We start from the raw sequence: 70886 nt of genomic DNA, 5'->3' as shown, positions 1-70886 counted from the left end.
GGCTGATTCTCCCCTCTCCCTAACCCAGGGGTCACTGGGCAGTGATCAGGAGCAGGAACCCTGGCTGATTCTCCCCTCTCTCTAACCCAGGGGTCACTGGGCAGTGATCAGGAGCAGGAACCCTGGCTGATTCTCCCCTCTCTCTAACCCAGGGGGTCACTGGGCAGTGATCAGGAGCAGGAACCCTGGCTGATTCTCCCCTCTCCCTAACCCAGGGGTCACTGGGCAGTGATCAGGAGCAGGAACCCTGGCTGATTCTCCCCTCTCCCTAACCCAGGGGTCACTGGGCAGTGATCAGGAGCAGGAACCCTGGCTGATTCTCCCCTCTCCCTAACCCAGGGGGTCACTGGGCAGTGATCAGGAGCAGGAACCCTGGCTGATTCTCCCCTCTCCCTAACCCAGGGGGTCACTGGGCAGTGATCAGGAGCAGGAACCCTGGCTGATTCTCCCCTCTCTCTAACCCAGGGGTCACTGGGCAGTGATCAGGAGCAGGAACCCTGGCTGATTCTCCCCTCTCCCTAACCCAGTGGGTCACTGGGCAGTATTCAGAGCAGGAACCCTGGCTGATTCTGTGTTGGGTGGGATGCAGCGCAGCCATATTGCGCACAGCAAGCTCCCACAAACATCAATGTGGTAATGACCAGATCATCTGTTTTAGTGATGTTGATCGAAGGTTAAAATATTGGCCAGGACACCGGGGAGAACCCCCCCTGCTCTTCTTCAAAATAGTGGCCATGGGATCTTTTACATCCACCTGAGAGCAGACGGGGCCTCGGTTTAACATCTCATCTGAAAGACAGCACCTCAACAGTGCGGCACTCTCTCAGTACCGCCCCTCCGACAGTGCGGCGCTCCCTCAGCACTGCCCCTCCAACAGTGCGGCGCTCCCTCAGTACTGCCCCTCCGACAGTGCGGCGCTCCCTCAGCACTGCCCCTCCGACAGTGCGGCACTCTCTCAGTACCGCCCCTCCGACAGTGCGGCGCTCCCTCGGTACTGCCCCTCTGACAATGCGGCGCTCCCTCAGTACTGCCCCTCTGACAGTGCGGCGCTCCCCAGTACCGCCCCTCCGACAGTGCGGCGCACCCTCAGTACTGCCCCTCTGACAATGCGGCGCTCCCTCAGTACTGCCCCTCTGACAGTGCGGCGCTCCCCAGTACCGCCCCTCCGACAGTGCGGCGCACCCTCAGTACTGACCCTCCGACAGTGCGGCGCTCCCTCAGTACTGCCCCTCCGACAGTGCAGCAGTCTCTCAGTACCGCCCCTCCGACAGTGCGGCGCTCCCTCAGTACTGCCCCTCCGACAGTGCGGCGCTCCCTCAGCACTGCCCCTCCAACAGTGCGGCGCTCCCTCAGTACTGTCCCTCCGACAGTGCGGCACTCCCTCAGTACTGCTCCTCCGACAGTGCGGCGCTCCCTCAGTACCGCCCCTCCTACAGTGCGGTGCTCCCTCAGTACTGCCCCTCTGACAGTGCGGCGCTCCCTCAGTACCGCCCCTCCTACAGTACGGCGCTCCCTCAGTACCGCCCCTCCGTCAGTGTGGCACTACCTCAGCACTGCACTGGAGTGTCAGCCTAGATTTTGTGCTCAAGTCTCTGGAGTGGGACTTGAACCCACAACCCTCTGACTCAAGGCGTGAGAGAGAGTGCTACCCGCTGAGCCACGACTGACCCTCATATTTACCTACCCGTAGTGACGCCCGGGCCCATTGGCTGACAATGAACATACACCACGCAGCCCATTAGTTCCCTGGTGCTTGGTGAATAGAGAATTCAAAGAGCTCCAGTTCCGAGTCTGTACAACACAGGGTAATAAAAAGGACACTCTTGCTCTCAAATGACAAAAGATTTAACACTGGGAGAGTGTAAATCTCCCTGTTAGGAATTGGGGGGTGGTGGGGGGAAATGCTAATAAATTACTGCAGAGAAAGCTTTGCTTTACGACTGGAGCATTGCGAGGGCCTGGTCATTAGCAGGCCGAGCAGGCTTCGTTCTGACTCCTTTTTTTGATTTCCAGCCCAGATTCTAATGACAAAAACAGGCAAGGTTTGAAATATCTCGGTGCGACCCCGAGTTCATTTCCTCCCTTTGCCCGCGTGTCCGTCTCCCGTGAGCCACACAAGGGAGGTGCGAGCGCATCGGGCCTCTCTTTCACACTAAGCACCTTCCACGTCTCAGACTTTCACTCCTACTCTCTGGAACGCTGGTTGAGAGCGGGGTGTGGTCTGGGTTCCACGGGTACCAGTCAGCTTCCAGCACCTCGCCCAAGTGTCTCTTCTTCACGCCGCCACCTCTGGCCTCTTGACCATCCCCCGATTTTAATCGCTCCACCATTGGTGGCCGTGCCTTCAGCCGCCTGGGTCCCAAGCTCTGGAATTCCCTCCCTAAACCTCTCCGCCTCTCTCTCTCCTCCTTTAAAACGCGTCTTTAACGTAGTAAAACGTCCCAAGGCGCTTCACAGGAGCAATTATCAAACAAAATTTGACACCGAGCCACATAAGGAGATATTAGGGCAGGACAAAGAGGTTGTTTTTTTAAAATTTATTCGTTTATGGGATGTGGGCGTCGCTGGCGAGGCCCAGCATTTATTGTCCATCCCCAGCTGCCCTTGAGAAGGTGGTGGTGAGCCGCCTTCTTGAACCGCTGCAGTCCGTGTGGTGAAGGTGCTCCCACAGTTGCTGTTAGGGAGGGAGTTCCAGGATCTTGACCCGGCGACGATGAAGGAACAGCCGATATATTTCCAAGTCAGGATGGCGTGTGACTTGGAGGGGAACTTGGAGGTGCTGCCGAAGAAGCCTTGGTGAGTTGTTGCAGTGCATCTTGTAGATGGTCCACACTGCAGCCACGGTGCGCCGGTGGTGGAGGGAGTGAATGTTTAAGCTGGCGGATGGGGGGCCGATCAAGCGGGCTGCTTTGTCCTGGATGGTGTCGAGCTTCTTGAGTGTTGTTGGAGCTGCACTCACCCAGGCACGTGAAGAGTATTCCATCACACTCCTGACTTGTGCCTTGTAGATGGTAGAAAGGGAATCAGGAGGTGAGACACTCGCCGCAGAATACCCAGTCTCTGACCTGCTCTTGTTGCCACAGTATTTATGTGGCTGGTCCAGTTAAGTTTCTGGTCAATGGTGACCCCCAGGACGTTGATAGTGGGGGATTCGGCGATGGTAATGCCGTTGAATGTCAAGGGGTGGTGGTTAGACTCTCGCTTGTTTTAAGGAGTGTCTTAAAGGAGGAGAGCGAGAGGGGGCGAGACTAATTGGATTGCTCTTCCAAAGAGCTGGCACAGGCATAATGGGCCGAATGGCCTCCTTCTGTGCTATGTATGTTTCTATGAAACCAGTTTTTGGTTCACAATTGATCTCATCTCACTGGAGTTCACAATTGATCTCATCTCACTGGAGTTCACCATTGATCTCATCTCACTGGAGTTCACCATTGATCTCATCTCACTGGAGTTCACCATTGAAAAGATTGAAGATCAGCACATGGCAGCACGTGCGATGAGAGTGCCTGGTATACACACCATGGGGTCTTGCTGTTATAGTCACCGGGTCACACTATCGTTTACCTTGATATTGTAAAGGAGAGGTCCTCTTCAGACTGGAAGGGGTGTGATGGAATACTCTCCACTTGCCTGGATGAGTGCAGCTCCAACAACACTCAAGAAGCTCGACACCATCCAGGACAAAGCAGCCTGTTTGATTGGCACCCCATCCGCCACCTTAAACATTCACTCCCTCCACCACTGGCGCACTGTGGCTGCAGTGTGTACCATCTACAAGATGCACTGCAGCAACTCGCCAAGGCTTCTTCGGCAGCACCTCCCAAACCCGCAACCTCTTCCACCTAAAAGGACAAGGGCAGCAGGCGCATGGGGAACACCACCACCTCCAAGTTCCCCTCCAAGTCACACGCCATCCTGACTTGGAAATATATCGACCGTTCCTTCATCGTCGCTGGGTCAAAATCCTGGAACTCCCTCCCTAACAGCACTGTGGGAGCACCTTCACCACACGGACTGCAGCGGTTCAAGAAGGCGGCTCACCACCACCTTCTGAAGGGGCAATTCGGGATGGGCAATAAATGCTGGGCCTCGCCAGCGACGGCCACATCCCATAAAAAACGAATAAGAAAAAAAAAGCCTGTAAGGGGCAGTAGTTCCGCGGGCAGGAGTGACCGATGGTCCTGAACCAGTGAGAATATATACAGTGCAGAGCTGACATTTTTAACGGAGAGCTGAGCAGCCGACACCCAGCCTATGCTCACCCAACATCCACATGTGCAAAATTAGCACTTCGCAGTCGGGAGTCTGTCACGACAGCGCCGTGGGGGAGACGGACATCTTTGCCCCTGGTGCGGTGGGTGCTGACTCTGCAATGCCCCTGCTTTCAAGAGGAAGCTAGACCGGTTCCAGACTTCTTCTTCTTCTTCTTCTTAGACAGTCCCTCGGAACCGAGGATGACTTGCTTCCACACTAACAATGAGTTCTCAGGTGACTGATGAGTCCAATGTGGGACCTACAGTCTCTGTCACAGGTGGGGCAGACGGTGGTTGAAGGGGTGGGTGGGTGGGGTGCTTGGGTTGACGTGCGCTCCTTGCGCTGCCTGCGCTTGGCTTCCGCTTGCTCCCCAGCGAAGAGACTCGAGGTGTTCAGCGCCTTCCCGGATGCTTCTCCTCCACTTTGTGCGGTCTTGGGCCAGGGATTCCCAGGTGTCGGTGGGGATGTTACACTTTTTCAAGGAGGCTTTGAGGGTGTCCTTGAAGCATTTCCTCTGCCCACCTGGGGCTCTCTTGCCGTGTCGGAGCTCCGAGCAGAGCGCTTGTTTTGGGAGCCTCGTATCAGGCATGCGGACAATGTGACCCGTCCATTGGAGCTGATCGAGCGTGGTCAAAGCTTCGATGCTGGGGATGTTGGCCTGAGCGAGAACACTGATGTTGGTGCACCTATCCCGTCAATGGATTTGCAGGATCTTGCGGAGGCAGCATTGGTGGTACCTCTCCAGTGCTTTGAGGTGCCTGCTGTACATGGTCCATGTCTCTGAGGCATACAGCAGGGTGGGTATCACTGCTGCTCTGTAGACCATGAGCTTAGTGCCGGGTTTGAGGTCCTGGTCTTCGAACACTCTCTTCCTCAGGCGACCGAAGGCTGCACTGGCACACTGAAGGCGGTGTTGGACTTCGTCATCGATGTCTGCCCTTGTTGACAGTAGGCTCCCGAGGGCAGAGATGGCATCATATGGAAGGGTAAGTGTCCTAATAGAGAACACTTGGTCCGTGCGATCTCCTGGACAGGTTTTCGATTGTATGAGGGGCTGGTAGAGGAACTTCCCAGTGTATTTTTTCCCTTATTGGCCCTGTTTTTTTTTCTGTCTTCTTGCCACTCGCAGGAGATTACACGGCATGAGGGGGCAGGATGAGGTAAGGCGGGTGGGTGGGAAGAGGTGTTTAGACATGGTGCGCCGGCCATCATGGGTGTGGGCCAGGCTTGATGGAGCAGCTGGCCTTTCCCTGCCCATCGATCTCGTATCAGACGGGTCCTGAAACTAGCAACCTGACCGTCTGCCTGGAGAGGGTTAAACATCACCCATGACCTTTGTAAAGCAAACCACGCTGAGGATAGAGGAAGAGTCAAAGATCAAACATCTAACCACCTCACTTCAAAGACTGAGCACATGTTGATGTTATACTTTAACCAGGCAGGGCAGAATCCCGTCCGCAGGGCTAGGTACAGGGTGTGCCAACTGCTGAGTGTCTGATGTTATCAGGTTCTATACCTGCCCTGGGAGTGTTTGATGGTACAGTGTAGAGGGAGCTTTACTCTGTATCTAACCCGTGCTGTACCTGCCCTGGGAGTGTTTGATGGGACAGTGTAGAGGGAGCTTTACTCTGTATCTAACCCGTGCTGTACCTGCCCTGGGAGTGTTTGATGGGACAGTGTAGAGGGAGTTTTACCCTGTAACTATCCCGTGCTGAACCTGCCCAGGGAGTGGTTAATCAGGCAGTTTAGAGGGAGTTTTCCTTTTCACCTGAATAGATGCTATCCAGCTGCTGTACCTGGGAGTGGTTAAGGCTGAACTGGGTGGAAAAGAGTGTTGCGTTCCCAGCATTAACTTCCTTCGCTGTGGTGAACCCCACAGAAATACTTAATTTGCCCATCATGCCCTGGCCCTGTGCCCTCTTGACCAAGGGCCATCTAAGAGTATTGTTCCTGGTCCACTTCCTCTGTACGGTTTACTATTTTCTACACTTGTCTGTGATGTCTCGCTATGAATCTCCCTCTGACACCAGCGATCAGCCTGGTTTTTTCCCACTGCAAAGATTCGATGGGTTTATTAGAAGTCCGCTGTGGCTCAGTGGGCAGCACTCTCGCCTCTGAGTCAGAAGGTCGTGAGTTCGAGTCCCCACTCCATAGACTTGAGCACAAAAATCTAGGCTGACACTCCAGTGCAGTGCTGAGGGAGCGTGCACTGTCGGAGGGGCGGTACTGAGGGAGCGCCGCACTGTCGGAGGGGCAGTACTGAGGGAGCGTGCACTGTCGGAGGGGCAGTACTGAGGGAGTGCCGCACTGTCGGAGGGGCAGTACTGAGGGAACGCCGCACTGTCAGAGGGACAGTACTGAGGGAGCCCCGCACTGTCGGAGGGGCAGTACTGAGGGAGCACCGCACTGTCGGAGGGGCAGTACTGAGGGAGCACCGCACTGTCGGAGGGGCAGTACTGAGGGAGCACCGCACTGTCGGAGGGGCAGTACTGAGGGAGCGCCACACTGTCGGAGTGGCAGTACTGAGGGAGCGCCGCACTGTCGGAGGGGCAGTACTGAGGGAACGCCGCACTGTCAGAGGGGCAGTACTGAGGGAGCGCCGCACTGTCAGAGGGGCAGTGCTGAGGGAGCGCCGCACTGTCGGAGGGGCAGTACTGAGGGAGCCCCGCACTGTCGGAGGGGCAGTACTGAGGGAGCACCGCACTGTCGGAGGGGCAGTACTGAGGGAGCGCCGCACTGTCGGAGGGGTAGTACTGAGGGAACACCGCACTGTCGGAGGGGCAGTACTGAGGGAGCGCCGCACTGTCAGAGGGGCAGTACTGAGCGAGTGCTGCACTGTCGGAGGGGCGGTACTGAGGGAGCGCCGCACTGTCGGAGGGGCAGTACTGAGGGAGCACCGCACTGTCGGAGGGGCAGTACTGAGGGAGCGCCGCACTGTCGGAGGGGCAGTACTGAGCGAGTGCTGCACTGTCGGACTGGCCATCTTTCAGATGAGATGTTAAACAGAGGCCCCGCCTGCTCTCTCAGGTGGACTTAAAAGATCCCATGGCACTATTGGAAGAATTGGTGTCCTGGGCCAATATTTATCCCTCAACCAACATCAATAAAACAGATGACCTGGCCATGATCATATTGCTGCTTGTGGGAGCTTGCTGTGCGCAAATTGACTGCCGCGTTTCCCACATTACAACAGTGACCACACTTCAAAAGTACTTCATTGGCTGTAAAGCTCTTTGGGACGTCCTGAGGTGGTGAAAGGCAAGTCTTTCTTTCTGACATCCGGCAGCAAGAATAGGCACCTGGGAGAGGTCACCGCTCGTGGAACCTGAACCTCATCGAGTGTCAGCATCTTCAGCAGAAGAAAGGGAAAAATGGAGGGAAGGAACGAGACTGTCATCTCTTGTCTCTTTAAACGTCGTCCCTTTTTTGAGGGTAGGTGCCACCTATTGGAGGAGTCGGGTGCAGGTCCTTCAGCGCTGATAAGAGAATGTAATGGGAGGTGATTGGAGTCTGCAGGGAACAGGGTAAAGGCAAGGGCCAGAAATAGGATGGGGAGAGTCAATCATTCACTGTGCCAGCACAGCATAGAGGACTGCGAGGGTCACAGGGAATCACAGCACTGGTTATTGGGGACTACGAAGGTCACAGGGAATCACAGCGCTGGTTATTGGTGACTGCGAGGGTCACAGGGAATCACAGCACTTGTTATTGGGGACTACGAGGATCACAGGGAATCACAGCGCTGGTTATTGGGGACTACGAAGGTCACAGGGAATCACAGCGCTGGTTATTGGTGACTGCGAGGGTCACAGGGAATCACAGCACCTGTTATTGGGGACTACGAGGATCACAGGGAATCACCGCGCTGGTTATTGGGGACTGCGAGGGTCACAGGGAATCACAGTGCTGGTTATTGGGGACGGCGAGGGTCACGGAATCACAGCGCTGGTTATTGGGGACTGCGAGGGTCACAGGGAATCACAGCGCTGGTTATTGGTGACTGCGAGGGTCACGGAATCACATCATTGGTTATTGGGGACAGGGAGGGTCACAAGGAATCACAGCGCTGGTTAATGGGGACGGAGAGGATCACAGGGAATCACAGCACTGGTTATTGGGGACTGCGAGGGTCACAGGGAATCACAGCACTGGTTATTGGGGACGGAGAGGGTCGCATGGAATCAGCACTGGTTATTGGGGACAGGGAGGGTCACAAGGAATCACAGCACTGGTTATTGGGGACAGGGAGGGTCACAGGGAATCACAGCATTGGTTATTGGGGACTGCGAGGGTCGCAGAGAATCAAAGCACTGGTTATTGGGGACGGGGAGGGTCACAGGGAATCACAGCACTGGTTATTGGGGACAGGGAGGGTCATGGGGAATCACAACACTGGTTATTGGGGACAGTGAGGGTAAAAGGGAATCACAGCATTGGTTATTGGGGACAGGGAGTCACAGCATTGGTTATTGGGGACAGGGAGGGTCATGGGGAATCACAACACTGGTTATTGGGGACGGAATCACAGCACTGGATATTGGGGACAGTGAGGGTAAAAGGGAATTACAGCACTGGTTATTGGGGACAGGGAGTCACAGCATTGGTTATTGGGGACAGGGAGGGTCATGGGGAATCACAACACTGGTTATTGGGGACGGAATCACAGCACTGGATATTGGGGACAGTGAGGGTAAAAGGGAATTACAGCACTGGTTATTGGGGACAGGGAGGGTCACAGGGAATCACAGCACTTGTTATAAGGGACAGGGAGGGTCACAGGGAATCACAGCACTGGTTATTGGGGATGGGGAGGACAGGGAATCACAGCACTGGTTATTGGGGACGGGGAGGACAGGGAATCACAGCATTGGTTATTGGGGACAGGGAATCACAGCACTGGTTATTGGGGATGGGGAGGACAGGGAATCACAGCACTGGTTATTGGGAACGGAGGACGGAATCACAGCACTGGTTATTGGGAATGGAGAACAGGGAATCACAGCACTGGTTAATGGGGACGGAGAGGGTCACATGGAATCACAGCACTGGTTATTGGGGTCAGGGAGGGTCACAAGGAATCACAGCACTGGTTATTGGGGACGGAGAGGGTCACAGGGAATCACAGCAATGGTTATTGGGGACAGGGAGGGTCACAAGGAATCACAGCACTGGTTATTGGGGACGGAGAGGGTCACAGGGAATCACAGCACTGGTTATTGGGGACAGGGAGGACAGGGAATCACAGCACTGGTTATTGGGGACTGCGAGGGTCACAGGGAATCACAGCACTGGTTATTGGGGACAGGGAGGTTCACAGGGAATCACAGCACTGGTTATTGGGGACAGGGAGGTTCACAAGGAATCACAGCACTGGTTATTGGGAACTGCGAGGGTCACAGGGAATCACAGCACTGGTTATTGGGGACAGGGAGGGTCACGGAATCACAGCACTGATTATTGGGGACAGGGAGGGTCACAGGGAATCACAGCACTTGTTATAAGGGACAGGGAGGGTCACAGGGAATCACAGCACTGGTTATTGGGGATGGGGAGGACAGGGAATCACAGCACTGGTTATTGGGGACGGGGAGGACAGGGAATCACAGCATTGGTTATTGGGGACAGGGAATCACAGCACTGGTTATTGGGGATGGGGAGGACAGGGAATCACAGCACTGGTTATTGGGAACGGAGGACAGGGAATCACAGCACTGGTTATTGGGGACAGGGAGGACAGGGAATCACTGCACTGGTTAATGGGGACGGAGAGGGTCACAGGGAATCACAGCAATGGTTATTGGGGACAGGGAGGGTCACAAGGAATCACAGCACTGGTTATTGGGGACGGAGAGGGTCACAGGGAATCACAGCACTGGTTATTGGGGACAGGGAGGACAGGGAATCACAGCACTGGTTATTGGGGACTGCGAGGGTCACAGGGAATCACAGCACTGGTTATTGGGGACAGGGAGGTTCACAGGGAATCACAGCACTGGTTATTGGGGACAGGGAGGTTCACAAGGAATCACAGCACTGGTTATTGGGAACTGCGAGGGTCACAGGGAATCACAGCACTGGTTATTGGGGACAGGGAGGGTCACGGAATCACAGCACTGATTATTGGGGACAGGGAGGGTCACAGGGAATCACAGCACTTGTTATAAGGGACAGGGAGGGTCACAGGGAATCACAGCACTGGTTATTGGGGATGGGGAGGACAGGGAATCACAGCACTGGTTATTGGGGACGGGGAGGACAGGGAATCACAGCATTGGTTATTGGGGACAGGGAATCACAGCACTGGTTATTGGGGATGGGGAGGACAGGGAATCACAGCACTGGTTATTGGGAACGGAGGACAGGGAATCACAGCACTGGTTATTGGGGATGGGGAGGACGGAATCACAGCACTGGTTATTGGGAACGGAGGACAGGGAATCACAGCACTGGTTAATGGGAACGGAGGACAGGGAATCACAGCACTGGTTAATGGGGACATGGTCACAGGGAATCACAGCAATGGTTATTGGGGACAGGGAGGGTCACAAGGAATCACAGCACTGGTTATTGGGGACTGCGAGGGTCACAGGGAATCACAGCACTGGTTATTGGGGACAGGGAGGTTCACAAGGAATCACAGCACTGGTTATTGGGAACTGCGAGGGTCACAGGGAATCACAGCAGTGGTTATTGGGGACAGGGAGGGTCACAGGGAATCACAGCACTGGTTATTGGGGACAGGGAGGGTCACAGGGAATCACAGCCTTGGTTGTTGGGGACTGCGAGGGTCACAGGGAATCACAGCACTGATTACTGGGGACAGGGAGGGTCACAGGGAATCACAGCACTGGTTATTGGGGACTGCGAGGATCACAGGGAATCAGAGCACAGGTTATTGGGAACTGGAAAGGTCACAGGGAATCACAGCACTGGCTATTAGGGACAAGGAGGGTCACAGAGAATCACAGCACTGGTTATTGGGGACAGGGAGGGCAGTGAATCACAGCACTGGTTATTGGGGACAGGGGGGTCACAGGGAAACACAACACTGGTTATAGGGAACAGGGAGTGTCGCAGGGAATCACTGCATTGGTTATTGGGGACTGGGAGGACAGGGAATCACAGCACTGGTTATTGGGGACAGGGAGTGTCACAGGGAATCACAGCACTGGTTATGGGGAAGGGGAGGACAGGGAATCACAGCACTGGTTATTGGGCACAGGGAGGGTCACAGGCAATCACAGCACTTGTTATTGGGGACAGGGAGGACAGGGAATCCCAGCACTGGTTATTAGGGACTGCAAGGGTCACAGGGAATCACAGCACTGGTTATTGGGGACAGGGAGGGTCACAGGGAGTCACAGCCTTGGTTGTTGGGGACTGTGAGGGTCACAGGGAATCACAGCACTGATTATTGGAGACAGGGAGGGTCACAGGGAATCACAGCACTGGTTATTGGGGACTGCGAGGATCACAGGGAATCAGAGCACAGGTTATTGGGAACTGCGATGGTCACAGGGAATCACAGCACTGGCTATTGGGGACAAGGAGGGTCACAGAGAATCACAGCACTGGTTATTGGGGACAGGGAGGGCAGTGAATCACAGCACTGGTTATTGGGGACAGGGGGGTCACAGGGTAACACAACACTGGTTATAGGGAACAGGAAGTGTCGCAGGGAATCACAGCATTAGTTATTGGGGACTGAGAGGACAGGGAATCCCAGCACTGGTTATTAGGGACTGCAAGGGTCACAGGGAATCACAGCACTGGTTATTGGGAAGGGGAGGACAGAGAATCACAGCACTGGTTATTGGGGACAGAGAGGGTCACGGGAAATCACAGCACTGGCTATTGGGGACAGGGTGGGTAATGGAATCACAGCGCTGGTTATTGGGGACGGAGAGGGCCATAGGGAATCACAGCACTGGTTATTGGGGATGGAGAGGGTCATAGGGAATCACAGCATTGGTTATTGGGGACAGAAATCACAGCACTGGTTATTGGGGACTGAGAGGGTCACAGGGAATCATAGCACTGGTTATTGGGAACAGGGAGGACGGAATCACAGCACTGGTTATTGGGGACTGTGAGGGTCACAGGGAATCACAGCACTGGTTATTGGGGACTGTGAGGGTCACAGGGAATCACAGCACTGGTTATTGGGGACATGGAGTGTCACAGGTAATCACAGCACTGGTTATTGGCGGCGGGGAGAGTCACAGGGAATCACAGCACTGGTTATTGGGGATGGAGAGGGTCATAGGGAATCACAGCACTGGTTATTGTGGACAGGGAGGACAGAGAATCACAGCACTGGTTATTGGGGACAGAGAGGGTCACAGGAAATCACAGCACTGGCTATTGGGGACAGGGTGGGTAATGGAATCACAGCGCTGGTTATTGGGGATGGAGAGGGCCATAGGGAATCAAAGCACTGGCTATTGGGGACGGAGAGGGTCATAGGGAATCACAGCACTGGTTATTGGGGACAGAAATCACAGCACTGGTTATGGGGGACGGAAAGGGTCACGGAATCATAGCACTGGTTATTGGGAACAGGGAGGACGGAATCACAGCACTGGTTATTGGGGACTGTGAGGGTCACAGGGAATCACAGCACTGGTTATTGGGGACTGTGAGGGTCACAGGGAATCACAGCACTAGTTATTGGGGACATGGAGTGTCACAGGTAATCACAGCACTGGTTATTGGGGGCGGGGAGAGTCACAGGGAATCACAGCACTGGTTATTGGGGATGGAGAGGGTCATAGGGAATCACAGCACTGGTTATTGTGGACAGGGAGGACGGAGTCACAGCACCGGTTATTGGGGACAGAGAGGGTCACAGGAAATCACAGCACTGGTTATTGGGGACTGCAAGAGTCACAGGGAATCACAGCGCTGGTTATTGGGGACGGAGAGGGTCATAGGGAATCACAGCACTGGTTATTGGGGATGGAGAGGGTCACAGGGAATCACAGCACTGGTTATTAGGGACAGAAATCACAGCACTGGTTATTGGTGACTGCGAGGGTCACAGGGAATCATAGCACTGGTTATTGGGAACAGGGAGGACAGGGAATCACAGCACTGATTATTGGGGACTGTGAAGGTCACAGGGAATCAGCACTGGTTAATGGGAACAGGGAGGACAGGGAATCACAGCACTGGTTATTGGGGACTGAGGGTCACAGGGAATCACAGCACTGGTTATTGGGGACAGGGAGGACAGGGAATCACAGCACTGGTTATTGGGGACTGCGAGGGTCACAGGGAATCACAGCACTGGTTATTGGGGACCGCGAGGGTCACAGGGAATAACATCACTGGTTATTGGAGATGGAGAGGGAATCACAGCACTGAGAGTGAGTGAGTGAGTCTGTGAGAGAGTCTGTGAGTGAGTGAGTGGGTCTGTGAGAGAGTCTGTGAGTCTGAGAGTGAATGAGTGAGTCTGAGCGTGAGTGAGTCTGAGAGTGAGTGAGTCTGAGAGTGAGTGAGTCTGTGAGTGAGAGTGAGTGAGTCTGTGAGAGAGTCTGTGAGTGAGTGAGAGAGTGTGAGTCTGAGAGTGAGTGAGTCTGAGAGAGAGTCTGTGAGTGAGTGAGTGAGTCTGAGAGTGAGTGAGTCTGTGAGAGAGTCTGTGAGTCTGAGAGTGAGTGAGTCTGAGAGAGAGTCTGTGAGTCTGAGAGTGAGTGAGTCTGAGAGAGAGTCTGAGTCTGAGAGTGAGAGAGTCTGTGAGAGAGTCTGTGAGTCTGAGAGTGAGAGAGTCTGAGAGAGAGTCTGTGAGTCTGAGAGTGAGAGAGTCTGTGAGAGAGTCTGTGAGTCTGAGAGTGAGAGAGTCTGAGAGAGAGTCTGAGTCTGAGAGTGAGAGAGTCTGTGAGAGAGTCTGAGAGTGAGAGTCTGTGAGAGAGTCTGTGAGTGAGAGTGAGTGAGTCTGTGAGAGAGTCTGTGAGTGAGTGAGAGAGTGTGAGTCTGAGAGTGAGTGAGTCTGAGAGAGAGTCTGTGAGTGAGTGAGTGAGTCTGAGAGTGAGTGAGTCTGTGAGAGAGTCTGTGAGTCTGAGAGTGAGTGAGTCTGAGAGAGAGTCTGTGAGTCTGAGAGTGAGTGAGTCTGAGAGAGAGTCTGAGTCTGAGAGTGAGAGAGTCTGTGAGAGAGTCTGTGAGTCTGAGAGTGAGAGAGTCTGAGAGAGAGTCTGTGAGTCTGAGAGTGAGAGAGTCTGTGAGAGAGTCTGTGAGTCTGAGAGTGAGAGAGTCTGAGAGAGAGTCTGAGTCTGAGAGTGAGAGAGTCTGTGAGAGAGTCTGAGAGTGAGAGAGTCTGTGAGAGAGTCTGTGAGTCTGAGAGTGAGAGAGAGTCTGTGAGTCTGAGAGTGAGTGAGTCTGTGAGAGAGTGAGTCTGTGAGAGAGTGAGTCTGTGAGAGAGTGAGTCTGTGAGAGAGTCTGTGAGTCTGTGAGAGAGTGAGTCTGTGAGAGAGTCTGAGAGTGAGTGAGTCTGTGAGAGAGTCTGTGAGTCTGAGAGTGAGTGAGTCTGTGAGAGAGTGAGTCTGTGAGAGAGTCTGTGAGAGAGTGAGTCTGTGAGAGAGTCTGTGAGTCTGAGAGTGAGTGAGTCTGTGACAGAGTCTGTGAGTCTGTGAGAGAGTGAGTCTGTGAGAGAGTCTGAGAGTGAGTGAGTCTGTGAGAGAGTGAGTGAGAGAGTGAGTCTGTGAGAGAGTCTGTGAGAGAGTGAGTCTGTGAGAGAGTCTGTGATTCTGAGAGTGAGTGAGTCTGTGAGAGAGTCTGTGAGTCTGAGAGTGAGTGAGTCTGTGAGAGAGTCTGTGAGTGAGTGAGTCTGAGAGTGAGAGAGTCTGTGAGAGAGTGAGTCTGTGAGAGAGTCTGTGAGTCTGAGAGTGAGAGAGTCTGTGAGTCTGAGAGTGAGTGAGTCTGTGAGAGAGTCTGTGAGTCTGAGAGTGAGTGAGTCTGTGAGTGAGTGAGTCTGAGAGTGAGAGAGTCTGTGAGAGAGTCTGAGAGTGAGAGTCTGTGAGAGAGTCTGTGAGTCTGAGAGTGAGTGAGTCTGTGAGAGAGTCTGAGAGTGAGAGTCTGTGAGAGAGTCTGTGAGTCTGAGAGTGAGAGTCTGTGAGCCTGAGAGTGAGTGAGTCTGTGAGAGAGTCTGTGAGTCTGTGAGAGAGTGAGTCTGTGAGAGAGTCTGAGAGTGAGTGAGTCTGTGAGAGAGTCTGTGAGTCTGAGAGTGAGTGAGTCTGTGAGAGAGTGAGTGAGAGAGAGAGTCTGTGAGAGAGTGAGTCTGTGAGAGAGTCTGTGAGTCTGAGAGTGAGTGAGTCTGTGAGAGAGTCTGTGAGTCTGTGAGAGAGTGAGTCTGTGAGAGAGTCTGAGAGTGAGTGAGTCTGTGAGAGAGTCTGTGAGTCTGAGAGTGAGTGAGTCTGTGAGAGAGTGAGTGAGAGAGTGAGTCTGTGAGAGAGTCTGTGAGAGAGTGAGTCTGTGAGAGAGTGTGAGTCTGAGAGTGAGTGAGTCTGTGAGAGAGTCTGTGAGTCTGAGAGTGAGTGAGTCTGTGAGAGAGTCTGTGAGTCTGAGAGTGAGTGAGTCTGTGAGAGAGTCTGTGAGTCTGAGAGTGAGTGAGTCTGAGAGTGAGAGAGTCTGTGAGAGAGTGAGTCTGTGAGAGAGTGTGAGTCTGAGAGTGAGAGTCTGTGAGTCTGAGAGTGAGTGAGTCTGTGAGAGAGTCTGTGAGTCTGAGAGTGAGTGAGTCTGTGAGTGAGTGAGTCTGAGAGTGAGAGAGTCTGTGAGAGAGTCTGTGAGTCTGAGAGTGAGAGTCTGTGAGAGAGTCTGTGAGTCTGAGAGTGAGTGAGTCTGTGAGAGAGTCTGAGAGTGAGAGTCTGTGAGAGAGTCTGTGAGTCTGAGAGTGAGAGTCTGTGAGTGAGTCTGTGAGTCTGAGAGTGAGAGTCTGTGAGTGAGTCTGTGAGTCTGAGAGTGAGAGTCTGTGAGAGAGTCTGTGAGTCTGAGAGTGAGTCTGTGAGTCTGAGAGTGAGTGAGTCTGTGAGAGAGTCTGAGAGTGAGAGTCTGTGAGAGAGTCTGTGAGTCTGAGAGTGAGAGTCTGTGAGTCTGAGAGTGAGAGAGTCTGTGAGTCTGAGAGTGAGAGAGTCTGTGAGAGAGTCTGAGAGTGAGTGAGTCTGTGAGAGAGTCTGAGAGTGAGAGAGTCTGTGAGTGAGTCTGTGAGTCTGAGAGTGACTCCAGTCCAGTCTGGGCCAGGCTGGGTTGAGTGGTGATCACAGTCGCCCTGCTGAAGCGGAGTCTGTCTCTGTCTGTCTCTCGGGGAGCGGTGCGGGCAGCAAAGGGTTAGCGCCGAGGAAGGAATCACATGAGTGGGAGGCAGCAGAAAAAAAAAGCGCCTGGGAGGCGTTTAAGTGGAGAGCGAGAGTCTCTTTTGCAGAGTCAGGGCAGCGAGCAGATCTGGACTGGACACTGCGAGCCTCTGGGCAGGGAGAGAGAGAGAGAGAGAGGGGGGGGGGGAGAAGGACCTGGACTTTCTGCTGGCGATGCACTGGGAATCTGTGCTGGACTTTGCTGTTTGGGAGCTAAGAGGAGAAAAGAAGAAGAGGAGGAGGAGAACAGCCTTCCAGGACTGGGTGTACTGCACGTCGCTGGCCTCTCTGCTGGGACACTGGGAGATGGAGTGTGGAGACCAGATCCTCTGCTAAGAGGGGTTTATTTTTGCATTTCTCACCAGCTTCGCCCCCCCACCCCTCCCTCCTCCTCCTCCTGTGCCCACCCTGGGGTCTGTAGGTATCTGAAGATGGATCTAGCCTCAGCCCTGACCATCCTGCACTTGCTTCTCGCTCTCCTCCTCTGCTCCTTTGCTAAGGTACCTGATTCTAACTTGTCAAAATGTGAGTGATTCTCTGAGGGGCAGGGACCCTGGGGTGCGTGCGGTTGTGTGTGGGGGAGATGGGGTGGTGGTTAGACCTGGGGTATGTGAGGGAGGATAGTTGGCGGGGTTCCCTTACTTCCCTCCCGCCACTGCCCAATATCTGGTCGCAGAAAAATTTACATCCAGGTTCTTGTGAACCAGATTTGTGTGAAAGTGGAATCGCCTTGTCCCGGATCGTGTCGCCCAGCTTTCCTCCAACTCCCCCCACCGTTCCACCTCCAGCCTGGCATGAATTGGGCACCACAAGAGCCCCAGCCGGTGTACCCCCGGGCCGGCCCTGATGGGGTGTACCCCCGGGCCGGCCCTGATGGGGTGTACCCCCGGGCCGGCCCTGATGGGGTGTACCCCCGGGCCGGCCCCGATTGGGGTGTACCCCCGGGCCGGCCCTGATGGGGTGTACCCCCGGGCCGGCCCCGATTGGGGTGTCCCCTGTTGCGCCGCGGTCTGGCCTGGTTGCGGTGTCGTTCTCGCTCTGCTCTGGGCCCCCTCCGTTCTGTCACCCTGGTGCCAACGGTCCCGAGGTGTTTCTGGAAGTTGGATTGATTCCCCCGTCCGTCCTGGGGAGGCAGATGCTGTGGGAATGTTGAGGATCTTTTAAATGCATCTGAGACAGTGTGTGTGGGGAGGGGGGTAGTGAGGAGGAGAAGCCGGGTCTGAGCAGTTCGGTCTGACAAAGCCCCACAACCCAGAGACTGCACCTGGGAGAAGTGCGGGGAGTTAACCATCTCCCCCAGCACTGTGAGGCTGGAAATGAACAGGTGTCTCTGTGTCTGTCTGTGTGTCTCTCTCTCTCTCTCTCTCTCTCTCTCTCACTGTGTGTCTCTGTCTGTGTGTGTGTCGCTCTCTGTCTCTCTCTGTCTGCAAAGGTTTCCAAACTTAATCCCAGATACTGTTGCCCAGATTAGAACAGATTTGACAGACTAAAGAAAAGTTGGCCTGTCACAGACTGTGGACAGTGGGTGGTGAAGGCCCACTCTTAAAGGGAAACAATCCTGGGATGGAGCCGGGGGAAGGAGAAAGGAGGAGAGGGGGAGAGAGAGAGTGTGTGTGCGCAGTCAGGAATCCCGAGCTGTTTGCTGATCTGTTAATATCAAACTAGGGGCATGGGGCAGGAGAGAGAATGGCTGTTTGGAAAAGCAGCGTCCGATCACTGCCGATCAGGACGGGTGAATCCCGAGAGCAGTCACTTCATATAATGCATCAGATGTGAGAGAATGGTACATGAAACGCGGTGCGCTTATTCTTGTGCGGGTATCAAAGCTTTAGACTGAGTGAATCCAGTGGGAGCGCAGAGGGTTAACGCTGTTGTGCGGAGTTATTACAGGAAGTGCTGTGCGCAGGGAAAGAAATACTTGCATTTATATAGCGCCTTTCACCACCTCGGGACGTCCCAAAGCACTTTACAGCCAATTAAGTACTTTTTGAAGTGTAGGAAACGCAGCAGCCGATTTGTGCACAGCAAGCTCCCACAAACAGCAATGTGATAATGACCAGATAATCTGTTTTCGTGATGTTGGTTCAGGGATAAATATTGGGCCCAGGACACCGGGGAGAACTCCCCTGCTCTTCTTCCAATAGTGACCGAGAGAGCGGACGGGCCTCGGTTTAATGTCTCATCTGAAAGACGGCATCTCCGACAGTGGGGCGCTCCCTCAGTACCGCCCCTCCGACAGTGGGGCGCTCCCTCAGCACTGCCCCTCCGACAGTGCGGCGTTCCCTCAGTACCGCCCCTCTGACAGTGCGGCGCTCCCTCAGTACCGCCCCTCCGACAGTGCGGCGCTCCCTCAGTACCGCCCCTCTGACAGTGTGGCGCTCCCTCAGTACCGCCCCTCCGACAGTGCGGCGCTCCCTCAGTACCGCCCCTCCGACAGTGCGGCGCTCCCTCAGTACCGCCCCTCCGACAGTGCGGCGCTCCCTCAGTACCGCCCCTCCGACAGTGCGGCGCTCCCTCAGTACCGCCCCTCCGACAGTGCGGCGCTCCCTCAGTACTGCCCCTCCGACAGTGCGGCGCTCCCTCAGTACTGCCCCTCCGACAGTGCGGCGCTCCCTCAGTACTGCCCCTCCGACAGTGCGGCGCTCCCTCAGTACTGCCCCTCCGACAGTGCGGCGCTCCCTCAGTACTGCCCCTCCAACAGTGCGGCGCTCCCTCAGTACTGCCCCTCCGACAGTGCGGCGCTCCCTCAGTACTGCCCCTCCGACAGTGCGGCGCTCCCTCAGTACTGCCCCTCCGACAGTGCGGCGCTCCCTCAGTACTGCCCCTCCGACAGTGCGGCGCTCCCTCAGTACTGCCCTCGAGTGTCAGCCTAGATTTTTTGTGCTCAAGTCTCTGGCTCAGAGGCGAGAGAGAGAGAGCGAGACACCCACTGAGCCGTGGCTGACTGCTCAATACACACTGGTCCCACCTCCTCCTCCCCCACTGTTATTCGTTACATCGTTAGCCCCGCGCCACAATACATCAGCATAAGATACCGCATAACCTTCATACACGGCCTAACCCTTATCTATCTCACTTTATCAACTGCACCATTCACCAATATCACTCCGTGAAGGACGATAGAGTCTAAGAGGAACAAAAGGACGTCCAGCTCTCGATAAACCACACTCTGACGTGTACTATTCCAGCCTGTAACTCACTCCCTGGTATCTGTTATTCTATATATAAACCCCCTGAACCCCTCGATTAGATTCCAGCCTGTAACTCACTCCCGGGTATCCTGTTATTCTATATATAAACCCCCCGAACCCCTCGATTAGATTCCAGCCTGTAACTCACTCCCGGGGTATCTGTTATATACGCCACTAGAATCTGTGCAGTGGCCACTAGTTGAGAGGGTGGGTGTGGTTGAATCGAGTGTCGCTCTCCTTCACCGTCCCAGGGTGGGGGATGTTGGGCATCCCACGCCTGAACCTCGAACCATGTCCCAGGAGCCCGGTCCGTGGAGGCAGTGTGGGTTTGAACGGGGAGCTCTGTTCCTGGGCTGGCACAACACGGCCTCGCGGGGAAAGTGCCCGGGGCCAGAATGTCGATGGAGTTTGAGATGGTTCTTGTCAAGCCGGCAGTGCGGACCTAGATCCCGGGTTCACTGCTGCTCCCAAGAGTGCCAGGGTTGGAAGGTCTCGTTCTCCCCGCCCTCCACCGCCTCTCTCCTGTCTCTCTCCAGCCTCCCCCCCCCCCCCCGCCCCCCGAGAGACCCCTCGACGGCGATGCTGCTCCTCTCCGATACCAGCATCTCTGCCCGCGTCCCACCCACCGACTGCTGCCACAGCACCCTCGCTGCCATCATCACTGAGGTCCCTCCATCAGACCGAGAGACTCCGAGGGCTGCAAGTGACTCAGTGATGTCAGGAGCCTTTTCATTTCGGTTCTCCTTTTTCCCCGTGTTCCCACTCCGACACGAGCCCTTCTCATGCTTTTCCTTCCATTTCCTCCCTCCTCTTTTGAAGATCCTCACTTTCTCACTGGGGTACGGGTTCCACAGACGCTGACTCTCACTGGGGTACGGGTTCCACACACACTGACTCTCACTGGGGTACGGGTTCCACACACACTGACTCTCACTGGGGTACGGGTTCCACACACACTGACTCTCACTGGGGTATGGGTTCCACACACACTGACACTCACTGGGGTACGGGTTCCACACACACTGACTCTCACTGGGGTACGGGTTCCACACACACTGACTCTCACTGGGGTACGGGTTCCACACACACTGACTCTCACTGGGGTACGGGTTCCACACACACTGACACTCACTGGGGTACGGGTTCCACACACACTGACTCTCACTGGGGTACGGGTTCCACACACACTGACTCTCACTGGGGTACGGGTTCCACACACACTGACTCTCACTGGGGTACAGGTTCCACAGGCACTGACTCTCACTGGGGTACGGGTTCCACACACACTGACTCTCACTGGGGTACGGGTTCCACAGACACTGACTCTCACTGGAGTACGGGTTCCACACACACTGACTCTCACTGGGGTACGGGTTCCACAGACACTGACTCTCACTGGGGTACGGGTTCCACAGACACTGACTCTCACTGGAGTACGGGTTCCACACACACTGACTCTCACTGGGGTACGGGTTCCACACACACTGACTCTCACTGGGGTACGGGTTCCACAGACACTGACTCTCACTGGGGTATGGGTTCCACACACACTGACACTCACTGGGGTACGGGTTCCACAGACACTGACAGGACAGTGTAGAGGAAGCTTTACTCTGTATTTAACCTGTGCTGTCCCTGTCTTGGGAGTGTTTGATGGGACAGTGTAGGGGGAGCTTTACTCTGTATCTAACCCGTGCTGTACCTGCCCTGGTAGTGTTTGATGGGACAGTGTAGAGGGAGCTTTGCTCTGTATCTAACCCGTGCTGTACCTGCCCTGGGAGTGTTTGATGGGACAGTGTAGAGGGAGCTTTACTCTGTATCTAATCCGTGCTGTACCTGCCCTAGGAGTGTTTGATGGGACAGTGTAAAGGAAGCTTTACTCTGTATCTAACCCGTGCTGTACCTGCCCTGGGAGTGTTTGAAGGGGACAGTGTAGAGGGTGCTTTACTCTGTATCTAACCCGTGCTGTACCTGCCCTGGGAGTGTTTGATGGGACAGTGTAGAGGGAGCTTTACTCTGTATCTAACCCGTGCTGTACCTGCCCTGGGAGTGTTTGATGGGACAGTGTAGAGGGTGCTTTACTCTGTATCTAACCCGTGCTGTACCTGCCCTGGGAGCATTTGATGGGACAGTGTAGAGGGAGCTTTACTCTGTATCTAACCCGTGCTGTACCTGCTCTGGGAGTGTTTGATGGAACAGTGTAGAGGGAGCTTTACTCTGTATCTAACCCGTGCTGTACCTGCCCTGGGAGCATTTGATGGGACACGGGCGGGGGGGGGCCTGAAATTGAATATGGTGAATTCTGCAATCCTGAGCTCAGACGATGTCCTTTTAACTGCGATGCGTTCTGTGAGCAGTGGGCCGTTCTCTCTGCTCCGAGTGGGCGGCAGTCATACTCAAGCGGGGGTTGGAGCGTGTTGGTGGAGTGAGTGGCCTTCGATTCTCGTGCCGGTGCCCTAACACCATGGCCTGACCTCCAACAGAAGCCATTCATTAATCACTCCAGCAATGCAGGGCAGTTAGCCTAACGACCTACTGAGTAAGTCACCAGTGACTGTGGGCTGCACCAACTCTTCAGCCTGAAGACATTGGGCGGGGGGCGGTAGGGCGGGGGTCCGACTCTGTCAGCTGTGCCTCTGCCTCCGGCAGGGACCTGTCACCATGCACCAAGCTGGTGAGAAGTCCACAGGTCTATAGTGTGCCTGGCCCATCTCACTCTCTCGCTCTCTCTCTCTCTCTCTCAAGCTCTGACACACTTCATGCCCTTTATTCAGCAGTGGCTCAGTGGGTAACAGACTCGCCTTTCCGTCAGAAGGTTGTGGGTTCAAGTCCCACTCCAGGGACTTGTGCACATAAAGCTAGGCTGACAGTCCCAGTGCAGTACTGAGGGAGCGCCGCACTGTCGGAGGGGTGGTACTGAGGGAGCGCCGCACTGTCGGAGGGGCAGTACTGAGGGAGCGCCGCACTGTCGGAGGGGTGGTACTGAGGGAGCGCCGCACTGTCGGAGGGGCAGTACTGAGGGAGTGCCGCACTGTCGGAGGGGTGGTACTGAGGGAGCGCCGCACTGTCGGAGGGGCAGTACTGAGGGAGCGCCGCACTGTCGGAGGGGCGGTACTGAGGGAGCGCCGCACTGTCGGAGGGGCGGTACTGAGGGAGCGCCGCATTGTCGGAGGGGCAGTACTGAGGGAGCGCCGCACTGTCGGAGGGGCAGTACTGAGGGAGCGCCGCACTGTCGGAGGGGCGGTACTGAGGGAGCGCCGCACTGTCGGAGGGGCGGTACTGAGGGAGCGCCGCACTGTCGGAGGGGCGGTACTGAGGGAGCGCCGCACTGTCGGAGGGGCAGTACTGAGGGAGCGCCGCACTGTCGGAGGGGCGGTACTGAGGGAGCGCCGCACTGTCGGAGGGGCGGTACTGAGGGAGCGCCGCACTGTCGGAGGGGCGGTACTGAGGGAGCGCCGCATTGTCGGAGGGGCAGTACTGAGGGAGCGCCGCATTGTCGGAGGGGCAGTACTGAGGGAGCGCCGCACTGTCGGAGGGGCGGTACTGAGGGAGCGCCGCACTGTCGGAGGGGCGGTACTGAGGGAGCGCCGCACTGTCGGAGGGGCGGTACTGAGGGAGCGCCGCATTGTCGGAGGGGCAGTACTGAGGGAGCGCCGCACTGTCGGAGGGGCGGTACTGAGGGAGCGCCGCACTGTCGGAGGGGCAGTACTGAGGGAGCGCCGCACTGTCGGAGGGGCAGTACTGAGGGTGTGCAGTACTAAGGGTGCGCCGCACTGTCGGAGGGGTGGTACTGAGGGAGCGCCGCATTGTCGGAGGGGCAGTACTGAGGGAGTGCCGCACTGTCGGAGGGGCAGTACTGAGGGAGTGCCGTACTGTTGGAGAGGGCAGTACCGAGGGAGCGCCGCACTGTCGGAGGGGCGGTACCGAGGGAGCGCCGCACTGTCGGAGGGGCGGTACCGAGGGAGCGCCGCACTGTCGGAGGGGCGGTACTGAGGGAGCGCCGCACTGTCGGAGGGGCGGTACTGAGGGAGCGCCGCACTGTCGGAGGGGCAGTACTGAGGGAGCGTCGCACTGTCGGAGGGGCAGTACTGAGGGAGCGCCGCACTGTCGGAGGGGCAGTACTGAGGGAGCGCCGCACTGTCGGAGGGGCGGTACCGAGGGAGCGCACACTGTCGGAGGGGCGGTACTGAGGGAGCGCCACACTGTCGGAGGGACGGTACTGAGGGAGCGCCACACTGTCGGAGGGGCGGTACTGAGGGAGCGCCACACTGTCGGAGGGACGGTACTGAGGGAGCGCCACACTGTCGGAGGGGCGGTACTGAGGGAGCGCCACACTGTCGGAGGGGCGGTACTGAGGGAGCGCCACACTGTCGGAGGGACGGTACTGAGGGAGCGCCACACTGTCGGAGGGGCGGTACTGAGGGAGCGCCACACTGTCGGAGGGACGGTACTGAGGGAGCGCCACACTGTCGGAGGGGCGGTACTGAGGGAGCGCCGCACTGTCGGAGGGGCGGTACCGAGGGAGCGCCGCACTGTCGGAGGGGCGGTACTGAGGGAGCGCCGCACTGTCGGAGGGGCAGTACTGAGGGAGCGCCGCACTGTCGGAGGGGCGGTACCGAGGGAGCGCACACTGTCGGAGGGGCGGTACTGAGGGAGCGCCACACTGTCGGAGGGACGGTACTGAGGGAGCGCCACACTGTCGGAGGGGCGGTACTGAGGGAGCGCCGCACTGTCGGAGGGGCGGTACTGAGGGAGCGCCGCACTGTCGGAGGGGCAGTACTGAGGGAGCGCCGCACTGTCGGAGGGACGGTACTGAGGGAGCGCCACACTGTCGGAGGGGCGGTACTGAGGGAGCGCCGCACTGTCGGAGGGACGGTACTGAGGGAGCGCCACACTGTCGGAGGGGCGGTACTGAGGGAGCGCCGCACTGTCGGAGGATGAGAGGTTAAACCGAGGCCCCGTCTGCTCTCTCAGGTGGATGTTAAAGATCCCACGGCCACTATTTTGAAGAAGAGCAGGGGAGTTCTCCCCAGTGTCCTGGGGCCAATATTTATCCCTGAACCAACATCACTAAAACAGATTATCTGGTCATTATCACGTCGCTTTATGTGGGAGCTTGCTGTGTGCAAATTGGCTCCCTACATTACAACAGTGACTACACTTGAAAAGTACTTCATTGGCTGTAAAGCACTTTGGGACGTCCTGAGGTCGTGAAAGGCGCTATAGAAATGCCAGTCTTTTTAAGACTGGAATGGAGAGAGGGTGCGGGCAGGACTTTCATGACCTTTTTAAGAGGGCAGAAGTGGGGCCCGGAAAATCATGGTGCCACATCACCACCTGTTGGCACCTGGCGGGACTGCAGCAGCAACGGGTGGGTGAAGTGAGGCTCCCATTCCTACCCCACTTCGGGACGTCCCAAAGCGCTTCTACAGCCCATGAAGCACTTTTCTTTTGAGATGCGGTCACTGTTGTAATGTAGGAAACGCGGCAGCTGATTAGCGCACAGCAAGATCCCGCAGACGGCAATGAGATAATGACCGGATCATCTTGGCGGGGGGGGGTTTTGGTCAAGAGATAAATATTGGGCCGAGGACTCCCGCCCCGCCCCGCCCTTCTTTCAAATAGTGGCCACGGGATCTGTTGCGTCCTCCCGAGAGGGCGGAAGGGGTCCCGGGCCAGCGAGACCGGAGCGGAGAGAAGGCTGGGGGCCTCCGCCTATCGGAGCAGCCCGCTTCTCCGACACCGCTCCTGGCGGCTTCACCCCAGGAAGTGGAAATTTCCAAACCCCTCCGGCTGTTCCGTTTGCGATCTCCGCTGTTGATGTTTTGATTCGGTCACTGCGGATATTTTAACTCATTCTTAATCTCTTTGGAGCTGGCCTCGTACAATGTGTGCTGTCCTGCGAACGTAGGAACAGGAGGAGGCCGTTCAGCCCCTCGAGCCTGTTCCCCCATTCAATGAGATCACGGCTGATCTGTGACCTAACTCCATCCACCCGCCTTTGTCCCGTATCCCTTTAATACCTTTGCTTAACAGAAAGCTATCAATCTCAGATTTAAAATTAACAATTGGCCCAGCATCAGTTGCCGTTTGCGGAAGAGAGTTCCAAACTTCTCCCACCCTTTGTGTGTAGAAGTGTTTCCTAACTTCACTCCTGAAAGGTCTGGCTCTAATTTTTAGACTCTGCCCCCTAGTCCTAGAATCCCCAACCAGCGGAAATAGTTTCTCTCTCTCTACCCTATCTGTTCCCCTTAATATCCTGAAAACTTCGATCAGATCTCCCCTTAACCTTCTGAATTCCAGGGAATACAACCCTAGTTTGTGTAATCTCTCCTCGTAACTTAACCCTTGGAGTCCAGGTGTGTTTCTATGTTGTACCCGGTTGGGTCTGCGCGGGTGTGTGTGTGGGTTTATACGCTGTACCGGGGGGGGGGGTGTGTGCGGGTTTATACGCTGTACTGGGGCGTGTGTGCGGGATTATACGCTGTACTGGGGCGTGTGTGTGGGTTTATACGCTGTACCGGGGCGTGTGTGCGGGATTTTCGCTGTACTGGGGCGTGTGTGTGGGTTTATACGCTGTACTGGGGCGTGTGTGCGGGTTTATACGCTGTACCGGGGGGGGGGGGGGGGGTTTATACGCTGTACTGGGCGTGTGTGTGTACGGGTTTATAGGCTGTACTGGGCGTGTGTGTGCGCATGGGTTTATACGCAGCCTGTTGTGTAGACTGTCTGCCTGCAGGTTCAGGACAAGTGGTCAATGTCATCTCTCTAGTGCGAAAGGTGCAGGTCGGGTAGACGCCGTATTTCCAGACAGAATTTCCCCCTCTCTCAACATCCTGGGGATTACCATTGACCAGAAACTTAACTGGACCAGCCACATAAATACTGTGGCAACAAGAGCAGGCCAGAGGCTGGGTATTCTGCGGCGAGTGTCTCACCTCCTGACTCCCCAAAGCCTTTCCACCATCTACAAGGCACAAGTCAGGAGTGTGGTGGAATACTCTCCACTTGCCTGGATGAGTGCAGCTCCAACAGCACTGAAGAAGCTCGACACCATCCAGGACAAAGCAGCCCGCTTGATTGGCACCCCATCCACCACCTTAAACATTCACTCCCTCCACCACCGGCGCACCGTGGCTGCAGTGTGTACCATCTACAAGATGCACTGCAGCAACTCACCAAGGCTTCTTCGGCAGCACCTCCCAAACCCGCGACCTCTTCCACCTAGAAGGACAAGGGCAGCAGGCACATGGGAACACCACCACCTCCAAGTTCCCCTCCAAGTCACACACCTTGTTCTGGAGGGGCAGTACTGAGGGAGCGCCGCACTGTCGGAGGGGCGGTGCTGAGGGAGCGCCGCACTGTCGGAGGGGCGGTGCTGAGGGAGCGTCGCACTGTCGGAGGGGCAGTACTGAGGGAGTGCCGCACTGTCGGAGGGGCAGTGCTGAGGGAGCACCGCACCGTCGGAGGGGCAGTACTGAGGGAGCGCCGCACTGTCGGAGGGGCAGTACTGAGGGAGCGCTGCACTGTCGGAGGGGCAGTACTGAGGGAGTGCTGCACTGTCGGAGGTGCCGTCTTTCGTATGAGACGTTAAACCAAGGCCCCGTCTGCTCTCCCACGGCCACTATTGGAAGAAGAGCAGGGGGAGTTCTCCCCGGTGTCCTGGGGCCAATATTTATCCCTCAACCAACATCACTGAAACAGATGATCTGGTCATTATCACATTGCTGGTTGTGGGAGCTTGCTGTGAGTAAATTAGCTGCTGTGTTTCCCACATTACAACAGTGACCACATTTCAAAAGTACTTCATTGGCTGTAAAGCGCTTTGGGACATCCTGAGGTTGTGAAAGGCGCTATAGAAATGCAAGACTTTCTTTCTTTCTTTCTCGTATGGGGACTGAGCAATGCTCCAGCCCTGTGTGGGGGAGCCCGTCAGGGATTTGGGGTCAATTCGGGGTTGGACGTGCTGCTCTAAGGGGGAGACGGAGCTGTTACCGGCGACTGTGCAACTCACACACCCACCTGCTAATTCCGCCTCGATTTTGAGAATTGGGCAGTGGGAGGGAGGTCAGCCTGGAGCCGTGACCTGGGGCTCCGATGTGACTCGGGGTCTGACTCTGTCGGAGTCTCGCTTCAGCTCGTTGCTGCTGTTGTAACTTTAAAAGATTTTTTACATCTGAAATTCTACAAACTGACGTTTAATCTCTCTCTTTCCTTTTAGCCTTCACATTATCCGCAGGAGGCCCAGCAACAATCGCATCAAGGTACGAGGCAGTAAATGTTCTTCGATTTTACTGCTTGCTCCCAGGGCAGGTACAGCACAGGTTAGATACAGAGTAAAGCTCCCTCTACACTGTCCCATCAAACACTCCCAGGGCAGGTACAGCACGGGTTAGATACAGAGTAAAGCTCCCTCTACACTGTCCCATCAAACACTCCCAGGGCAGGTGCAGCACGGGTTAGATACAGTGTGAAGCTCCCTCTACACTGTCCCATCAAACACTCCCAGGGCAGGTACAGCACGGGTTAGATACAGAGTAAAGCTCCCTCTACACTGTCCCATCAAACACTCCCAGGGCAGGTACAGCACGGGGTTAGATACAGAGTAAAGCTCCCTCTACACTGTCCATCAAACACTCCCAGGGCAAGGACAGCACGGGTTAGATACAGAGTAAAGCTCCCTCTACACTGTCCCATCAAACACTCCCAGGGCAGGTACAGCACGGGTTAGATACAGAGTAAAGCTCCCTCTACACTGTCCCATCAAACACTCCCAGGGCAGGTACAGCACGGGTTAGATACAGAGTAAAGCTCCCTCTACACTGTCCCATCAAACACTCCCAGGGCAGGTACAGCACGGGTTAGATACAGAGTAAAGCTCCCTCTAAACTGTCCCATCAAACACTCCCAGGGCAGGTACAGCACGGGTTAGATACAGAGTAAAGCTCCCTCTCCACTGTCCCATCAAACACTCCCAGGGCAGGTACAGCACGGGTTAGATACAGAGTAAAGCTCCCTCTACACTGTCCCATCAAACACTCCCAGGGCAGGTACAGCACGGGTTAGATACAGAGTAAAGCTCCCTCTAAACTGTCCCATCAAACACTCCCAGGGCAGGTACAGCACGGGTTAGATACAGAGTAAAGCTCCCTCTCCACTGTCCCATCAAACACTCCCAGGGCAGGTACAGCACGGGTTAGATACAGAGTAAAGCTCCCTCTACACTGTCCCATCAAACACTCCCAGGGCAGGTACAGCACGGGTTAGATACAGAGTAAAGCTCCCTCTACACTGTCCCATCAAACACTCCCAGGGCAGGTACAGCACGGGTTAGATACAGAGTAAAGCTCCCTCTACACTGTCCCCATCAAACACTCCCAGGGCAGGTACAGCACGGGTTGGATACAGAGTAAAGCTCGCTCTACGATGTCCCTGTTTCACACATGTACTCTGTCTCTCTCTTACGCACACACACAATATAAGTTGTCTACATGCCATTCGACTGCAGTCATTACCCACTCGGGCCCTCTGCTATGTCCTGATATTGATATGTTGGGGGTGATGGTGAATCAGCATAAATTCTGGATCAAGAGGCCTTGTATTATTTTCTCCTCTCTGCTGTCCCAAGACCAACTGGCACTGCCCATCCCGTGGGCAGTTTGGGTTTCTCTGGCCCACGTGCCAGAGCTGATTGCAGCCTCCGTCCACGCTGCCTATTAAAAGCCCCTCTCCTCCCTCGCTGGCTGTCCCTGAACCCACGGCTTCACTGCGGCAAAAATGATCAAACATTCGCCAACATTTTCGGAAAACATTCTGTCGGGGTCCAACGCAGGTTTCGAGAGGGACGGAGACGGGCACAAGCGGGAGAGAGCGAGGGAGACAGAGCTGGAAACACTCAGCCGGTCAGACTGTGTGTGTGGAGAGAGAAACAGAGTTCACGTTTCAGCACGATGACCTTATGAAAAGTCGCCTGTCCTGATATCTCCTTTCTGACGAAGGGTCATCGACCTGAAACGTTAACTCTGGTTTTTCTCTCTCCACAGATGCTGCCTGACCTGCTGAGTGTTTCCAGCATTTTTCTGTTTTTATTTCAGGTTTCCAGCATCCGCAGTACTTTGATTTTTGTTTGAGAGATAGAGAGAGACAAATAGACTGACACATGCACACACACCGAGAGAGGGACGCAGATAGAGTCTGGTTAAAGTCTTGCGATTTCTCTATCCCCGCGTTTCAGCAGGTCCTCCCACTGCCGATCTGTGTATCATTGAGTCTGGGTGTCAAATAACTGGTGTGTTGAGGAATTGGCCGGTAACATGAGCTCTGTGTTGAAGCAAACTACAATTCCTGTGCTTACCTTGGCACGTCCCACTCACTGCTAACCTACTTCACATGGGGTGCGCAGAGGGTGCTGCTGTGTTGGATGGGGAGAAATGATCGTAATGCAGCTGTTCCTTCCATATCATCGCCTCGACCTCTGCCCTGTATTGACATCAACTCGCGTCCCAGGGCGGGTACAGCATGGGTTAGATACAGAGTAAAGCTCCCTCTACACTGTCCCATCAAACACTCCCAGGACAGGTACAGCATGGGTTAGATACAGAGTAAAGCTCCCTCTACACTGTCCCATCAAACACTCCCAGGGCAGGTACAGCACGGGTTAGATACAGAATAAAGCTCCCTCTACACTGTCCCATCAAACACTCCCAGGGCAGGTACAGCACGGGTTAGATACAGAGTAAAGCTCCCTCTACACTGTCCCATCAAACACGCCCAGGGCAGGTACAGCACGGGTTAGATACAGAGTAAAGCTCCCTCTACACTGTCCCATCAAACACTCCCAGGGCAAGTACACGGGTTAGATACAGAGTAAAGCTCCCTCTACACTGTCCCATCAAACACTCCCAGGGCAGGTACAGCACGAGGTTAGATACAGACTAAAGCTCCCTCTACACTGTCGCATCAAACACTCCCAGGGCAAATACACGGGTTAGAGACACCTCCCTGCGTACTCTCAGATACCCGGGAGTGAGTTACAGGCTGGAATCTAATCGAAGGGTTCGGGGGCTTTATATATAGAATAACAGATACCCAGGAGTGACTGTGAGTCTCTGTCTCACAAGAATGGAAAGGTTTCGGATTGTGAGCTGGGGGGATGGGGGGATTGTGACGGGGGGATTGTGATTGGGGGCGACGGGGGGATTGTGAGGGGGGAGCGGATTGTGATTAGGGGGCGTGGATTGCGAGCCGCACACACTGAGCAGAGCTGACCTTTCTCTCCGCAGCCATGACCTGGATGGATGTCTACTGGCGATCGGTCTGCCAGACCCGCGAGACCCTGGTCGCCATCAATGGCGAGTACCCCAATGAGGTCGAGTACCTCTTCGTGCCGTCCTGCGTCCTCCTGACCCGCTGCTCCGGCTGCTGTAACGACGAACAGCTCAAGTGCGTCCCGACGGACACTGACACCATCCTCATGCAGGTAAACGCCTCCCCCACCGCCCTCTGCCCACCGTCACAAGAACCGCACCCCCCCCCCGCCCCCCCCACCCCATCACAACACACCCGAGCAGCAAGTCAAAAAAAGACTTTCTGCAGCCCCTGTCACCACCTCCGGACGTCCCAAAGCACTTTACAGCCAATGAAGTACTTTTTGAAATACCTTTTAACGTCTCATCTGAATGACAGCCCCTCCGACAGTGCGGCGCTCCCTCAGTACTGCCCATCCGACAGTGCGGCGCTCCCTCAGTACTGCCCCTCCGACAGTGCGGCGCTCCCTCAGTACTGCCCTCCGACAGTGCGGCGCTCCCTCAGTACTGCCCCTCCGACAGTGCGGCACTCCCTCAGTACCGCCCCTCTGACAGTGCGGCGCTCCCTCAGCACCGCCCCTCCGACAGTGCGGCGCGCCCTCAGCACCGCCCCTCCGACGGTGCGGCGCTCCCTCGGCACCGCCCCTCTGACAGTGCGGCACTCCCTCGGCACCGCCCCTGCGACGGTGCGGCGCTCCCTCAGCACCGCCCCTCCGACAGTGCGGCGCGCCCTCAGCACCGCCCCTCCGACGGTGCGGCGCTCCCTCGGCACCGCCCCTCTGACGGTGCGGCGCTCCCTCAGCACCGCCCCTCCGACAGTGCGGCGCTCCCTCAGTACTGGCACTGCGAGTGTCGGCCTGCATTATGTGCTCGGGCCTCTGGAGTAGGATTTGAATCCACAACCTTCTGACTCAGAGAGTGCTACCCACTGAGCCACGGCTGAAAGACTGGGTCTAAAGATTGTGTCGCTTAATGCAAGTCCAGCTATTCCCTCCTTTATTATATAATAACGCACCTTGTGTCGCTGGGTATAACACCTTGTATTTATTCGTAACACACGGTGTATTATTATATAATAGTGCAGGGTGTGTTGGGGTTTGTGTCCGCATGCAGGTGTCCGGAAATGTCTCTGGGTTCCAGATTCTTGCCCGTGTTAGATCCGTGATTCTTTAAATAGGATGTTTCCCCAAGAACTACACGGATGCTGTAACTTAACAATCAACAGGTGTTTAATAGAGTAGAGTAGTCTCAAGACTGAAGTACAGAAGCCTGCTCCGGCTTTATATACAGGTGTGGTCACTGCCGGTACTACAGTATACAGGAGCTGTAAAACAGTTCTCTCTTAAAGGTACATACACAACAATTCCTCCCCTTTTAGATTAACAGTACCATAACATTCATTTAACAATTAACATTTTTAACATGCAACATTAACTGAAAATAGTCCATTTATAAATTCAGTCTTTGGGGCAGCTTCCTGATCCTTTCTGGATAGCGCCTTCCCTGAGGTTCTTGTTCTTGGTGCGGAGGCGATTCTGGCACCCTTTTGTCGGTTAGTTCATCAGTTTTCACTGCTATTGTTTCTGAGTTAGATGCTACCGGTATGTCGGGTTCATCCCCAGGTACGCGAGACATGGGGTTGACTCGTTCCTGTGACGCTAAGATCTGGTCGACGTGGCGTCTCACAATGTTCTCCCCGACATCCACTGTGTACATTAATGGCCCCTGCCGTGTGCATATCGTTCCGGGTTGCCATTTCTCTGTTCGGTCGTCACGGGCCAAGACTGGTTGTCCTACATTGAAGCTCCTTGTCAGCTTCTCATTGATGTGCTGGAATTGTTTATCCTCAACATTTCTTCGCACATTTGGTCTGAGCAAATCCAGACGAGATCTCAACCTTCGGTTAAAGAACATCATGGCCGGGGTCTGGTTGGTAACTGCACGCGTCGCATTTCTGTAGGCTAACAGGAAATTGTCCACCTTATGCTATAGTGGAATTTCATCATCGCACATGGCCTTTATCGCCTTTTTAAAGGTTTGTACGAACCTCTTAGCCAATCCATTTGTGGCTGGATGATACGGGGCGGATGTGTAATGCCTTACCCCATTCCTTCTCACAAATTTCCAAAACTCTTCGGACACAAACTGTGGTCCATTATCAGAGCAAATCTGCTCTGGCAAGCCGTTCCTGGCAAATATGGTCCGTAGGACTGCAATCGTTTTCTCTGTAGTGGTTGAGGACATTTTTATCACCTCAGGCCATTTCGAGTGCGCATCCACTGCTATTAAGAACATTGAGTCCATGAAGGGACCAGCAAAATCAATATGCACCCGTTGCCATGGAGAGGAGGGCCACTCCCATGGGTGTAGAGGGGCATGTGGTGGTGCATTTTGGACCTTCTGGCATCCTGAGCAGCTCTTGGTTAGGTCTTCGATTTGTTGATCAATCCCCGGCCACCACACATAAGCCCTAGCAAGGCTTTTCATTTTTACCCCTCCCAGATGACCTTCGTGAAGCTCATTGAGCACTCTCTCCCTTAACTTGGGTGGAATTACCACTCGGGATCCACACATCACTGTCCCCTGGCATACTGACAGCTGTTCTCTTCTGGATGAGAATGCTGGCAACAGTGAGTCGCCATGTGTTGGCCATCCCCTCACCGTCAAATCATATACCCGAGACAGTGTCGGATCATTGCGGGTCTCCTTCTCTATATCCGCGTTAGTTACGGGCAATCGTTCAATTATTGACGAATAAAATATCTCGATAGGGTCCACTGCTGGTGCTTCCTCCACAGTAGGCAGTGGCAAGCGTGATAGCCCATCAGCGTTTCCATGCTGTTTCGTGCCTTTATATTCTATTTCATTATTGGTTCGCCCCTAGAAAAAGGGACCATCTTTGTAACCGTTGTGCAGTCATCACCGGAACGCCCTTCTTTGGATTAAAGATGGAGACAAGTGGTTGGTGGTCAGTCAGCAAGGTGAACTTCTGCCCATGCAGATAGTGGTTGAATTTTTTTACTCCCCATACTAGGCTGAGGGCCTCCCTGTCGATCTGGGCGTAGTTGCGCTCGGCTGAGGTTAGTGACCGAGACGCAAAGGCTACTGGCCTCTCCAACCCGTCTGGGAATTTGTGCGACAGCACCGCTCCAATACCATAGGGTGCTGCATCACATGCCAACCGAATTGGTAGTGCTGGGTTGAAATGGGCCAACACCTCTTTTGATGTGATCAATTCTTTGCACTTCTGGAAAGCTCATTTACATTCATCATTCCACTTCCATGGTACCCCCGTTTGCAGTAGGGTGTTCAGTGGGTGTAGTACTGTTGACAAATTCGGCAAGAACTTATGGTAGTAGTTCACCAACCCGAGGAACGACCTCAGTTGTGACACATTTTCCGGTGCTGGAGCCTTGACAACTGCCTCAATCTTTTCAGGAGACTTATGTAACCCTTCTTCATCAATAATGTGGCCACAATACGAGATCTGCTTCTGGAAAAACTCGCACTTGTGGCGATTAGCTCGTAGCCCATATTCCTTTAATCTAGTGAGCACCTTCTCCAGGTTGGCGAGGTGATCACTGTCATTTTCGCCCGTGACCAGGATGTCGTCCAAATAACACTGGGTCCCTGGAATCCCTTGCAGGACTTGATCCATTGCCCTTTGCCAAATAGCCGGAGCCGATGCTACCCCGAACACCAGTCGGTTGTATTGATAGAGACCTTTATGAGTGTTGATCGTGAGGTATTGTTTCGAGGCTTCTTCTACCTCCATTTGCAAGTACGCCTGGGCCAGATCAATTTTGGTGAAGCGTTTACCTCCCGATAGCGAGGCGAAAATATCCTCAATCCGTGGAAGCGGATATTGTACAGTGTGAAGGACTGGGTTCACTGTCACCTTAAAATCCCCACAGATGCGGACCTTCTTTGGTTCCCCAGGCGTATTACTCAACGACCTCTTCATTACAGGGACGATGGGTGTAGCCCACTCGCTCCAGTCTACTTTGGACAGTACTCCTGAACGTTCCAACCCTTCCAGCTCTGCTTCAACGGCTGGTCGGATCGCATAAGGCACCGGTCTGGCCTTAAAAAAAACTTTGGACTTGCATTTTCCTCTATTTTAATCATTGCTGTTATGCCTTTTAGTGTTCCGAGTCCCTCCTGGAACACTTCTTGTGCGTCAGTTAGCATTTTTGACAGTCGTCCAGGTGTGGCGTCGTCATCCTTTTTGGCCTCAACCTTCAGTGCTTGTATGGAATGCCAATCTAATTGTATCTTCTGGATCTATTCACGTCCTAGTAGTGGTGGTCCTCCATCTGGCAATACATATAGGTCCATTTTAGGTATTTAATGGCCTTTGTATATCACTTTCACCCTTATTTTTCCTTTGGGGTAGACTTTTTGCCCCGTGTACGTCTTCAAGACAATCTCTGTAGCTTTCAAGGGTATATGTGGAAATAGCCGCTTGTAGTCCCTTTGGTTTATGACTGTTAGGGCTGATCCAGTGTCCAATTCCATTTTCACTTGGACTCCATCTATCTTGAGTGTGAGCCAGATAGTCTGGTGATCCTCCATTTTGGTTACCTTATGTAGTTTCAGACAACCCAGCTCCTTGCTTCCGGAGTCTGTATCATTTCCCTGTTCGTTTGAACTACTGTCCATCACCTTATGTACCTTTTTGTACTTCTCCTGTGGAGATTTCTTGCTGTTGGTTTTCTTCCCTGACCTGCAGACTCTTGCTATGTGTCCTGTTTTTCCACACTGTCTGCACACTTGGTCCTTGAACCAACAATCCTTCTGATCGTGTGTTGTTCTGCCGCAGCGATAACACTTCCCTGCTCCATATGACATTTCATTGGTGCCGTATTCTTGCGGTCTCCATTGTATCTCTGCAGCGCCCCGTGCAGCTTCTTCGTGTGATTCTGCCATGCTGAAAGCCTTGTCCAGCGTAAGATCCTTTTCTGATAAAAGCTGTTTCTGGGTTCCTTCACTTTGAAGCCCACACACAAACTTGTCCCTCTGATAGTCCCGCTCCAAACTGGCAGTGTTTCGATAACTTGCGCAGTTCCGTTAAGTACTCAGCATTACTTTCATCTTTATGCTGGTTCCTTTTGTGGAACTTAAATCTTTCTGCTATCAGCAGCGGTGTGGGGCTTAAGTGGTCCTGTAGGATTTCTACTATGCTTTCGAAATTCTTCTCCACAGGCTTCTCTGGGGTTATCAGGTTTCGCAGTAAGCCATAAGTTTTTGCACCCATGGAATTTAACAAAACCAGTGCTTTCCTAGCATCTGGCACTTCATTCGCCCTGCAGTACACCTCAATGTGTTCCACATATGTCGCCCAATCTTCGACTTCATTGTTGAACGCCGCGATACTGCCATTCTTCGCCATCCCTGGGTGTAATTTAACTGTCTAAATGGCGTCTCCCGCGCTCTCCCTTCTTCTCCGCTGGAACAAAATGGCGTCTCCCGCGCTTTCCTTCCTCCCCGCGCTCGCCCTTCTTCTCCGCTGCGGCTTCAAAAAAAATGGCGTCTCTCGCGCTCTCCCTTCTTCTCTGCGGCTCAATGGCGTCTCCCGCGTTCTCCCTTCTTCTCCCCGCGGACGCGGTTCAGCCCTTGAGCCCTGGCTGTGCTCTGCGCGATCTCCTGTGCGCCTTTCCCGTTGCCGTCGCTCGGTCCTGAACCCGGCTGCTGCTTTACCCTCTCTCTCTCTCTCTCTGCTTGTTTTTCCTCGACGCCGCTCGGTTCTTTAACCCCCAGCCGCGCCCTGTGCGCTTCACCCTCTCTCTTACCCCGTCGACGCTGCTCGGCTTTTCTACGCCGTCGGTCGGCTCCTGCCGCCGCTGTCCGGGAAGGGTGTGCGCTACACCTGTTGCCAGTCTGTTGCTGGATCGTCGTGGCTGGGGAACCAAGCCCGGCTCTCAACAGCCACTCCTGCGATGTTCACTTGCTGCCAGATGACTGGGTGGTTGCTCGTGGTCGACGCCCGTGCTTCTGGCCTCGGCTTTCTTCCACCGTCCTCCCGGAGCGACTCCTTGACGGGAAATGCAGAGTTGCAGGCAGATTTGAATCAACCTCGTCGCCACTGTTAGATCCGTGATTCTTTAAATAGGATGTTTCCCCAAGAACTACACGGAGGCTGTAACTTAACAATCAACAGGTGTTTACTAGAGTAGAGTAGTCTCAAGACTGAAGTACAGAAGCCTGCTCCAGCTTTATATACAGGTGTGGTCACTGCCGGTGCTACAGTATACAGGAGCTGTAAAACAGTTCTCTCTTAAAGGTACATACACAACAGCCTACTTTTTCTGAGCTTTTTATTTTAAATGTCTGATCGTGCAGCCATTTATAAAATTATTCCCATTTTCTCCTTTTACAGATTTTAAAAGTAAAACATCAAACGACTGACTTGGTAGAGATGTCCTTTACTCAGCATAGGCGCTGTGAATGCAGGTAAGGCTCAAATATCGATGCCCTCACCCAAGGCCCTGGCTGTGTGTGGGGGCCCTCCCTAATCCGAGGCCCAGGCTGTGTGTGGGGCCCTCCCTAATCCGAGGCCCAGGCTGTGTGTGGGGCCCTCCCTAACCCGGGGCCCAGGCTGTGTGTGGGCCCTCCCTAATCCGAGGCCCAGGCTGTGTGTGGGGCCCTCCCTAACCCGGGGCCCAGGCTGTGTGTGGGGCCCTCCCTCACCCAAGGCCTAGGCTGTGTGTGGGGCCCTCCCTAACCCGGGGCCCAGGTTGTGTGGGGCCCTCCCTCACCCAAGGCCCAGGCTGTGTGTGCGGCCCTCCCTAACCCAAGGCCCAGGCTGTGGGCGGCCCTCCCTAACCCGAGGCCCAGGCTGTGTGGGGCTCTCCCTAAACGAGGCCCAGGCTGTGTGTGCGGCCCTCCCTAACCCAAGGCCCAGGCTGTGGGCAGCCCTCCCTAACCTGAGGCCCAGGCTGTGTGGGGCCCTCCCTAACCCGAGGCCCAGGCTGTGTGGGGCCCTCCCTAACCCGAGGCCCAGGCTGTGTGTGGGGGGCCTCCCTAACCCAAGGCCCAGGCTGTGTGGGGAGCCCTCCCTAACCCGAGGCCCAGGCTGTGGGCGGCCCTCCCTAACCCGAGGCCCAGGCTGTGTGTGGGGGACCTCCCTAACCCAAGGCCCAGGCTGTGTGTGGGGGCCTCCCTAACCCAAGGCCCAGGCTGTGTGGGGGGCCCTCCCTAACCCGAGGCCCAGGCTGTGGGCGGCCCTCCCTAACCCAAGGCCCAGGCTGTGTGGGGCCCTCCCTCACCCAAGGCCCAGGCTGTGTGTGCGGCCCTCCCTAACCCGAGGCCCAGGCTGTGGGCGGGGCCCTCCCTAACCCGGGGCCCAGGCTGTGTGTGGGCCCTCCCTAATCCGAGGCCCAGGCTGTGTGTGGGGCCCTCCCTAACCCGGGGCCCAGGCTGTGTGTGGGGCCCTCCCTCACCCAAGGCCTAGGCTGTGTGTGGGGCCCTCCCTAACCCGGGGCCCAGGTTGTGTGGGGCCCTCCCTCACCCAAGGCCCAGGCTGTGTGTGCGGCCCTCCCTAACCCAAGGCCCAGGCTGTGGGCGGCCCTCCCTAACCCGAGGCCCAGGCTGTGTGGGGCTCTCCCTAAACGAGGCCCAGGCTGTGTGTGCGGCCCTCCCTAACCCAAGGCCCAGGCTGTGGGCAGCCCTCCCTAACCTGAGGCCCAGGCTGTGTGGGGCCCTCCCTAACCCGAGGCCCAGGCTGTGTGGGGCCCTCCCTAACCCGAGGCCCAGGCTGTGTGTGGGGGGCCTCCCTAACCCAAGGCCCAGGCTGTGTGGGGAGCCCTCCCTAACCCGAGGCCCAGGCTGTGGGCGGCCCTCCCTAACCCGAGGCCCAGGCTGTGTGTGGGGGACCTCCCTAACCCAAGGCCCAGGCTGTGTGTGGGGGACCTCCCTAACCCAAGGCCCAGGCTGTGTGGGGGGCCCTCCCTAACCCGAGGCCCAGGCTGTGGGCGGCCCTCCCTAACCCGAGGCCCAAGCTGTGGGCGGCCCTCCCTAACCCGAGGCCCAGGCTGTGTGTGGGGGACCTCCCTAACCCAAGGCCCAGGCTGTGTGGGGCCCTCCCTCACCCAAGGCCCAGGCTGTGTGTGCGGCCCTCCCTAACCCGAGGCCCAGGCTGTGGGCGGCCCTCCCTCACCCAAGGCCCAGGCTGTGTGTGCGGCCCTCCCTCACCCAAGGCCCAGGCTGTATGTGCGGCCCTGCAGCACTCCCCTGCCCAGGCTCAGTTGTGAAGGACACTCTCGGTGGAGCCTGTCCCCCAGCGAGCGTCGGGAGGAGAAAGGGGAGAATGTGACGGGGTGGTGGGATGCGTTGCCCGTGTTCCTGCGGCCTGAGATCGGGTCCTATGATGGCGGGGTGGGGCTGCTTACGTCAAGCGAGAGCTCCGTTATTTCTTCCTCGTCCAGCCCCTGGTGCACAAGGCTGAATCTTCTTGCGGTTGTGTCTACTCAGCAGTCTCCTGTGCGTAAATAGAAGGTTTCAGTTGGCTGAAGAGGAACTCGGCGATCTTGCTTCCAGATCTGGTTTCCTGCCTGTTTGAGGTCCCCTTCGCGCGTGACGGCCGATTATTTTTCAGGACCTTTTCCGATCACTCACGTGTCCTCCGCCACTCCCAGAACGTGCTGACAGTCTCCTTGGAAGCCCGTTTAAGGGAAGCGTTCAACCACAACCTTTATATAGCGCCTAAAATGTCCCAAGGTGCTTCACAGCAGAGTAATCGGACCGAAAATTGACACCGAGTCCCCTAAGGAGATATTAGGGATAGGTGACCAAAATATCTTTACTCTGTATCTAACCCATGCTGTACCACATGCTGATCCACAAACAGGACTGCCCTGGTAGATCCATCGTTTCAGTCTGGTCTTGCCCCACGGAACTTATCTCTTCCTACTTCGACTCTATCTTTTCTCCCCTTGTCCAGTCTCTTCCCACCTACATCCACGACTCTTCGGACGCCCTCCGCCACTTTAACAGTTTCCAGTTTCCTGGCCCCAACCGTCTCCTTTTCACTATGGACGTCCAATCCCTCTACACCTCCATCCCCCACCAGGATGGCCTGAGGGCGCTCCGCTTCTTCCTTGAACAGAGGCCCGACCAGTCCCCATCCACCACCACCCTCCTCCGCCTGGCTGAACTTGTTCTCACATTGAACAACTCCTCCTTTAACTCCACTCATTTCATCCAAATCAAAGGTGTTGCTATGGGAACCCGCATGGGTCCTAGCTATGCCTGCCTTTTCGTGGGATATGTGGAACACTCTTTGTTCCAGTCCTACTCGGGTCCCCTCCCTCACCTCTTTTTCCGATACATTGATGACTGTATCGGTGCAGTTTCCTGCTCTCGCCCTGAACTAGACAATTTCATTCACTTTGCCTCCAATTTCCACCCTTCCTTCACCTTCACATGGTCCATCTCTGACTCTTCCCTTCCCTTCCTCGACTTCTCCGTCTCCATCTCTGGGGATAGGTTATTGACCAATATTCACTACAAGCCCACTGACTCCCACAGCTACCTGGACTACACTTCCTCCCACCCCGCCTCCTGTAAGGACTCTATTCCATTCTCCCAGTTTCTCCGTCTCCGCCGCATCTGCTCCGACGATGCCACCTTCCACACCAGTGCTTCCGACATGTCTTCCGTCTTCCTCAACCGAGGATTCCCCTCTACCGTGGTTGACACGGCCCTCGACCGTGTCCGTTCTATCTCCCGCACTTCTGCCCTCACCCCTGCCCCTCCCTCCCGGAACCACGATAGGGTTCCCCTTGTCCTCACCTTTCACCCCACCAGCCTCCACATTCAACGGATCATCCTCCGGCATTTCCGCCACCTCCAACGTGATCCCACCACCAAACGCATCTTCCCCTCCTTCCCTTTCAGCATTCCGCAGGGACCGCTCTCTCCGAGACACCCTAGTCTATTCCTCTATCACCCCAAACAGCCCTTCCCCTTCGCCCGGCACCTTCCCGTGCAAGCGGAGGAGATGTAACACCTGCCCCTATACCTCCCCCCTTCCCACTGTCCAGGGCCCCAAACACCCCTTCCAGGTGAAACAGTGATTTACTTGTACTTCTTGCAATCTAGTATACTGTATTCGCTGCTCACGATGTGGTCTCCTCTACATTGGGGAGACCAAACGCAGATTGGGCGACCGCTTTGCGGAACACCTCCGTTCAGTCCGTAAGGGTGACCCCGAGCTTCCGGTCGCCTGTCATTTCAATTCACCGCTCCATTCCCACTCGGACCTCACCGTCCTTGGCCTCTTGTATTGTTCCACGGAAGCTCAACGTAAACTCGAGGAACAGCACCTCATCTTCCGATTAGGCACTTTACAGCTTTCCGGTCTCAATATCGAGTTCAACAATTTCAGATCATAACCTCGGCCCCTATTACTTTTTTACTTATAATTTTTATCCACACCTTTGTTTTGGTTTTTCCCTTCCCCCCCCCCCTTTCCTTTTTTTTCTCTCTCCCACATGGCAGCTGTCTCCCATTCTGCCAGTACATTTCACACCTAATCTAGAGCCGTCTTTTGTCTCCACTAGTCCGATCACCATCTCGTCTCGTTTTGAATACCTCTTAATGTCTCTTCACTTCTCTTTTGTTCTCTCCCAGCCTGGCCTCTTAATCTATTTCATTCCCTGTGCCTCTTTAGTCTTGACAAAGGGTTTTGACCCGAAACGTTGACTCTAATTTCTCTCCACGGATGTTGCCTAGCCTGCTGAGTTTTTCCAGCATTTTCTGTTGTTATTCCATGCTGTACCTGCCCTGGGAGTGTTTGATGGGACAGTGGAGAGGGAGCTTTACTCTGTATCTAACCCGTGCTGTACCTGCCCTGGGAGTGTTTGATGGGACGGTGTAGAGGGAGCTTTACTCTGTACCTAACCCGTGCTGTACCTGCCCTGGGAGTGTTTGATGGGACAGTGTAGAGGGAGCTTTACTCTGTACCTAACCCGTGCTGTACCTGCCCTGGGAGTGTTTGATGGGACGGTGTAGAGGGAGCTTTACTCTGTATCTAACCCGTGCTGTCCCTGCCCTGGGAGTGTTTGATGGGACGGTGTAGAGGGAGCTTTACTCTGTAACTAACCCGTGCTGTACCTGCCCTGGGAGTGTTTGATGGGACAGTGTAGAGGGAGCATTACTCTGTATCTAACCCGTGCTGTACCTGCCCTGGGAGTGTTTGATGGGACGGTGTAGAGGGAGCTTTACTCTGTATCTAACCCGTGCTGTACCTGCCCTGGGAGTGTTTGATGGGACAGTGTAGAGGGAGCTTTACTCTGTATCTAACCCATGCTGTACCTGCCCTGGGAGTGTTTGATGGGACAGTGTAGAGGGAGCTTTACTCTGTATCTAACCCGTGCTGTACCTGCCCTGGGAGTGTTTGATGGGACAGTGTAGAGGGAGCTTTACTCTGTATCTAACCCGTGCTGTGCGGCCCTGGGAGTGTTTGATGGGGACAGTGTAGAGGGAGCTTTACTCTGTATCTAACCTGTGCTGTACCTGCCCTGGGAGTGTTTGATGGGACAGTGTAGAGGGAGCTTTACTCTGTATCTAACCCATGCTGTACCTGCCCTGGGAGTGTTTGATGGGGACAGTGTAGAGGGAGCTTTACTCTGTATCTGCCCTCACCTTAATGGACATTAAAATTGCAGAAGGTCGTGGGTTCGAGCCCCATACCAGAGACTTGAGCCTGGGCCTCGGGTTAGGGAGGGCTGCCTCTACACTGTCCCATCAAACACTCCCAGGGCAGGTCAAAGAGGTCGGTTTTAAGGAGCGCCTTAAAGGAGAGAGAGAGGCGGAGAGGTTTAGGGAGGGAATTCCAGAGCTTAGGGTCCAGGCAGCTGACGGCATGGCCGCCAATGGTGGAGCGATTAAAATCAGAGATGGTCAAGAGGCCAGAATTGGAGGAGCGCAGAGATCTCGGAACAGTAAAATAAACCCCTTCCAACCCCAACAAGGGAGAGAGAGAGAGAGAGAGAGAGAGAGAGGACACTCAGGTTGTCCCAGATTTTCTTCATGTCGGTGGGGCAAGGTTGTGCCCTGTACCAGGGCTGGGCTTTCAGACACTGCTCGGGCCTTGGCTTAAACCTGTCTCTTTCATTCCCTTTTTAGACCAAAGAAAGATTTAAAAGAGGAACCAGCAAGGTAAGAACACTGATTTTATATTGTTATTACGCTGTGCACTGGGAAGTGCGAGGAATAAAGGACTCCCATTTCTATAGCGCCTTTCACGATCTCGGGACGTCCCAAAGCGCTTTACAACCAATGAAATACTTTTTGAAGTGTAGTCACTGTTGTATTGTGGGAAACGTGGCAGCCAATCTGCGCGCAGGAAGCTCCCACAGAAGAAAATGTGATAATGACCGGATCATCTGTTTTAGATGCTGATTGAGGGATAAATATTGGCCCCAGGACACCGGGGAGAACTCCCCTGCTCTTCTTCAAAATAGTGGCCGCATTTAACGCCTCATCCGAAAGATGGCACCTCTGACAGTGCAGCGCTCCCTCAGTATTGCACTAAGAATGTCAGCCTAGATTATGGGCTCAAGTCTGTGGAGTGGGGCTCGAACCCACGACCTTCTGTGATTTTAATGCCCATTAAGGTGAGGGCAGATACAGAGTAAAGCTCCCTCTACACTGTCCCATCAAACACCCCCAGGGCAGGTACAGCACGGGTTAGATACAGAGTAAAGCTCCCTCTACACTGTCCCATCAAACACTCCCAGGGCAGGTACAGCACGGGTTAGATACAGAGTAAAGCTCCCTCTACACTGTCCCGTCAAACATTCCCAGGGCAGGTACAGCACAGGTTAGATACAGAGTAAAGCTCCCTCTACACTGTCCCATCAAACACTCCCAGGGCAGGTACAGCACAGGGTTAGATACAGAGTAAAGCTCCCTCTACACTGTCCCATCAAACACTCCCAGGGCAGGTACAGCACGGGTTAGATACAGAGTAAAGCTCCCTCTACACTGTCCCATCAAACACTCCCAGGGCAGGTACAGCACGGGTTAGATACAGAGTAAAGCTCCCTCTACACTGTCCCGTCAAACACTCCCAGGGCAGGTACAGCACGGGTTAGATACAGAGTAAAGCTCCCTCTACACTGTCCCATCAAACACTCCCAGGGCAGGTACAGCACGGGGTTAGATACAGAGTAAAGCTCCCTCTACACTGTCCCATCAAACACTCCCAGGGCAGGTACAGCACGGGTTAGATACAGAGTAAAGCTCCCTCTACACTGTCCCGTCAAACACTCCCAGGGCAGGTACAGCACGGGTTAGATACAGAGTAAAGCTCCCTCTACACTGTCCCATCAAACACTCCCAGGGCAGGTACAGCATAGGTTAGATACAGAGTAAAGCTCCCTCTATGCAGCCACGACGCGCTTCATTCCCAAGCTCAGAACAGCACCCAAATCCCGAGAGTCTGTGGGTCGGAGGTCAACATTGAGGTGTCCAAGGGGGACGCTATCTCGGGTCAAATGTTAGACCCTCACTCAGGTGACACGACAGTACAGCAAAGTGGCCTTTGCCAGGTCGAGGCTCCAAGTTGTAAAGCTCAGTTGATCCGCAGATTGATGGGTGTGTGAGGGTGGGGGTCTGTAGCGCACAATACGGCGGGAGTGGCGGTGAGGTATTGTTGGGCCTGTTCGCTCCAGTTAAAACCATTCCAAGCGTGTAGGCCTTTGGAATCCGGTAGGAGAGATGGAGCGTGAGCAGGAGCAGGGGCTCCGGCAGATTGTATTTTCCACTCCTCCCTAACTCGGCCACTTTGGGCCCCATCGGCCACCCCGGCCTACTCTGCCCAGGCCGGGGATGGAGCCTGTGTTTGTGTGTGGGGCTCAGTACCAGACTGGGTGGGGCATTTGCCCCCTGACCCCTCAATGGCCACTTTCTGTCTTTCGTTGCTCGAGAGCAGCGAGTGTTTCCGCCTGTTTTTTTTCTCTGTTTTTAACCGCTTGGGCAAGAACCGGCCAACGCTCTGACCGCTGCTTTCCTCCCCTCTTCTGTTTGTTATCTTTCTACAGAAATCATTTGCCACAAACCTGTGTCCTCCAGCCGGGCCAGCGAACTAGCCGGGGCTGTGGGCTCTCTGCGCGATTCCCCTCGATACTGCTCCATGCTCGGCCCGCTGCGGGCGGCCTGCCACACACAGGGTGAGCCTCTTCTGTCTCCCTCCCTCCCTCCGACTCCTCCTTCCTCCACCTCCCTCCGACTCCTCCCCCTCCCTCCCTCCATCCCTCCCTCCATCCCTCCCTCCTCCACCACCCTCCGACTCCTCCCCAACTCTCCCTCCACCACAGTCTGACTCCTCCCCCTCTCCCTCCCTCCACCTCCCTCCGACTCCTCCCTCCTTCACCTCCCTCCGACTCCTCCCCCTCCCTCCCTCCATCCCTCCCTCCTCCACCACCCTCCGACTCCTCTCCAACTCTCCCTCCACCACAGTCTGACTCCTCCCCCTCTCCCTCCCTCCACCACCCTCTGACTACTCCCCTCTCTCTCCCAACCCCCCTTTCCCAAACCACCCCCTCTCCCAACCCCCCCCTCTCTCTCTCTCTCTCTCTCTCTCTCCCAGATGTATCCCAGGCTGCTGTGTGAGACAAGGGAGGCGATTGCAGGGGCTCTGACACAAATTTTCAAAACCTCTCTGGCCACAGGGGAGGTGCGAGAGGATTGGAGAACAGCTAATGTAGTACCATTATTCAAGAAGGGTAGTAGGGATAAACCAAGGAATTACAGGCCAGTGAGCCTAACATCAGTGGCAGGGAAGTTATTGGAAAAAATTCTGAGGGACAGAATTAGTCTCCACTTGGAGAGGCAATGATTAATCAAGGATAGTCGGCATGGCTTTGTTAGGGGGAGATCATGCCTAACCAATTTGATTCAATTTTTGCAAGGGGGTGACTAGGTGTGTGGATGAGGGTAGTGCAGTTGATGTAGTCTACATGGACTTCAGTAACGCTTTTGACAAAGTCCCGCATGGGAGATTGGTCAAGAATGTTAAGTATGTGTATTGTATTGAACAATTAACACAAAGACTTAAACGTATAACTCAAACAGGTCTTTACTGGTTGGAGGTAGGGACTATACGTAGGTCTTTACTTCATGCCCACAGGCGGGAACTGAGGGGAGATCAGTACCCACAGTACTATTTATACCCCTATGGCCAGGAGTGGTACTGCGTATCACTACGCCCTACAAGTAGTGCAGTCCTGTCCATAGGTTCAAAGTAGCACACATATTACATACACAACATTCCTCCCTTCTTAGCTTTACAGTCATCTCCCCATTTAACATAACGTAATAACATATATACATATATAACTTCAGGTTTACATAACAGAATAACATAGATACATAGATAACTTCATGTCAAAACAGATCACAGATTCAGTCTCTGCGGAAAACAGTTCACAGATTCAATCTCGGTGGTGTAGTCGGTTCACGTTGCTGGAGTGACTCATTCAATAGTCCCTCCATGGATTTAACAGTTTGAACTTCCGAACTGAATTGGCTCCTTTCGGAGGGACCACGTGTGTGAGATCTGGTAGAGGTAATAATGGTTCAGATGGGTCATCTTCTGTTTCGACTTTTCCTTTTCTGCTTCTTGGAGACTCTCTGGGCTCCACTGTCAGCTGCCAGCGCAGTTCCTCCTTCTCTTCCTCCTTTTTCCGTAGTAGAGCCACCTTCTCCCGATGTTCCGTAGACTTTCGGTGCTCCTCCATGATTTCTGTATGGTGGGAGTCGAAGTTACAAGTTGGGCAGGACAGGACATAGTAATATTCGGTGTCGTCCTGATCTAGGCCAGCGAGAGGGTCTTCTATTTCCTCCATACCCAGCTGGGCGTTAGCCAGCTTTTGTTCCAAGTCCAGACATCTTTCCTGAAGAGACTTCTTCATGCGTACCTCTTCATCCAGCTTTTTCTGGGCTTTCAGCAAGTCGTTTACTAATGACCTCATTTGAGATTTTACTACTTCAACTTCTTTTGGAGATTGATTGATCGGACTATTCAATCCCTCTACCGGAGCAGCTGTTTCAGCGGTCTGTTGTTCTACGTTGACGTGAGTCAGCGTACTTTTGGCATCCAAGGGCTGCTCTGTTGCAGTCATCTCAGTCTGTGTTGCCACCTCAGCTCTTCCAATAACCTTTGAGAGCTCCGAACCCCTTTCGTTTGAATATTGAAGTTCGTGTTCAAGTTTTTCCCATTTCAGAGTCCTGTCCTTCAGCATATGCAGGAGTTGGCTGACCGTTAACTCCTCTGACATCAGACGTTTTGTGTGCTCCTGCTCCATTTTCTCCATCAGCTGCTTCTGTTGTCTTTCCAGATTCTCCAACTCTATATCAAAGAACTCTTTCGTTGCATTCAACTCTTGCTCAAAACGGCGAAGCATTTGTTCTAATTGCTGTTGTAGTTTGAAATGGAGTTGAGTTCGAGCCCGGTGTCCCTCAGAAATGGGCACATCAGTAGACTTGCCAGACTCAGAATCCACAGTTAAACTATGTTGTTGTTGCTCAGTGGAATTCTGTGCTGAAACTTTGTCTTTTGCACCTGAGTTGGGCTTACCATCATCCGTTCCAGAGTCTGGGCCGACTATCTTCACCGAGTTCTCACTCGTTATTGTTTGTAGGAAATGCCAGTCCATATTCATTTTCCTAATCCACTCCCGTCCTAGTAGTGGAGAACCTCCTTCAGATATCACATATAAGTCCATTATTTGACTGTCTTCGCCCTTGTGGACCACTGCAACCTCTATTTTCCCGATGGGGTACACTCTTTGCCCCGTGTATGTTTTCAATATAATCCCCGTATCCTGTAGGGGAATATGTTGGAATAACTTTCCGTAATCTTTCTTATTTATGACCGTCAATGCCGATCCAGTGTCCAATTCCAGTTTTACTTGGACTCCTTCTATCTGAAGAGTGACCCAAATTGTCTGGAGGTCTGCACCCTTACCAGCGTTGAGTACTCTTAAGCTAGCCAGTTCATTACTGCTAGCGTCTGAATCGGACTCCTGTTCGGTCACCTTGTGTACCTTTGCGTATTTTCCTTGCGGTGACTTCTTGTTGCTGGTCTTCTTCCCTGACCTGCATACTCTAGCTATGTGTCCAAGCCTACCACAAGTTCTACATTCTTGGTTTTTAAACCAACACTGGTTCTGATCATGCGTTGTCTTTCCACAACGATAACATTTGCCAGAACTCACACCCAATTTGTGTGCACTGAGCTCCGGTGACCGTAGCTGCATTACTGCCGTGCCTCTCGCTGCGGCTTCGTGTGCTGCTGCCATAGTGACCGCCTTCTCAAGCGTCAGCTCATTCTCCTCGAGCAGTCGCTTTTGTGTATCCTGTTTAAATAAACCACACACAAATTTGTCTCGTAGTGCATCTGTCAGTCCCGTTCCAAACTGGCAATATTTCGCTAATTTACGCAATTCCAGCAAATATTCAGCATTGCTTTCATGCTGTAGCTGCCTTCTGTCGTAAAATTTAAATCGTTCCGCTAGCATCAGCGGCGTGGGGTTTAGATGATCTTTCAGGACAGTAACAATCTCATCGAACGTCTTATCCGCCGGTTCATCTGGTGATAACAGGTGTTTCAATTGCCCGTATGTCTTCGCACCCATTAAATTTAATAATGTTAGAGCTTTATCTTGGTCATGAATTTTATTGGCCTTACAATAATTTTTTACTCTTTCAACATATATGGCCCAATCTTCGAGGTCACTATCAAAGGTGCTAATATTCCCGTGTTTAGGCATTGTAGATTTGCAATTTCTCAGATTTTATTTTCTTTACTTGTTATCAAAGATGGCGGCTTCCCGCTCTTGCCGTCGTCCTCCGCCCACAAAATGGCGGTTTTCCCGCGCTTGGCGGTCTTCACCCGTCCCCCGACGCCGTCTCCCTTCAGCCCCCGAGTGCGGCCCTTATCTTCGCCGCGATCGATAGCCCGCGCTGTGCACCGCGGCTCTCGCACCTTGAGCTTCTGCAGCCGCCGCGCCTTTCAGTCCGAGTGCGGCCCTTATCTTTGGTCCCGATCGCTGGCCCACGCTGCGCCTCGCACTTGAAGCGGCTCCCGGCCTCTGGCTCACCCGCTCACGCGGCTCTTGCTCGCTCCCTCCCGGGCTCTGGCTTACCCGCTCGCGCGTTTCACCGCGGCTCTTATCAGGGATTGCGATCGCCCTTATCTTCTCCAACTTCCCCAGCCCTGTCTTTGCAGCCAACGCTGCACGGCTTACCCCACCACCTAGGTTGAACAAGGAAACTGCAGAAAGACTTCTGTCAGTCGCTGGAAGCTGTCAGGATGTTTGCTGCACTCCAGTGCTCAGTCGCTGATGGAGGCTTCAGAGTCCTAAAGCCTGTCGCTTCTAGTGGGGTGGTGATGTTTGAAACCTCTCTTCAACTGCCGCAGGGTAAGAACCTGACTCGTCGCCAGTGTTAAGTATGTGTATTGTATTGAACAATTAACACAAAGACTTAAACGTATAACTCAAACAGGTCTTTACTGGTTGGAGGTAGGGACTATACGTAGGTCTTTACTTCATGCCCACAGGCGGGAACTGAGGGGAGATCAGTACCCACAGTACTATTTATACCCCTATGGCCAGGAGTGGTACTGCGTATCACTACGCCCTACAAGTAGTGCAGTCCTGTCCATAGGTTCAAAGTAGCACACATATTACATACACAACAAAGAAGGTAAGAGCCCATGGGATCCAGGGCAATTTGGCACATTGGATCCAAAATTGGCTTAGTGGCAGGAGGCAGAGGGTGATGGTCGAAGGTTGTTTTTGTGACTGGAAGCCTGTGTCCAGTGGTGTACCGCAGGGATCGGTGCTGGGTCCTTTGCTGTTTGTAGTGTACATTAATGATTTAGATATGAATGTAGGAGGTATGATCAGTAAGTTCGCAGGTGACATGAAAATTGGTGGAGTGGTAAATAGCGAGGAGGGAAACCTTAGGCTACAGGACGATATAGACGGGTTGGTCAGATGGGCAGAACAGTGGCAAATGGAATTTAACCCTGAAAAGTGTGAGGTGATGCATTTTGGGAGGACTAACAAGGCAAGGGAATACACAATGAATGGTAGGACCCTAGGAAGGACAGAGGATCAGAGGGACCTTGGTGTGCAGGTACATAGATCCCCGAAGGCAACAGGACAGGTAGATAAGGTGGTTAAAAAGGCATATGGGATACTTGCCTTCATTAGCCGAGGCATAGAATATAAGAGCAGGGGGGTTATGATGGAGCTGTACAAAACGCTAGTTAGGCCACAGCTGGAATACTGTGTGCAGTTCTGGTCGCCACACTATAGGAAGGATTGCATTGGAGAGGGTGCAGAGGAGATTCACCAGGATGTTACCTGAGCTGGAGCATTTCAGCTATGAAGAGACACTGGATAGACTGCAGAGGGCGAACCTGATTGAGGTGTACAAAATTATGAAGGGCATAGATAGGGTAGATAGAAAGGAACTTTTCCCCTTAGTAGAGGGGTCAAGGTAAGGGGCAGGAGGTTTAGAGGGGATTTGAGGAAAAACTTTTTCACCCAGAGGGTGGTTGGAATCTGGAACTCACTGCCTGAAAGGGTGGTAGAGGCAGGAACCCTCACAACATTCAAGAAGCATTTAGATGAGCACTTGAAACGCCACAGCATACAAGGCTACGGACCAAGTGCTGGAAAATGGGATTAGATTAGACACGGCTTGATGGCCGGCGCGGACACGATGGGCCGAAGTGCCTCTTTCTGTGATGTATAACTCTATGACTCTATCACTCCCTCCCCTCTCCTTTCCCCCCCACCCCTTCTCTCTCTCTCTCTCTCTCTCTCTCTCTCTCTCTCTTCTCCCTAACCCCGGGGGTCACTGGGCAGTGATCAGGAGCAGGAACCCTGGCTGATTCTCCCCTCTCCCTAACCCAGGCGGTCACTGGGCAGTGATCAGGAGCAGGAACCCTGGCTGATTCTCCCCTCTCTCTCTAACCCCGGGGTCACTGGGCAGTGATCAGGAGCAGGAACCCTGGCTGATTCTCCCCTCTCCCTAACCCCGGGGTCACTGGGCCGTGATCAGTAGCAGGAACCCTGGCTGATTCTCCCCTCTCTCTAACCCAGGGTATTATGTCCGTGTATAATTGAGACACGGACTGCAGGAGTTGGTTATAACAGGTCTTTACTGAGTGGAGACAACCTGGAACTACTATGCAAAAGTTACTACACAGACTTATATACAGGGGTGGGCACTACTGGTACTGCAGTATACAGGGGCTGCAGAATATAGTTCCTTCTGCAAAGTACATACACTACAATTCCTCCCCTTTTAGCTAAACAGTACATAACATTCGATTAATAATTAAATAACATATTTACAATTACAGTTGCTAGGTACATTAGTTGAAGTTAAGCAATTATAAGTTCAGTCTTTGAGGACATAAGAACATAAGAAATAGGAGCAGGAGTCGGCCAATCGGCCCCTCGAGCCTGCTCCGCCATTCAATAAGATCATGGCTGATCTGATCCTAACCGCCAATCTACTATCACAGAACCATCTCCTGAATCTAACAGAATTAGACACATGAAATAGGAGCAGGATCAGGCTACACGGCCCCTGGGCCCGCTCCGCTACCCACAGGGCCATGACCGATCCAGACCTAGACTCATGTCCAAATTTCTGCCCGCTCCCCGTAACCCTTAATTCCCTTTACTTCTAGGAAACTGTCTATTTCTGTTTTAAATTTATGTAATGATGTAGCTTCTACAGCTTTTTGGGGCAGCATATTCCATGGACCTACCACCCTCTGAGTGAAGTAGTTCCTCCTCATCTCAGTTTTGAAAGAGCAGCCCCTTATTCTAAGACTATGCCCCCTAGTTCTAGTTTCACCCATCATCGGGAACATCCTCCCCGCATCCACTCGATCCAACCCCTTCACAATCTTATATGTTTCAATAAGATCGCCTCTCATTCTTCTGAACTCCAATGAGTAGAGTCCCAATCTACTCAACCTCTCCTCATATGTCCATCCCCTCATCCCCGGGATTAACCGAGTGAACCTTCTTTGTACTGACTCGAGAGCAAGTATGTCCTTTCTTAAGTATGGACACCAAAACTGTACGCAGTATTCCAGGTGCGGTCTCACCAATACCTTGTACAACTGAAGCAATACCTCCCTATTTTTATATTCTATCCCCCTAGCAATGAAAGCCAACATTCCATTGGCCTTCTTAATCACTTGCTGCACCTGCATACTAACCTTTTGAGTTTCGTGCACCAGGACCCCCAGATCCCTTTGTACTTCAGTAGTTTCCAGTTTCTTGCCATTAAGATAATAACTTGCTCTACGATTTTTCCTGCCAAAGTGCATAACCTCACACTTTCCAGTATTGTATTCCATCTGCCAAATCTCTGCCCACTTACTTAGCCTGTCTATGTCCCCTTGCAGGTTTTTTATGTCCTCCTCACTCACTACTTTCCCTCCCATCTTAGTATCATCTGCAAACTTTGATATGTTACACTCGGTCCCCTCCTCCAAATCGTTAATATAGATTGTAAAGAGTTGGGGACCCAGCACCGACCCCTGCGGAACACCACTAGTTACTGATTGCCAGTCCGAGAATGAACCATTTATCCCAACTCTCTGCCTTCTGTTAGATAGCCAATCTTCTATCCATGCCAGAATATTACCCCCAATCCTGTGATTTTTTATCTTAAGCAATAATCTTTTGTGTGGCACCTTGTCAAATGCCTTTTGGAAGTCTAAATACACTACGTCCACTGGTTCCCCTTTATCCACCCTATATGTTACTTCCTCAAAGAACCCCAGCAAATTTGTCAAACATGACTTCCCCTTCATAAAACCATGCTGACTTTGTCCTATTAAATTATGATTATCCAAATGTCCTGTTACTGTCTCCTTAATAATGGACTCCAAAATTTTACCTACCACAGATGTTAGGCTAACCGGTCTATAGTTTCCAGCCTTCTGTCTACTGCCCTTTTTAAATAAGGGTGTTACATTAGCAGTTTTCCAGTCTGCCGGGACCATTGCTGAGTCCAGGGAGTTTTGGAAAATAATCACCAATGCATCCACAATCCCTACCGCCACTTCCCTCAAGACCCTAGGATGTAAGCCATCGGGTCCAGGTGATTTATCCGCCTTGAGTCCCATTATTTTACCGAGTACCACTTCCTTAGTGATTTTGATCGTGTTTAGCTCCTCCCCCCCCCCTTTAGCCCCCTGTTTGTCCAGTGTTGGGATATTCTTAGTGTCTTCTACTGTAAAGACTGATATAAAATATTCATTCAGTGTTTTTGCCATCTCCATATTTCCCACCATTAATTTCCCTCTAAGGGACCAACATTTACTTTAGCCACCCTTTTTCTTTTTATATAACTATAAAAACTCTTACTATCTGTTTTTATATTTTTTGCTAATTTACTTTCATAATCTATCTTCCCTTTCTTAATCAATCTTTTTGTTATTTTTTGCTGTCTTTTAAAGTTTTCCCAATCCTCTATCCTCCCACTAGATTTGGCTACCTTATATGCCCTTGTTTTTAGTCGAATACTATCCTTAATTTCTTTACTTAGCCACGGATGGCTGTCTTTTCTTTTACACCCTTTTCTTCTCAGTGGAATATATTTTTTTTTGGAAGTTGTAAAATAACTCCTTAAATGTACACCACTGATCATGTATCGTCTTACCCTTTAATCTATTTTCCCAATCCACTCTACTCAATTCCGCTCTCATACCTTCATAGTCTCCTTTATTCAAGCTTAGCACACTTGTTTGAGATCCAACCTTCTCACCCTATTGGAAGCAGACGAACCAAACAACGACGTTGATCCCGAATCAACTTTGCCAGAAGAACCTGATACCCCAAAGAGGCTTCCTGATTCTGTCTGGATAACGCCTCTTTGGGGTATCAGGTTCTTCTGGCAAAGTTGATTCGGGATCAACGTCGTTGTTTGGTTCGTCTGCTTCCAATATCACCGATTCTGAGGTAGATGCAATTGGTACTTCGGGTTCATCACCAGGTGTATCGGATCGTGGTGTGGAATTGACGTTTTCCAGTGACTCTAGAATCTGGTCAGCATGGCGTCTTACAATGCTCTCTCCAACGTCCACGGTATACATTAGAGGTCCTTGCCGTGTACAGATCGTTCCTGGCTGCCATTTCTCTGTGCGGTAGTCCCGGGCCAAAACTGGTTGACCTATCTTAAAACTCCTGGTCGGCCTTTCATTCATATTCTGAAACTGCCTGTTCTCCACATCTCTTCTGATGTTTGGCTTAACCAAATCCAAGCGGCATCGTAGTCTTCGATTGAAGAACATCATGGCTGGAGTTTGGTTGGTAACCGCATGTGTCGCATTCCGGTAGGCAAACAATAAGTTATCCACCTTGTGTTGTAGGGGTATGTCTTCATTACACATTGCCTTGATAGCCTTCTTGAATGTTTGAACGAACCTCTCAGCCAATCCATTGGTGGCTGGATGATATGGGGCAGATGTGTAATGCTTAACACCATTGTTCTTTAAGAACCTCCGGAACTCTTCAGACACAAACTGTGGTCCATTGTCGGAGCAAATCTGTTCAGGCAGCCCATTTCTGGCGAATATGGTTCGTAAGACTGTGATAGTTTTTTCTGTGGTGGCTGAGGACATTTTTATTACCTCTGGCCACTTTGAATGTGCATCCACCGCAATTAAAAACATCGAGTCCATAAATGGACCCTTTGCCATGGAGATGAGGGCCACTCCCATGGATGTAGAGGGGCTTGTGGTGGGGCGTTTTGGACCTTCTGGCATCCTGTACAGCTCTTGGTCATCTCTTCGATTTCTCTATCGATTCCCGGCCACCACACAAACGCTCTGGCTAAGTTCTTCATTTTTACCCCTCCCAGATGACCCTCATGAAGCTCATTGAGCACTCTATCCTTCAATTTGGGTGGAATTACTACTCTGGATCCACACATCAAGGTTCCTCTGCACACTGACAGCTGTTCTCTTCTCGGTGAGAATGCTGGCAGCAGTGGTTCGCCATGTGCTGGCCATCCCTTCACCGTTAAATCATAGACCCAGGAGAGTGTCGGGTCATTTCGTGTTTCCTTTTCTATGTTTGCATTCGTCACAGGGAGACATTCGACTATGGTCGAGTGGAATATCTCCACTGGATCCACTGCAGGTGCTTCTTCCACCGTCGGCAACGGTAGGCGCAACAACCCATCAGCATTCCCATGCTGTTTAGTTCCTTTGTACTCGATGTCATATTGGTGTGCCCCTAGGAAAAGGGACCACCTCTGTAGCCGTTGTGCTGTCATTATCGGGACGCCCTTCTGAGGGTTGAAAATGGAGACAAGAGGTTGATGATCAGTTAGTAGAGTAAATTTCTGACCGTGCAGGTAGTGATTGAACTTCTTCACCCCCCACACCAGGCTGAGGGCCTCTCTGTCAATCTGGGCGTAGTTACGCTCGGCTGAAGTTAACGAGCGTGACGCAAAAGCTATCGGCCTCTCTGAACCATCAAGGAATTTATGTGACAGTACCGCTCCAATGCCGTAAGGAGACGCATCACACGCCAGTCTTATCGGTAGTGATGGGTTGTAGTGAGCCAATACTTCTCTTGAAGTGATTAGATCCTTACTCTTCTGAAAGGCCCGCTTACATTCATCGCTCCATTTCCATGCTACTCCCGTTTGTAGTAGGGCGTTCAGTGGGTGCAGAATTGTGGACAAATTCGGCAAAAACTTATGGTAGTAATTCACCAATCCAAGGAATGACCTCAGTTGCGACACATTTTCAGGCGCTGGAGCCTTAACTACCGCTTCAATTTTGTCAGGGGACTTATGTAACCCCTCTTCATCAATCACGTGGCCACAATACGATATCTGTTTCTTAAAAAACTCGCACTTGGGGCGATTGGCTCGTAGCCCATGTTCCCTTAGTCTAGTGAGCACCTGCTCTAGGTTGGCAAGGTGTTCACTGTCATCTTCACCTGTCACTAGGATGTCGTCCAAGTAACACTGAGTCCCCGGAATCCCTTGCAGGACTTGTTCCATCGCTCTTTGCCATATCGCCGGAGCTGATGCTACTCCGAATACCAGTCGATTATACTGGTAAAGACCTTTGTGAGTGTTTATCGTGAGATACTTCCTAGAGGATTCTTCAACCTCCATCTGCAAATATGCTTGTGCTAGGTCAATTTTTGTAAAACGCTTCCCTCCAGATAGTGAGGCGAAAATATCTTCTATCCTCGGAAGAGGATATTGTACTGTGTGAAGGACTGGGTTCACCGTCACCTTGAAGTCCCCACAGATGCGAACCTTCCTTGGCTCCTCAGACTTATTGTTTAACGTTTTCTTCATGACAGGAACGATGGGTGTCGCCCACTCGCTCCACTCTACCTTAGATAACATGCCTGCATTCTCCAGATTCTCCAGCTCTGCCTCGACGGCTGGGCGAATTGCATATGGTACCGGCCTTGCTTTGAAAAACTTGGGAATTGCATTCTCTTCTATTTTTATCGAGGCGGTTACGCCTTTAAGAGTTCCCAGTTCTTGTTGAAATACCTCTTTGGCGTTAGCTAAGATTGTTGACAATCGTCCAGGAGTGACGTCGTCATCCATTTTACCAGCCACCATCAGTGCCTGAATGGAGTGCCAGTCTAAACTTATCTTTCTGATCCATTCACGTCCCAATAACGGTGGTCCACCATCTTGCAGTATGTACAGATACAATTTCTGTATTTCCTTGCCGTTGTATTCGACAGGCACCCTTATTTTTCCTCTGGGGTATACTTTTTGCCCCGTATACGTCTTCAAGACAATGGATGTCTCTTTCAAGGGTATGTGTGAGAATAGCCGCTCGTAGTCTCGTCGATTCATGACGGTCAGAGCTGATCCTGTATCCAATTCCATTTTGCCTTGGGACCCTGCTATCGTGAGGGTGACCCAAATGGTTCGGTGATCCTCTTTTGCGATTCCGTTGTGAAGTTTGAGACAGCTTAGTCTCTTGTTCCCGGATTCACTATCGCTCATCTGGTCTTCGGAACTACTGTCCGTCATCTTTTGTACTTTCCTGTACTGTTCCTTAGTAGCCTTTTTGTTGTCGTTAGTCTTCTTCCCAGACCTGCAAACTCGTGCAATGTGTCCCATCTTTCCGCATTGCCTGCATATTTTGTCCTTGGACCAGCAGTCCTTCTGGTCATGGGTTGTTCTGCCACAGCGATAACATTTTTCAAATCCCCGTGTCATTTCGTGGGTGCCGTATTCCTGTGGCTTTTGCTGTATTTCCGCAGCTCCCCTTGCTGCTGCTTCGTACGATACTGCCACGCTGAAAGCCTTGTCTAGCGTCAGCTCTTTCTCTGAGAGTAACCTCTTCTGGGTTCCTTCACTCGGGAGTCCACAGACAAATTTGTCCCATAGGGTATCTGCCAGTCCTGCTCCGAACTGGCAGTGCTTTGATAGCTTGCGTAGTTCCGTAAGGTAATCAGCATTGCTCTCATCTTCATGCTGATTTCTCCTGTGGAATTTAAATCTTTCTGCTATCAGCAGCAGTGTAGGATTTAGGTGTTCCTGCAGGACATCAACAATTTCGTTAAAACTCTTCGCCTTCGGTTTGGCTGGAGTAATCAGGTTCCGCAATAGGCCGTACGTTCTTGCGCCCATTAAGTTTAGTAGTACCGATGCCTTTTTCTCATCGGCTACTTCGTTTGCCTCGCAATATACCTCGACTCTTTCCACATACGCGGTCCAGTCTTCTATTGCATTATCGAAGGCAGTGATATTGCCAGTCTTCGGCATCTTGGAAATCTAAGATGGCGCCTCCCGCGCTTTGCCTTCTTCCCCAATTTAACAAAATGGCGCCTCCCGCGCTTTGCCTTCTTCCCCGCTGGATTAAGATGGCGCCTCCCGCGCTTTGTCTTCTCCGCTGCTGCTAGCGCTGTTGCTGGCGTTTTATGCCTTGATGGCGACGCCCTATGGTCTTCGCGCACTTCCCCCTGCGCTGCTGCTAACGCCGCTCTCCGCGGTTCCCGTGGCAAACTGCAGCTCCTCGCGGCTTTCTGCGCTTCTAATTTTTATTATTTCCCCGTCGTCGGAGCAACCCTGCGGGACACTTGCCTCCCTCTTCTCGGGTCTGTACGCTGCCCGGCTTCGTAGCACCGCGCCGTGTGCTCCACCCTCTCCTCCTCTTCCCGACAACGCTGCTCGGCCCCGTTGAAAAGCCACCCGATCGAGCTCTAGACCGCCGCAGCCCAGGAAGGATCAGTGTACTACCTGCCACCAGCCCGATTAGCTGAAACACCATCGACTGGATAACCAAGCCCCGCTCTCGACAGCCTCTCCTGCAAATCTTCAACTCCGATGAATCAGAGGCGGATGCCCACGGTCGACGCCCGTTTCTTCTGTTCGTTTATTTATTTTTTTCTTCCTTCTGGCCTCGACCGCTGATAACTTCGCTTCAGGGATGGATCCCCATGAGGTGGTGCAGACTGTAGGTAAGTTCGGATCTGCTCGTCGCCAGTATTATGTCCGTGTATAATTGAGACACGGACTGCAGGAGTTGGTTATAACAGGTCTTTACTGAGTGGAGACAACCTGGAACTACTATGCAAAAGTTACTACACAGGCTTATATACAGGGGTGGTCACTACTGGTACTGCAGTATACAGGGGCTGCAGAATATAGTTCCTTCTGCAAAGTACATACACTACACAGGGGGTCACTGGGCAGTGATCAGGAGCAGGAACCCTGGCTGATTCTCCCCTCTCTCTAACCCAGGGGGTCACTGGGCCGTGATCAGGAGCAGGAACCCTGGCTGATTCTCTGCTCTGGAAAGACTCCCATTTCTCCAGCGCCTTTCACAACCACCGGACGTCCCAAAGCGCTTTACAGCCAATGAAGTACTTTTTGAAGTGTAGACACTGTTGTAATGTGGGAAACGCGGCAGCCAATTTGCGCACAGCAAGCTCCCACAAACAGCAATATGATGAGGAGCAGATCATCTGTTTTTTAAGCTGTTGGGTGAGGGATAAATATTGGCCCAGGATGCAGGGGAGAACTCCCCCTGTTCTCTTTAGTTGGCCTAGCAGGAAGAGGCATGACTCGATCTAGTTACGAGTAGTGAACTGGCCTAAGTAGATGAGTTAACTGTGGGGCTCTGTCCCACACCGGGTTGGAGCAGCTGGCTCGGTGCAGGCTGGGGATGAAGCCTGGGCCTTTCTGCTCTGTGTGTGCGCGAGGCTCAGTCCCTCGCACCGAGCACTGAGTTCACCCACAGAGCTCCGGGGAGCACCTGAAGCTGTCGACATAATCTCCAAGCAATACTGTTGGCATTACCTTTCCAGCCTGGCATTTCGAGGATTGCATTCCGATTCACGATTCCCCCCCAGTATTGGGAACGCGAGATATCCGGGTCTCTCCCGCACTGATCCCGGTCCCCGACCAATCCAAGTGCTGGAGTTCTTGTATTTTTCTTGCAGACCAGCGCCGCCCAGGCAAAAGGCAGAGAGAGGACACCGGAAAAAGCCAAGCAGAGCGCCCGCTCGCCTGTACGTGTGTCTGTAATGGGCTGGAAACTATCGGCCTGCTCCCCTCTCTCTTGCTCTCCTCTCGCTCTCTCGCTCTCTCTCTCTCTCTCTCTCCCCCCCTCCCCTTACATTGATGTGGAGATGCAGGTGTTGGACTGGGGTGGACAAATGTAGGAAGTCACACGACTTCACCTGACGAAGGAGCAGCGCTCCGAAAGCTTGTGATTTCAAATAAAGCTGTTTGACTATAACCTGGTGGTGTGTGACTTCCTACATTTGTTCCCCTACATTGACATCGCTTAACTAGCCAGTCACATCAGTGATAGCATGCAACCTTTGCTGGTTTGAGGAACAGACTGTGGTGAGCGGGGCTAATGCTGGAGTTTACACTCGGCTGGGTTTGTCTGTCTCTCTCTTCCTCCCTCCCTCTCTCTCACTCTCGGTGATTAACAGACTCTCCAGTATCCTCTGACGTGTTCAGTTTATGTTCCCGAAATGCTTTGGGTTTATTGAATCCTGGTGGGTCTCATTGGATTAATGGTGGTGCTGAGCCCCACACACACACACACCCGCAGAGCAGGAAAGGCCCAGGCTCCAGCCCCGGCCTGTGCTGAGTTTGCTCATTCCCCCACTCCTAGACCAGCAGTTGGGGCTGCAATTGGCTCCATCCACCCTGGCCAGGGTCCCGCTCCTCGGTCGCCATCCTGTTAACCCCATGTGTGCGCACTGGAGGCTGTGATGCCACCCCCGGCCGACCAGCCCGTGCTTCCTGACTTCACCCCCCCCACCCCCCGAACGGCCTGGCTCTAATTTTAAGCTAATGCCCCCATGTTGTGGACTCCAGATTGTGTCCACACGGGGTTAATTCTGGAACGCTCCATTTCATTCCAAACTTTCCCCTTTAAGTGGCGCCGGGCTCATAGGGGGGCGGCTGGGAGATAAGACGAGACGAGACGAGATGCTCGCTGCCTCTCGTGCCCATGAAGAGCGCTTTGTTTGGCGATGTGCTCAGCAATGCCGGGTTATGGAAACACCAACTCCCCCCCCTTCCCCCCCCACCGGCCGAGACAGACAGGGAAGTGTCTGCGGTTCGTGCCCTCCCCGTCTCCGTGAGAATGGAACAGGCCCATCATTGTTCACCGTGTGTGATCGGACCAACCATCTCACTTGGGGGTGTGGGGACCAACCATCTCACTTGAGGGGGTGTGGGGGGCCAACCATCTCATATGGGGGGGGGGTGTAGGGGCCCAACCATCTCACTTGTTTGGGGGGGGGGGTGTAGGGGGCCCAACCATCTCACTTGTGGGGGGGGGGTGTAGGGGCCCAACCATCTCACTGGGGGGGGGTGGGGGGCCTGACCATCTCACTGTGGGGGCCCAACCATCTCACTTGGGGGGGTGTGGGGGGCCCGACCATCTCACTGGGGGGGTGTGGGGACCCAACCATCTCACTGGGGAGTGTGGGGGCCAACCATCTCACTTGGGGGGGTGTGGGGGCCAACCATCTCACTGGGGGGGTGTGAGGACCCAACCATCTCACTGGGGGGGGTGTGGGGACCCAACCATCTCACTGGGGGGGTGTGGGGACCCAACCATCTCACTGGGGGGTGTGGGGGCCAACCATCTCACTTGGGGGGGTGTGGGGGGCCCGACCATCTCACTGGGGGGGGGGTGGGGGCCCAACCATCTCGCCGGGAGGGGGTGCTCACCAGAGGTTGGGGTTGGAGAGGCGTTTGTTTGAGTTCAGTGTCCCAGTCAGCTGTCCATCTCCCTCCTTGCCGCACGGGCCCGGCTTCCCAACGAGAACAAGAGTGAACGTGTCCCTTCCCCGCCTCGCACAGTCTGCAATCCACTGCCTCATCTCACCTCTCTCTCTCGTTTTTATTCAGGAATCGCTGCAACCCCTGTTCAAAGAGGAAGCGGCACGGCTTCGAGCAGAACGTGCAAACCTGCGAGTGCAAGTGTCGACTGACCCACCGCAAGTGCCGGGACAGAGGGCAGGAATTGAACGAGCACACGTGCAGGTGGGTGCTGGGGGGTTAAAGGGCGGGGCGTTAAAGGGGCGCTATGGGGGTTAAAGGGAGCACTGAGGGGCTGAAGGGGGCGTGGGGGTTAAAGGGGGGGTTCATGGGGTGCTGGGGGGGTTAAAGGGGGTGCTGCGGGGGTTAAAGGGCACGGGGGTTAAAGGGAGAACAGGTGTTCAGGGGGTGCCTGGGTTAATGGGGCCTAGGAGGGGTCGTCGGAAGCCCATGACCCACAACCCAGTGTCCCGGGGTTCACCAAGGACTCCCCCCCCCCCCCCCCCCCACCCCAACCACCCCGATCACCAGGATCGGTTAACTGGAGTCTTCCTGTTCTTCCTCTTCCAGGTGCGAGAAGCAGAGACGATGATTTCGACGGGGAGGCCACCCGCTCTGGACTCTTTGACTCCCGCGATGGAGAGGGGGATGCGGGGGGGGTGGGGGACGGACGGTGCCGGGCCACAGAATGAGACTGAACCGCCGTGTGTCTGAATCGCCAGACCCCCGCTCAACAAACTCTGTGAGCCCTTCCCTCTCTCGCTCGCTCGCTCTCTGCTCGCCGGCCTATTACGGGAAACCCCACTGTGAAATAAATTAATATGCGGTCCTCCTTGGGACTCGGCCGCTGTTTAAAAAAAAAAGTTCTACCAGCCAGCTACTATTTTTTTTTTAACATCCCGGGGCAAATGATCAGCGTCGTCCTCGTAGAAACACAAATCCCGGCGGCAGCGTGGAATCTGATTCATCGACGGCGACATGTTGGCTCTCGAAGGACATCTAACAGCAGGATGAACGAGAGCCCCAAGGCCGAGTGGTCGGTAACAGGAGGCCAATGGGGTTGAGGACCTCCCCCTCTGCCGGTTATCAAGGAGGCTACAAGACGGCCCCATTGACGAGCTCTTTTACTTTTTGGAGATGTTCAGCGGCGCAAAGATTTAATTTGGCTGACCCGATGATTCCGCCAATTTCAAGGGCCTTAATCCCAAGGACGCGCCTGATGGGAATCTACAATATCCTGCACACGCTCTAACTCTTCACCACAAGACATTAAGCTACATTAACAGAGGTGGACTGGACCAGAAATGTCCTTTTTGTATTGCAATATTAACCAGCAGGGACCCTCTCTTGCCAAGTTATACCGTTCACTATATCGGTAGCATAGTGTTTACTGTAAATTGTCGAGTTGTTACAATGTCTTATTTAAACGTTGTTTATTGTATTCGTTAAGCTTCTTAATTTAATATTTACTAAAGTGACTGCCCTCTCCGAGATCATCCCCCCCTCATCATTCCACAAACTATCCACCCTCCGTTTTCCAACTCCTTCCCCCGTTCCCAAGGCCCTCGTGCCTGCGTATTACCTCCCCAACCCCACCTACCCAATCTCGCTACCCCACCTACGTGCCCACTATATCGCTATATCCCCCAACTCTCTCAACCACACCTACCCACCTTCTCCCCATATCTCTCGCGATTCCAGCCTTCTCCCCATATCTCTCCCGATCCCACCTTCTCCCCATATATCTCTCGCGATCCCACCTTCTCCCCATATCTCTCGCGATTCCAGCCTTCTCCCCATATCTCTCGCGATCCCACCTTCTCCCCATATCTCTCGCGATTCCAGCCTTCTCCCCATATCTCTCCCGATCCCACCTTCTCCCCATATATCTCTCCCGATCCCACCTTCTCCCCATATCTCTCGCGATTCCAGCCTTCTCCCCATATCTCTCCCGATCCCACCTTCTCCCCATATATCTCTCCCGATCCCACCTTCTCCCCATATATCTCTCCCGATCCCACCTTCTCCCCATATCTCTCCCGATCCCACCTTCTCCCCATATATCTCTCCCGATCCCACCTTCTCCCCATATATCTCTCCCGATCCCACCTTCTCCCCATATCTCTCGCGATTCCAGCCTTCTCCCCATATCTCTCCCGATCCCACCTTCTCCCCGTATCTCTCGCGATTCCAGCCTTCTCCCCATATCTCTCGCGATCCCACCTTCTCCCCATATCTCTCCGATCCCACCTTCTCCCCATATCTCTCGCGATTCCAGCCTTCTCCCCATATCTCTCCCGATCCCACCTTCTCCCCATATCTCTCGCGATCCCACCTTCTCCCCATATCTCTCCCGATCCCACCTTCTCCCCATATCTCTCGCGATTCCAGCCTTCTCCCCATATCTCTCCCGATCCCACCTTCTCCCCATATCTCTCGCGATTCCCACCTTCTCCCCATATCTCTCCCGATCCCACCTTCTCCCCATATCTCTTGCGATCCCACCTTTTCCCCGTATCTCTCCGATCCCACCTTCTTCCCGTATCTCTCGCGATTCCCACCTTCTCCCCGTATCTCTCGCGATTCCCACCTTCTCCCCGTATCTCTCCGATCCCACCTTCTTCCCGTAACTCTCGCGATCCCACCTTCTCCCCGTATCTCTCCGATCCCACCTTCTTCCCGTATCTCTCGCGATCCCACCTTCTCCCCGTATCTCTCCGATCCCACCTTCTTCCCGTATCTCTCGCGATCCCACCTTCTCCCCGTATCTCTCCGATCCCACCTTCTTCCCGTACCTCTCCCGATCCCACCTTCTCCCCGTATCTCTCGCGATCCCACCTTCTCCCCGTATCTCTCCGATCCCACCTTCTCCCCGTATCTCTCCGATCCCACCTTCTCCCCGTATCTCTCGCGATTCCCACCTTCTCCCCATATCTCTCCCGATCCCACCTTCTCCCCATATCTCTCGCGATCCCACCTTCTCCCCATATCCTGTAACTCAGCGGGGTGGGGGGAGACTCAAAACTGTTGAACTCCAACCTTCAACCCGCTATTGCTGTTGGGCTGTAAAATGGTGCACAGCCATTTGGCCCATCATGCCTGTGCCGGCTCTTTGAAAGAGCTCGCCCATTAATCCCACTCCCCCTCTGCTCTCTCCCCAATAGCCCTGCAAATCTTTCCCGTTCAAATATTTATCCAATTCCCTTCTGAAAGTTACTATTGAATCTGATTCCACCGCCCTTTCAGGCAGCGCGTTCCAGATCACAACAACTCGCTGCGTAAAAACATTCTCCTCATCTCCCCCTCTGGTTCTTTTACCGATTATCTTCAATCTGTGTCCTCTGGTTACCGACCCTCCTGCCACTGGAAACACTTTCTCCTTATTTACTCTATTAAAACCCCTCATGATTTTGAACGCCTCTATTAAATCTTCCCTTAACCTTCTCTGCTCCAAGGAGAACAATCCCAGCTTCTCCACTCTCTCCACATCCCTCATCCCCCGGGACCATTCTAGTAAATCTCCTCCGCACCCTCTCCCAAGGCCTTGACATCCTTCCTAAAGTGCGGGACCCAGAATTGGACACACATTGCTTGCAATGGCTTAATTTAAAATTCTCATCCTTTTCAAATACCTCACCCACCACCCCCGCCCCCCTCGTTCTCTGTACCCTCCTCCAGCCCTCGGGATCATTGTATTCCTCCAATTCTGGCCTCTCGCGCATCCCCCAATTTTCATCGCCCCGCCATTGGCGGCCGTGCCTTCAGCTGTCTAGTCTACAAGTCGTGTAGCAGTCCTTTTGATTCTCTCTCTCTCTCTCTCGCCGTTTCCGTTCAGGTTTTTGACATAAACCGTCTCCCCTCCCTGACCCGGTACTGGGAGCGTGAAAATGGGTCAAAGTTCAAGGTGCGCCGGGTTGGCGCTGCCCAGGCAGGCGCTGGCTGTGGGTCGAGGGCACACAGCGGAGAGGGGAGCCGGGGGGTGGGGGGGCACACTGGATGCCGTTGTCCTATTTAAAGTGTATTTATTACTGCTAATAATGTACAGGCCCCGTGTCACCTTCTACTGTAGCCTCACAACAAAAAAAGTCACGCGTTTAAACGGAGATTGGGGTTCAACGGTTATTCATCGTGACGTCTCGGAGATTTCACGATTGCAAAGGATTTGCGAAGAGCTTAGGAAGAGGTGTGCTCTGAGACACCGAGGTAACTGTTGCTCAGGACTCGTGGAGCAAGCCGGGAGTGGGTCGCACGGCGTGAGGGGGAGCTGAGTGCGTGTTGCACGCTAGGTGACTTACAGCAAAAGACTCGCGTTTCTATACCGCGCCTTTCACCACCTCAGGACGTCCCAAAGCTCTTTACAGCCAATGAAGTACTTTTTTTGAAGTGTAGTCACTGTTGTAATGTAGGAAACGCGGCAGCCAATTTGCGCACAGCAAGCCCCCACAAACAGCAATGTGATCAATGACCAGTTACTAGGAAGGGCCAGGCAATGACTATCTGCAACAAGCGAGAGTCTAACCACCTCCCCTTGACATTCAACGGCATTACCATCGCCGAATCCCCCACCATCAACATCCTGGGGGGATCACCATTGACCAGAAACTTAACTGGACCAGCCACATCAATACTGTGGCAACAAGAGCAGGTCAGAGGCTGGGTATTCTGCGGCAAGTGTCTCACCTCCTGACTCCCCAAAGCCTTCCCACCATCTACAAGGCACAAGTCAGGAGTGTGATGGAATACTCTCCACTTGCCTGGATGAGTGCAGCTCCAACAACACTCAAGAAGCTCGACACCATCCAGGACAAAGCAGCCCGCTTGATCGGCACCCCATCCACCACCTTAAACATTCACTCCCTCCACCGCCGGCGCACTGTGGCTGCAGTGTGTACCATCTACAAGATGCACTGCAGCAACTCGCCAAGGCTTCTTCGGCAGCACCTCCCAAACCCACGACCTCTTCCACCTAGAAGGACAAGGGCAGCAGGTGCACGGGAACACCACCACCTCCAAGTCCCCCTCCAAGTCACACACCATCCTGACTTGGAAATATATCGGCCGTTCCTTCATCGTCGCTGGGTCAAAACCCTGGAACTCCCTCCCTAACCGCACTGTGGGAGAACCTTCACCACACGGACTGCAGCGGTTCAAGGCGGCGGCTCACCACCACCTTCTCAAGGGTAACTAGGGATGGGCAATAAATGCTGGGACTCGCCAGCGACGCCCACATCCCATAAAAATAAATTTTAAAAAAGGAACATAGGAAGAACAGGAGGAGGCCATTCAGCCCCTCGAGCCTGTTCCGCCATTGAACGAGATCATGGCTGATCTGTGACCTAACTCCATCCACCTGCCTTTGCCCCGTATCCCTTAATACCTTTGGTTAACAGAAACCTATCAATCTCAGATTTAAAATTAACAATTGATCGAGCATCAATTGCCGTTTGCGGAAGAGAGTTCCAAACTTCTCCCACCCTTTGTGTGTAGAAGTGTTTCCTAACTTCACTCCTGAAAGGTCTGGCTCTAATTTTTAGACTCTGCCCCCCTAGTCCTAGACTCCCCAACCAGCGGAAATAGTTTCTCTCGACCCTCTCAGTTCCCCTTAATATCCTGAAAACTTTGATCAGATCACCCCTTAACCTTATAAATTCCAGGGAATACAACCCTAGTTTGTGTAATCTCGCCTCGATGTTTAACCCTTGGAGTCCGGGTATCATTCTGGTAAACCTACGCTGCACTCCCTCCAAGGCCAATATATCCTTCCTAAGGTGTGGGGCCCAGAACTGCTCACAGTGCTCCAGGTGTGGTCTAACCAGGGCTTTGTACAGCTGCAGCATAACTTCTGTCCCCTTGTACTCTAGCCCTCCAGATATAAAGGCCAGCATCCCATTAGCCTTAGTTCGTCTGTTTTAGTGATGTTGGTTGAGGGACAGCGGGGAGAACTCCCCAGTAATAAGTCAGAGTTTGATAGTGGGGGGCGTCTGATTAAGGGTCATGTTAGGGGTTGGAAATGCCCGATGCATACCAGTACTAATATCTCCAAGTTTGCAGACGACACAAAGCTGGGTGGGCGTGTGTGCTGTGAGGAGGAGGCCGAGAAACTCCAGTATGATTTGGACAGGTTGGGTGATTGGGCAGAAGCATGGCAGATGCAGTATAATGTGGATAAATGCGAGGTTATCCACTTTGGTGTCAAAAACAGGAAGGCAGATTATTATCTGAATGGCAATAGATTGGGAGAAGGGGAAGTGCAACGAGACCTGGGTGTCCTTGTGCACCAGTCGCTGAAGGTAAGCATGTAGGTGCAGCAGGCGGTTAAGAAGGCAAATGGTATGTTGGCCTTCGTAGCGAGAGGATTTGAGTACAGGAGCAAGGATGTCTTGCTGCAGTTGTGCAGGGCCTTGGTGAGACCACACTTTGAGTATTGTGTGGAGTTTTGGTCACCTTATCTGAGGAAGGATGTTCTTGCCATGGAGGGAATGCAGCGAAGATTCACCAGACTGATACCTGGGATGGCAGGAATGACGTATGAGGAGAGATTGGGTCGATTAGGCTTATATTCGCTAGAGTTTAGAAGAATGAGAGGGGATCTCATTGAAACTTATAAAATTCTAACAGGACTAGACAGACTTGATGCAGGAAGGATGTTCCCGATGGTCGGGGAGTCCAGAACCAGGGGTCACAGTCTAAGGATAAGAGGTAAGCCATTTAGGACAGAGATGAGGAGGAATTTCTTCACCCAGAGAGTGGTGAACCTGTGGAATTCTCTACCACAGAAGGCAGTGGAGGCCAATTCATTAAATATATTCAAGAAGGAGTTGGATATATTTCTTAAGGCTAAAGGGATCAAGGGAGATGGGGAGAAGGCAGGGACCGGGTACTGAATTTGGATGATCAGCTATGATCTCGTTGAATGGCGGAGCAGGCTCGAGGGGCCGAATGGCCTACTCCTGCTCCTATCTTCTATGTTTCTATGTTTACTGAAGGCTTCATAAAGGAGTGGGTGGAACTACACGGTTGGACACCCTGGCCTGTGCATCCCAGCTGGAATCCAGCGCCGGTGGGAGCGGAGGTTGGGAGGAGACTCTTGCCTTTGTTTTATCAGGAGATCGAGCGCTCTTTGACCCGGCAATTGGAGCTGAGTGGTGAGAAACTGATGAAATTATACTCGCCTGCCTGGTGTGCCCTGAAAGCACAATTGCAGGACCGCCTGCCCGTTCGCTCCCGGCAACCCGAGACTGGATGAGGCACGGACGCACGATATTCACCACGAACGAATACAGCCGGGGAAAATTCCCCAGCGAGCTCGCCCTGACTGCCATGGTGCGAATTCTGCTGCAAAGGATGTGCGTGTGGCGTGAGAGAGGGGAATTATTGACCACTTGCACCCCCGTTTAAATATCCTGCTGTCACCCACTGTCTGCTCTCCCATAAAAAGAACTGGCCGTGGGACCCCCTACCCCCTCTACAAGATGCACTGCAGCAACTCGCCAAGGCTTCTTCGGCAGCACCTCCCAAACCCGCGACCTCTTCCACCTCGAAGGACGAGGGCAGTAGGCGCATGGGAACACCTCCACCTCCAAGTTCCCCTCCAAGTCACACACCATCCTCACTTGGAAATATATCGGCCGTTCCTTCATCGTCGCTGGGTCAAAATCCTGGAACTCCTTCCCTAACAGCACTGTGGGAGTACCTTCACCACACAGACTGCAGCGGTTCAAGAAGGCAGCTCACCACCACCTTCTCAAGGGCAACTAGGGATGGGAAATAAATGCTGGCCTTGCGTGTTGAAATGCAGCTTCTTTCTTCTCTACTTTTCAATTCTGTCCCTCTAGAAATGAGCCCCAGTTTTATATTCACATTACAAATGTATATACATTATAAATGACGCCGTACATTAATCATTATAAACTTGTGATAATGTGATAAACTCCAACTGCTGACTGAGCCTGTCTGACTGGGACCAGGAGAGGGAGCTGATGATGACAGAGGGGGAGGAGACACGTGGGGGTGGGGTGGGCATCAGAGGGAGAGCCTGTCTAGAGGAGTGGACAGGTGTTGGGAGGGGACGGGTTGGGGGGAGATGAGGAAGGAGGGACGGATGGGAAAGGGGGGAATGGGTGGAGGGGGCTCAGAGATCCTTAATCGAGCATCAGGCAAGGACCTGGGGAAGGAAAGCTGATTGGAGAGAGACAGGCAAAGATGTAGGTACAGAGACAATCTGACTTAAAATCCAGCCCAGATTAAGGTGACAGGAGACGTTAAACTATTAATAAATGATCGGCAGAAAAACTGATCAGAATCGACTGAATGAAGTCCGTGGTCATTTATTCAAACACAGGACCTGTGCGAGTTCCCCTGAAACTGAGAAAGCAGCTATGTGCACAGGGGGAGAGCTGACCAATAACTCACTGCAGACAGACAGTGTGAGATTTGTGAATGGAGGGTGTCACTGTCAGGGTATCAACGTCCGGCTCCCTCTACACTGTCCCATCAAACACTCCCAGGGCAGGTACAGCACGGGTTAGATACAGAGTAAAGCTCCCTCTACATTGTCCCATCAAACACTCCCAGGGCAGGTACAGCACGGGATAGATACAGAGTAAAGCTCCCTCTACACTGTCCCGTCAAACACTCCCAGGGCAGGTACAGCACGGGTTATATACAGAGTAAAGCTCCCTCTACACTGTCCCATCAAACTCTCTCTTTTCTGTATCTCTCTCACTGGTTCTCTCCCCTTTCATTTTCTGTCCCTCTCTCCCGGTCCCTCTCACTCCCTCTCCCTTTCTTTGTCTCTCTCTCTGTCTCTCTCTGTTTCTCACTCCCTCTGTCTCTCTCTAACTCGCCCCCTCCTCCTCCTCTCTCTTCACCATGCCCCCCTCTTTGTCCTTCTTTATGCCTCCGCTCTCAGTCTCTCCCATTCTTTCTCTCCCTATCTCTCCCCTCCCTCCATCTTTCCTGTCACTCTCTATACCTTGTCTGACCCCAACACAGACACCGTCTGACCCCCAGCACCGACACCGTCTGACCCTCCAGACAGACACCGTCTGACCCTCCAGACAGACACTGTCTGACCCCAACACAGACAGCGTCTGACCCCCAGACAGACACTGTCTGACCCCAACACAGACACCGTCTGACCCCCAACACAGACACCGTCTGACCCCAGAGAGACACAGCCTGACCTCAATACAGACAGCATCTGATCCCCCAGACAGACACCATCTGACCCCCAACACAGACACCATCTTACCCCCAACACAGTGTCTGACCCCAACACAGACCACGTCTGACCCCCAACACAGTGTCTGACCCCCAACACAGACACCGTCTGACCCCCCAGACAGACACAGTCTGACCCCAATACAGACAGCGTCTGACCCCCCAGACAGACACCGTCTGACCCCAATACAGACAGCGTCCGACCCCCCCAGACAGACACAGTCTGACCCCAA

At 53.5% G+C, this 70886-nt stretch overlaps 1 protein-coding gene across 4 annotated transcripts; it reads left to right on the top strand.

Annotated features, from left to right (window-relative positions):
• The first annotated feature begins 16596 nt into the window (after positions 1 to 16596).
• Positions 16597 to 62872, top strand: LOC147092898 (vascular endothelial growth factor A-like). 4 transcript variants are annotated; one of them, XM_085976190.1, is made up of 9 exons: positions 16597 to 17098; positions 28011 to 28053; positions 31072 to 31268; positions 37475 to 37548; positions 43225 to 43257; positions 45144 to 45272; positions 59586 to 59654; positions 61522 to 61656; positions 62002 to 62872. In XM_085976190.1, exons 1-9 carry the CDS (start codon positions 17030 to 17032, stop codon positions 62021 to 62023), a joined length of 771 nt encoding a protein of 256 aa, XP_085832316.1. In that variant the 5' UTR covers positions 16597 to 17029; the 3' UTR covers positions 62024 to 62872. The 4 variants fall into 4 exon arrangements, with proteins under 4 accessions (XP_085832316.1, XP_085832318.1, XP_085832319.1 ...); XM_085976193.1 differs by having other exon boundaries at positions 16605 to 17123; XM_085976191.1 differs by lacking the exon at positions 59586 to 59654 and having other exon boundaries at positions 16605 to 17098.
• Positions 62873 to 70886: the final 8014 nt, after the last annotated feature.

This window comes from Somniosus microcephalus, unplaced genomic scaffold (assembly GCF_052327205.1).
Source record: "Somniosus microcephalus isolate GS21.2 unplaced genomic scaffold, FLI_Smic_1.0 unresolved_chr2, whole genome shotgun sequence".
Taxonomy (NCBI): Eukaryota; Metazoa; Chordata; class Chondrichthyes; order Squaliformes; family Somniosidae; genus Somniosus; species Somniosus microcephalus.
The sequence above is the reverse complement of the archived record's forward strand: the minus strand, read 5'-3'. Positions and strand labels throughout refer to the sequence as shown.

Excerpts from the sequence above, each read along its gene's own strand:
- LOC147092898 (XM_085976190.1), top strand. The coding sequence starts at position 17,030 with ATGGATCTAGCCTCAGCCCTGACCATCCTGCACTTGCTTCTCGCTCTC. Across the intron at positions 31,269-37,474 it reads CTGACACCATCCTCATGCAG|ATTTTAAAAGTAAAACATCA; the intron begins GTAAACGCCTCC and ends CTCCTTTTACAG. Across the intron at positions 59,655-61,521 it reads AGCAGAGCGCCCGCTCGCCT|GAATCGCTGCAACCCCTGTT; the intron begins GTACGTGTGTCT and ends GTTTTTATTCAG.